The sequence below is a fragment of the Ictalurus furcatus genome, chromosome 16, assembly GCF_023375685.1.
Source record: "Ictalurus furcatus strain D&B chromosome 16, Billie_1.0, whole genome shotgun sequence".
Classification (NCBI taxonomy): domain Eukaryota; kingdom Metazoa; phylum Chordata; class Actinopteri; order Siluriformes; family Ictaluridae; genus Ictalurus; species Ictalurus furcatus.
Window position 1 is genome coordinate 7128099 of NC_071270.1, and position 72089 is coordinate 7200187.

At 40.0% G+C, this 72089-nt stretch overlaps 1 protein-coding gene across 1 annotated transcript; it reads right to left on the reverse strand.

The window, feature by feature from the left end:
- Positions 1-5232: 5232 nt before the first annotated feature.
- Positions 5233-42212, reverse strand: rasgrf2a (Ras protein-specific guanine nucleotide-releasing factor 2a). The gene is made up of 28 exons (XM_053645731.1): positions 41411-42212; positions 33615-33721; positions 32935-33082; positions 32630-32719; positions 30381-30634; positions 30147-30226; positions 29428-29621; positions 29186-29295; positions 28675-28793; positions 27953-28113; positions 27576-27642; positions 26472-26608; positions 25502-25584; positions 23584-23832; positions 22330-22422; positions 21560-21963; positions 20655-20792; positions 20367-20456; positions 19414-19520; positions 17405-17517; positions 13840-13900; positions 13396-13499; positions 10371-10455; positions 10056-10253; positions 9789-9868; positions 9580-9697; positions 5766-5834; positions 5233-5495 (listed from the first exon to the last, which is right to left on the reverse strand). The coding sequence occupies exons 1-28, from the start codon at positions 41684-41686 to the stop codon at positions 5397-5399; spliced, it is 3834 nt and encodes a 1277-aa protein (XP_053501706.1). The 5' UTR covers positions 41687-42212; the 3' UTR covers positions 5233-5396.
- Positions 42213-72089: the final 29877 nt, after the last annotated feature.

The window sequence follows — 72089 nt, forward strand, 5'->3', positions numbered from 1 at the left end:
GCATTGGCTCATTTAAGTATTTAAAACATAAAGAAATAGTAATGAGTTAATAATAATAATAATAATAATAATAATAATAATAATAATAATAATAAATGATTATAATATACTTATCTACCATTTTTTTAGGAACACACATACATTTGTTCATTCATGCAATTATCCAATCAGCCAATCATGTGGCAGCAGCACAATGCATGAAATCATGCAGATACAGGTCAAGTGCTTCAGTTAATGTTCACATCAAACATCAGAATGGGGAAAAAATGTGATCTCAGTGACTCTGACTGTGGCATAGTTCTTGGTGCCAGTGAGCTGATTTGAGTATATCAGAAACTGCTCATGTCCAGGGATTGTCTCACACAAAATCTATAGTCTTTACACAGAATGGTGCGAAAAACAAAAACTCCAGTGAGTGGCGGTTCTGTGGCAACCAGGGTGGATTTAGTGATTTGGGGGCCCTAGGCAAAATATAGGAATGGAGCTTGCATTTCAGTGTTTTAACATCAATATTAAAATTTTCAGCATACGTTATTTAGCATCAATAATTAAAAAAATTATATATGGCAACCCAATGTAGTTGCTTACCTGCTTAGTGCAAAGTCCACCCTTGCACAGACTCACAGAAACTGGACAGACAACGTTTTTCCAATCTTCAACTGTCCTGTTTCAGTGATTGTCCTGTGCCCACTATAGCCTCAGATTCCTGTTCCTGGCTGAAAGGAGTGGAACCTGATGTGGTCGTCTGCTGTTATAGCCCATCCACCTCAAGGTTCGATGTGTTGTGCATTCTGAGATGCTTTTCTGCTTACCACCATTAGTTATTTGAGTTACCAAAGACTGCATATCAGCTCTAAACAGTCTGCCCATTCTCCTCTGACCTCTAATCAAGGCTTTTCCACCCATAGAATTGTCACACACCGAATGTTTTTTGTTTTCTTCACCATCCTGTGCAAACTCTCCTGTCACATGATTGGCTGATTGAATAATACCAGGAATAAGCAGGGGTACAGGTGTTCCTAATAAAGTGGTCAATTAGAGTATACTTTATTCTACATACAATGCTTACTTTGTGAAGGGATACAAGTGTTTGTTCATGACTATTTGAAACTAGTGACACATAGACTAATATATAAAAGTAAAAAAATAAATAAATTACTCCATGTACTGGGTGCAGTAGGTCACACACAACTCTGTGCACTGTACAAAACAGAAACAATTACTTTGCACAGTAACATTAAAAAAAAAGCAAATGGCTTCGTTATTTCGAATGAATGTTACATTTTTAAATTATTTAAATTGATGAAAAATACAAAAATAAATGCTTCACAAATGAAAAAACTTACTTTGAAAGGATATTTTGGCATGCTAAAACATTATTAGTATTGCTTGAGAGGTTTCATCTCTCTTGTATTCACGTATTAAGATACTAAGAAATCCATTCAAATAGTTTCATTTTCTCATGGACAGCAAATGCTACAAATTTTTTAGCAATTAGGAAGCATACTAGACCTTACCTGTGGTAGTTTAGAATGTCTGAATAGCAGAGTAGAATGCATTTAAAACAAATACAACATTTGCACATATTTTGCAACATGTGCAAAACTAATAAATACTTCATTAAACATAAATCAGACATTTGTGTTATGGGAACATTCAGTCCGCTATCACAAAAAACAGTGATTTGTATTCAGTAAACTACCAATTGTGGAAATCCAGTAAATAAATTATTGCAATAAAGCACCATTCTTTTATTTTCTATTTATATCATCGCTAATATGAATTCAGAAAAAACTGAAGGTGCTTTGAAGGGTTGAACCCTGCGATTGCATGATGTTTCACTGTCCTCCAGTAGATGGCGCCATTGTTACTGTCATACACCACACTGAACACCTTCATAGGCATTTAAAAATAAAGAAACAAAAACAAATGTTGAAATGTGACCCTGTTTATAAAATTTAGGTCTGTCATACCATCAGTACCTTATCACACTAAGGCATTGTGTTTCAGCATCTCTTAATGATATTCAGTTTCAGTGCCAAGCATTTTAAAACGTAAGAAATTCCAAATCATTCAGACTTTGAGTATGAAATGGACCTTTTTGGAATTACACATATATTTTCTATTCTGAAAAAAGGCACAGTATGACCTGAGTAATCAAATGGAAAATATTCTATATCTAACATTTTTAACTTCAGATAAATATTACCTCATAAGACAGATGATAACAGGTATAATATTATGACATTGATGCATCTATGTACAGTTGAGGCCAAAAGGTTATATACACCTAGGATATAAACATTCAAACTCCATACATTTCTAGTATACATTTCCTGTGTTAAGGCGATTAGGGTATCTACTTTGACAGATTTGTTTCAGCTGTTACAGTGGGTCAAACGTTTATACACTTTGTTAGTATTTGTTGGCATTGCCTTTTAATTGCTTGAACTTGAAGCAAATGCTTGGAGTAGCCTTCCACAAGCTTCTCACAATACTTTGCTGGAATATTTGCCTATTCTTCCTGACTGAACTGGTGTAACTAAGTCGAGGATTGAGGGCCTCCTTGTTCAGACACGCTTTTTCAGTTAAAAACAAACAAACGAAAAAAAACCTAATTGTCCTCATTGTAGGATCATTGTCCTACTTTTTGGCTGATGTCTTGCTTCAGTATTTCTAGACAAGCCTCCTTTCTCATGATGCCATCTTTTTTTTGAAGGGCACCAGTCCCTTTTCCAGCAAATACCCCCCACAACATGATGCTGCCACCACCATAATTCACAATGGGGATGAAAAATTAAAAGCCTCACTTTGGATGAAAAGCCTCACTCTTTTTCCTCAATACCTAGTGCTGATCATTACGGCCAAACAGTTCAATTTTTGTTTCATTTGACCAGAGAACATTCCTCCAACAGACTGGTTGTCACCTGCAAACTTCAGTCTGGCTTTTTTTAATTTTATTTTTTATGCCAGTCTTGGAGTAGGGGCTTCTTCTTTGTGCAACAGCCTTTCAGGCCATGGTGATGTAGGACTCTCTTAATTGTGGATGTACTGTACATACTCTGGTACCCGACACCTCAAACTCCTTCACCAATTCTTTGTGGTTTAGTTGAACCTTTCAGACCAAAGTTTGTTCATCCCTGGGAGTTAATCTGTGCCTCCTTCCTGAACAATGCACCAATGCAGCGTGAGAAAGCCTGTTGCACAGTCAGAATTAAAGCATTGTTCAGTGGGGTTGAGGTCAGGGCTCTGTTCCCACCACCAAAGATCTTCCACAGCAACCTTGGCAAACCATGTCTTTATGGACCTCGCTTTGTGCATAGAAGCATTTTCATGCTGAAACAGATTTGGACTCCTTAGCTCCAATAAAGGGAAACCTTAATGCTACAGCATACAAAGACATTCTAGACAATTGTGTACTTCCAATTTTTTGGCTACAGTTTAGGGAAGACCAACATTTGGGTGTAATAGTCTTGTAATAAAGTTGCTTGGATTTTTCCATGGTATCAAGGGCAAATACAAACACACTGTCTTTAAAGGCAGGCCCTCAAACAGTCACAGGGCACTCTCCAGTTAACTCTTAATTATGACAACTGGCCAATCAGAAGCTTCTAAATGTCATAACATTAATTTCTGAAATCTAACAGGCTGTTTAAAGAGACACTCAACTCAGTGTATGTAAACTTTTGATCTACTGGAATTCTGACAGTGAATTAAAGCTGTAATCTGTCTCTAATCAGTTGTTTGAAAATGACCTCTGATGTGAACAAAGTAGATGCCATAATTGACTTGCCAAAAGAAATGTATGGTAACATGATATACAGTGCATCCGGAAAGTATTCACCTATTTTTGGGCAGTTTCTCCCATTCTTCTTTGCAGGACCACTCAAACTCCATCAGGTTGGATGGGGAGCATCGGTGCACAGCCATTTTCATATCTCTCCAGAGATGTTCAATCGGGTTCAAGTCTGGGCTCTGGCTGGGCCACTCAAGGACATTCACAGAGTTGTCCTGTAGCCACTCCTTTGTTATCTTGGCTGTGTGCTTAGTTGTCCTGTTGGAAGATAAACCTTCACCCCAGTCTGAGGTCCAGAGCGCTCTGGAGCAGGTTTTCATCAAGGATGTCTATGTACATTGGTGCATTCATCTTTCCCTCGATCCTGACTAGTCTCCCAGTTCCTGCTGCTGAAAAAGATCCCCACAGCATGATGCTGCCACCACCATGCTTCACTGTAGGGATGTATTGGCCAGCTGATGAGTGGTGCCTGGTTTCCTCCAGACATGTCGCTTGCCATTCAGGCCAAAGAGTTCAATCTTTGTCTTGGTCTGAGAGTCCTTCAGGTGCCTTTTGGCAAACTCCAGGCGGGCTGTAATGTTCCTTTTACTGAGGAGTGGCTTCCGTCTGGCCACTCTACCCTACAGGCCTGATTGGTGGAGTGCTGCAGAGATGGTTGTTCTTCTGGAAGGTTCTCCTCTCTCCATAGAGACATGCTGGAGCTCTGTCAGAGTGACCATCGGGTTTTTGGTCACCTCCCTGACCAAGGCCCTTCTCTCCCCATCGCTCAGTTTGGCTGGGCGGCCAGCTCTAGGAAGAGTCCTGGTGGTTCCAAACTTCTTCCATTTACGGATGATGGAGGCCACTGTGCTCATTGGGAACTTCAATGGTGCAGAAATGTTTTTGTACCCTTCCCCAGATCTGTGCCTCGATACAATCCTATCTCGGAGGTGTACAGACAATTCCTTGGAATTCATGGCTTGGTTTGTGCTCTGACATGCATTGTTAACTGTGGGACCTTATATAGACAGGTGTGTGCCTTTCCAAATCATGTCCAATCAACTGAATTTACCACAGGTGGACTCCAATCAAGTTGTAGGAACATCTCAAGGATGATGAGTGTACACAGGATGCACCTGAGCTCAATTTTGAGTGTCATGGCAAAGGCTGTGAATACTTGTGTACATGTGCTTTTTTGTTTTTTATTTTTAATAATTTGCAAAGATTTCAAACAAACTTCTTTCATGTTGTCATTATGGGGTATTGTTTGTAGAATTTTGAGGAAAATAATGCATTTAATCCATTTTGGAATAAGGCTGTAACATAACAAAATGTGGAAAAAGTGAAGCGGTGTGAATACTTTCCGGATGCACTATATATATATATATATATATATATATATATATATATATATATATAAAATATAGCCTAGGTGTACTTTTGGCCTGAACTGTATAAAAGTCATGTGCTGACTTCTTGAAAAGACTGGAGAGATAATCAGGATCTCTCATCATTTCCACATTCACGTAAGCATTCCCTGGCCAGCTGCCACAGTAAGAAGTATTTTTTTGTCCATATGCTATGTTCCAGCATGGCCTAGCAGAAGTGCTAAAACATGACTTTAGTTGGCAGGTGCGAGTCTTGGTTCAAGCCTTAGAGATAGTTCGTACAGAGTGTCATCATCCATAACGAGCGTTTTGTCAAGTAGGAACTGTGTCACCTGGTCAGAAAAGAGGAGGAGTGTAAATTTTAAAATGTTTGGCAGACTCTCTGCAAGCCAGAAATTCTACAAATCAAAGAGTGACATCTTTAATACAATTGTTCAAACAGTAATTGCTTAAAAAGCTTTTAAAAGCTGAAACTTTAAATAGCTAAATCAGATGTGTTATTGGACGGTTGGGATAAACTCACACAAACTGCCTTGTGATTAAGATCACAAAAACTCCTCTATCATATACTGCTCCAATGCTAACTACTGTAGTTAAAGTACCTTGGGTTGATGTTCTATCCTGTAGGGGGCCTGCTGAAACTGTCGTATCTCTCTTATGATGTGAGAAATCTGCAGATTACAAACAGGGATTTATACAAAATGTTAGGATAAGCTTTTTTTTTCATTGCTGCTCACACTCCCAACATACAGTATCTCACAAAAGTGAGTACACCCCTCACATTTTTGTAAATATTTGATTATATCTTTTAATGTGACAACACTGAAGAAATGACACTTTGCTACAATGTAAAGTAGTGAGTGTACAGCTTGTATAACAGTGTAAATTTGCTGTCCCCTCAAAATAACTCAACACACAGCCATTAATGTCTAAACCGCTGGCAACAAAAGTGAGTACACCCCTAAGTGAAAATGTCCAAAATGGGCCCAAAGTGTCAATATTTTGTGTGGCCACCATTATTTTCCAGCATTACCTTAACCCTCTTGGGCATGGAGTTCACCAGAGCTTCACAGGTTGCCACTGGAGTCCTCTTCCACTCCTCCATGACGACATCACGGAGCTGGTGGATGTTAGAGACCTTGTGCTCCTCCACCGTCTGTTTGAGAATGCCCCACAGATGCTCAATAGGGTTTAGGTCTGGAGACATGCTTGGCCAGTCCATCACCTTCACCTCCAGCTTCTTTAGCAATGCAGTGGTCGTCTTGGAGGTGTGTTTGGGGTCATTATCATGCTGGAATACTGCATACTGATCATGCTCTGCTTCAGTATGTCACAGTACATGTTGGCATTCATGGTTCCCTCAATGAACTGTAGCTCCCCAGTGCCGGCAGCACTCATGCAGCCCCAGACCATGACACTCCCACCACCATGCTTGACTGTAGGCAAGACACACTTGTCTTTGTACTCCTCACCTGGTTGCTGCCACACATGCTTGACACCATCTGAACCAAATAAGTTTATCTTGGTCTCATCAGACCACAGGACATGGTTCCAGTAATCCATGTCCTTAGTCTGCTTGTCTTCAGCAAACTGTTTGCGGGGTTTCTTGTGCATCATCCTTAGAAGAAGCTTCCTTCTGGGATGACAGCCATGCAGACCAATTTGATGCAGTGTGCGGCGTATAGTCTGAGCACTGACAGGCTGACCCCCCACCCCTTCATCCTCTGCAGCAATGCTGGCAGCACTCATATGTCTTCCCAAAGACAACCACTGAATATAACGTTGAGCATGTGCACTCAACTTCTTTGGTCGACCATGGCGAAGCCTGTTCTGAGTAGAACCTGTCCTGTTAAACCGCTGTATGGTCTTGGCCACTGCGCTGCAGCTCAGTGTCAGGGTCTTGGCAATCTTCTTATAGCCTAGGCCATCTTTATGTAGAGCAGCAATTCTTTTTTTCAGATCCTCAGAGAGTTCTTTGCCATCAGGTGCCATGTTGAACTTCCAGTGACCAGTATGAGGGAGTGTGAGAGCGATGACACCAAATTTAACACACCTGCTCCCCATTCACACCTGAGACCTTGTAACACTAACAAGTCACATGACACCAGGGAGGGAAAATGGCTAATTGGGCCCAATTTTCAACATTTTCACTTAGGGGTGTACTCACTCTTGTTACCAGTGATTTCGACATTAATGGCTGTGTGTTGAGTTATTTTGAGGGGACAGCAAATTTACACTGTTACATAAGCTGTACACTCACTACTTTACATTGTAGCAAAGTGTCATTTCTTCAGTGTTGTCACATGAAAAGATATAATCAAATATTTACAAAAATGTGAGGGGTGTACACACTTTTGTGAGATACTGTATAAAATGGCATATCTATCAGGGTGAGTCAGATGCAAACCTTAAAAGTTACAAAATGCATTAAAAAATATCTGGACACTCATTAAGCACTAGAACATGTGCATTGAATGAAATAGAGCTTATGTAGAAGAATATACACTTCTGTGACACCTATTCGCAATAAACAATGCAAAAGTAATGAATGAATGAATTAATTTGATATAAGGATTTCATTTGACTTGCCCTTGTATATCAGCCACAGAGAAATGATCTTTACCATTAATATCACTCCTGAGGTACAGATTAGGATTTTCTAAACACAGTAAATTTTCCAATGTTGAAATAAGATCTACTGTGTTTATTGACACTGGGTATTTTTCTCTGTATCACATTCATGCTGTATAAGGTGATGTTGTAGAATATGTATGAATGCAAAATATGATGACCAATTTTCTTTACAAACATTAATAACCACACCAATAGATACATACATAAAAACACACCCCCACTTTACCACATATAATATACCATTTGAAACACCCTATCTTATGTATCATATTAGCTACTAAGCCAGTAAAAAGCAACTGTAGATAAAGTGGTGCAAAAAAGGTCTTTGTTGATTAACAAAAAAAACCAAACATTCTGCATCACAACAGCCATTTGTCTGTGAGCGATAAGGCTAAAACTTGCTAGTGACTGTGGCTTCTGGTTTACATAGTATAGCAGCTATCCTTAATATTGTAGCTACCTTGCTAGCTAGCCTGAATGGCAAAGTCTTTATATTAAATTTTGTCTACTCAGCAGCCATCCCGGCAATGCTTCTGGGCAGTTATTTTCCATCATACATGGACAGGAGTCTCATTTATCAACCATGCTTGCATATATGGGGCACCAAAAGTGAAAAGGTGAATACTCTTTTCTTTCTGTACTTTTTCAAACAGTTGAGGCCATTCTGATACATTTAGATAGTGGCTCATGTCAAATAATAGTTTTAACTTTGACTTTGTATGGTAGCACTACTTGCATTGTTCTCTGCTTGATATATCACTTTGCTTGTATTTTCTCATATGTAAGTCGCTTTGGATAAAAGCGTCTGCTAAATGAATAAATGTAAATGTAACTATAAAACGCTGGTACGGTTGCCAATTTTACACCATTTTAGTCTGAAAAAAACAATTCATGGCTGCCAAGATCATGTTTTAAAGCAAGTAATCAGAATGAAATCAAACCAGTTTCTACCAATTTCAGTGTATGATTTCAATGAGTGATTATGGGACTGTGATGTCATCACAACAACTGCCAAACCCTGAAATTAGTCTCTGTTATGCAATTACAAATGACAAAAATACTGAAGGAGGTAAATGTAAAGGTAGGTAGTGCCTGTAGCACTAGCTATTCCAGTAACCAGCTTAGCTACTGCTAATTTATTCCAACGTGTGTATCTTCTTCTCTACTTCTGCATGTCTGTAATTTCATAGTGGAGGCTAGTTTCTGGAGTTACCAGTTGTAGTGATGGCATTTTTTATCCCAAACAAGCATCCTGCACCCAAACAAACAAACAATTGGTTATATTGGTCCAAAACGAGCACAGTATGGTGTAAAACTGTAATCCCTACCAGTGCCATGTTTTCCCAGTGAAGCACACTCTGAGAGAACAGGGGCAATTAGCATATGAACAAATAATTAAATTTCTACATTTAATTTTTATCTTTAACATTTACATCTAGATTTAATATTTATTTTTCACATTTCTATTTAACAGTAAGATTATATATGCCATTTCTATTTCAAATATATATTTACATTTCATATTTACATTTAGATTTAGATTTAAAATTTAATTAGCATAATGTTAGATAGTTCCTACCAAACATGGTTGCTGGTTTATGCAATACTGTATAATAGCTCAATGTTAGCTAGCTCGCTAACTCTTGGTTTTTTTTATATTACTAATATATAGTATATTACTACTATATATATTACTAATATAGTATGTAAACATTTTCTCAATAAAGATAAAACATGGAAACTGAAAGTAATGTTAGGAAAAAAAGCATGCTTTAGACTCACCATTCTCATTTTGGAGAAATTGACCAGCCCCTCTTCTGTGAAATTTGGTGTACCTTCCTCAATAAATGCCAAGTCTGTAAGATACATGCCCAAATACGGTACACATGGAGGATTGCAGCTGTGGGGAATGAACAAAAAAAATTATACACTATTCTAGAGACATCATAGCTTATAGAAAAAACCCAAATCAGTATAAATTACAAGCTTACTTTTTCAGGGTTTCCCTTAGGTTTTTAAATCTTCCTTCAGAAGACACTGTTTTCTGCAGCCTGTCCATTAGTGCTTTGGTCTAATGAAGGAAAAATGCAATTAACCAACCAACTTTGCATTTAAGTTATAATAGTCAAAACAGTTAAATTCTTTCAGAATGAGCTAAACATTTAATAACAAATATTTTCTATACCTATACCTTGGTTAGATTTTCAAATGTTGGAGTAGTTAAAATGAAGTTATTTAACTTTTGCATGCCAGTGTACCTGCTTGCAGACTTTAGCCCAGGTCTTTTTCAGCCTGTATATGGCACTGCGATTGAGAGCAGATGTGATCTCCAGCACTCCGTTGTAGTTGTTGAGGCATCGACAGATATCGGCCACTGCCAACCATTTCTCAATTGAGTTGGCCCTGGAGCTCACCTCAGTGTGGGACATAATCTCAGATGCCACCAGATTACTCATCTGAGATACACAGACAGACAGACAGACAGACAGAGAGAGAGAGAGAGAGAGAGAATATTAACTGAAAGAAGACAGTCAAAATTGCTTGAGTGTTTTGAAGTTTTCATGCTTGCTTACATCATTGAAGTGCTGACTAGTTTTCATGATGTACGGAGTTCTTTCATTTTTGTCCACTTTCATCCATCCTTGGCCAAGAAATTCCCTGATGGAAACAACAGCCATATTATAATATGCCATATTAGGTCACAGTACTGTAGCTCACAGGTTCCCAGCCCTGGTCCTGGAGTACCCCTGTGCTGCACATGTTAGTGTTTTCCCTACTCAAACACACCCACATCAGTTCAACTTCCTAAGTTGAAGTTGGGTGTGTTAGATCAGCAAAAACAGTCACATGTGCATAACATGTGGTATTCCAGGAGCAGGGCTGGGAACCTGTTTCTTTCTTGAATCCCCTTGAATTCTTGAACCCTTAAAGGTTCTATGAGAGCTAGGAATAGATAGCAATGCCACTATCCTTATCCATATCTGTATCCAGATTTAAACCCAGAGTGACCTAAACTGAAAGGCTCCCTCCCATCCTCCCTTCCTTCCTTCCTTACTGACTGACTGACTGACTGACTGACTGACTGACTGAGATAGAAACTCAGCCTCAGCTACATCACATTCATCACGCTTGTAATTGGTCTCAAATAGAAATGAGACATTTAAAAAAAATCCACTCGTTCAGTTATTATTTTTGTTTATTAACAATATTTTCTGATTAATTTAGTTGGATCTATTTCCTAAAATATTAACAAAACGCTTTTAAACCACAGTTACTAAGGATGAATGAATGAATGCTGTATATGCATTGTAAATGCACTCTTTGCCCTGCAAGCTTTATATCTGACCATTAAAAACCATCCTTGCCTATTACACACGTCTAGTCTCAACCAGAAGCCCTGTAAACCTTTCTGGCAAGGTTAAAACAAAAAACAAACAAAAAAACAAATTACCCAAATTACCCATAATTCTCAAAACCCATTATGATGATGATGATGATGATGATGATTATTGTATAATATATAAATTAGAACAAATAAATAAATAAATATCAATAAACCTACGTGTTCACAGGTTTTTCATTTTTTTAATACTGCAGAAAACACAACAAATAAATAAATAAATACTGATACTTGTTCACCCACTTATCACTCTCTCTCTCTCTCTCTCTCTCTCTCTCTCTCTCTCTCTCTAATAACTGCATATCAAAGGCTCAAGCCTCCTCAGGTGCACATTATTTTTCTAATAATTCAACGGCCCCTTGTCCATTATTCCTTACATATTTCTGTAAAATCATAGTTTTCTGTCGTTTTGTTTGTTGTTAGATCTGTGTACTGTGCTGGACAGCAGGCTAACTTTTCCGTTATTTCAGTTAATTTGGCGACGGGATATGGAACTGTAATGCGGTCTGACTTTACTAAAAAATAATTGCAAACCTCAGAACATCTGTCAGCCAATCAGAACTGAGAATTCAACAGTGCTGTGGTATAACTGTATATAATGAACCAATTATTATTACAAGTGAGCCATGCCATACTTAATTACCCATAGTAGTGACATATCTGACTACTAGTATCTGACAAAAAGGGCTTTTTTTCTAGCAGTTTTAAGAGGCTGACCCTGCGCTTGGACCCTAGCTTCCTGACAGGCTGAACAGGTTGAGAACAAAATTTCACTGTTCTCTACTGTATATGTGACCAATAAAGACTCATCATTAATTAATATCGTGTGAGGAAAAAAATCACTTTTTGTCAGATAGTCACTATTATAGTGAACAAATCAAACAAAAGCAATTGAAATAGTTCAACACAACAAATGCTTCAAGTGGTTTCCCCAAATTCAACTGAAAATGCAACTTATAATGACTTCTCCACTTTCAAAATTATTCAACCCCTTCATGGCAAGCATCTTTAGTACTTAGTAGAGCACCCTTTTTCTGTTATGACCTGCTGCAAATGAGATACATAAGATTCCTGAGGAATCTTAGCCCATTCCTCATGAGCAATGGCCTCCAGTTCAGTAATATTCTTAGGTTTGCGTGCTGTAACTGCCTTCTTCAAATCCGACCAGAGATCAGGTGACTGTGATGGCCCTGCAGAATCTTCCAGGACTTCTTCTGCATCCAAGCCTTGGTGGAATTTGAGGTATGCTTGGGATCATTGTCCTGTTGGAAGGTCCAATGACGCACAAACTTCAGCTTCCTCACAGATGGCATGAAGTTTTCTCCTAGGATTTCATGATACTTCAATGAATCCATCTTGTGTTCCATATGCTGCAGGTTTCCAGTGCCAGAGGATACAAAGCAGCCCCAGAGCATCACCGAGCCACCACCATGCTTGACTGTGGACAGTGTGATCTTTCTTCATTCTTCTTCCTCCAGACATACCGCTGATCCATCGTGACGAAAATTTGCAGGTTTTTTTCATCGATCCACAGAACAGAATCCCAAAACGTCTGTGGCTTATTTATATGATTTTGAGCGACTTTTCTTGTGCTTTTGGGTCAGTAGTGGTGTACGTCTTGGAGTTCTGACATGGAAACCGTCTGCATTTAGGACATGCCTTACTGTGCTCAATGAAACCTCAGTGCCTGTTGCCACCAAGTTTTGTTGCAGGTCTTTTGCAGTAACTCGAGGGGTTTTCACAACCTGCCTTCTCAGAAATCTGGTTGCAGCCATTGATAGCTTCCTGCCCTGTCCAGATATTTCATATGTTTTCTGTACTTGAGACAACACCGGTTTTGCATATTTGTGCTGTTGTGAGGGATTTGATTCAGGGGGTTGAATAATTTTGAAACTGGAGAAGTCATTATAAGCTGCATTTTCAGTTGAATTTGGGGAAATGACTTGAAGCATTCGTTGTGTTGAACTATTTCAATTGCTTTTGTTTCATTTATTCATTGCAAACAGCTGAAGGTCTGTAAATGTTGACAATAAACCTGATTTGCAATGGGGGTTGAATAATTTTGATTGCAACTGTATCTTCTGAGAGAAGTCTACAGGCCTACAGATGGAATATCTAGATTACAGAATAATTCAAATCTTATTCTTATGTACTTTGTATTTACTACTGTTTTGCAGGATCTACTGAAAGATACTCACTCATAGGGAATACTTCTGAAGACAATGTGGTCCAATAACGTGATTTGCTCAGCCAACTCCATGGCAGACAGAGAAACAAAACACTCAATTTTGGGGTATTCAGCCTTAGAACCACACACACACACACACACACACACACACGTATATATCAGTGTATGTAAAGTGTAGTTGTTGACTTACAGCAAACTATATATATACTAATTCAGCTATTCGGAAATACTAAGCTACAGCTATTATGCCTAGAAGAGCTTTTTAACAATTATATAATGATTTATCTGACTGAGCTAATGTAGCTACCTACAGAAGAGATAGCGAGGAGGATGTAACGTTGATTCTTTATTTGATTGTGGCTTGGCTGATGAGGACAAAAGATTTTTAGCGCAATATTTCACTATAAACAATCAATACACATAATTCAGAGTGAAGCGCATAGACTGTGCTCACCGTTTGGAGAATATCTCTGATTTTAAGCTGCGTGTCATCTTGTTCTTCTTGAGAAAGGGCACTGAAGTAGAAAAAAAAGCATGTTAGATGGACATTAATCTTAATTTTCTGTGAAGTGAATGCAGATTATTTATTTCCTTGGAACAAATTACTTTAATAGCATTGTAGATTTAGATATAGGAAATTTAGATGCCACTTTAGACTATGTTGCATACTGTTACTGAAAGCAAATAAAAAAACAACATACAATGCTTTAAAAAATCTTAATGACATAAAACATAGTAAAATGAGATTAAACATTGGTAGTATATCTTCAAAGCTGAAGAAATTTCTTATCAGCAAATGGGATGAAGTTGGATGTTAAATTTATAATGAATATTTTGTTGGAACGGTAGTTCAACATGAAGATTTTATATAGCCTGATTCTTTTTAATATGGATTATATATGGATTTATACATACAGTGCCCTCCACTAATATTGGCACCCTTGGTAAATTTGAGGAAAGAAAGCTATGAAAAACTTTATTGTTTAACCTTTTGATCTACATTTACATTTATTCAGTTAGCAGACGCTTTTATCCAAAGCGACTTACAACTGAGGAAATACAAGCAAAGCGATATATCAAGCGGAGAACAATACAAGTAGTGCTACCATACAAGATTTTTAAATTGAGTTCTAGAAAAGCAAATTGCACAGAGTAGAAGTGTAAGAGCCAGAGTTTTTGGGGTTTTTCTTAGGATAATGTGGGGTTGGCGTTTTAGGGGTCTTTAGGGATCTTTTGTTAAAAAAAATCACAAAAATATTCTGCTCTCATGGATATCAAACAATTGCAAACAAAATACAAGTTTATCCAAAGAAAAATATCTTTGTTAAATATAGGTGTGCAACAATTATCGGCACCCCTTTGAATTCATATGAGAAAAATATATTTGAAGTATATTCCCATTGATATTTCACATTTGTAGTACACCCGGGTGACTAGGAACAGGAAATTGCTCGACTATGACTTCCTGTTTCACAGGGTTATAAATATGAGGTAACACACAGGCCAAATTCCCTTAGTCATTCATAACAATGGATAAGACCAAGGAATATAGCTGTGATTTGCGGCAAAAGGTTGCTGAGCTTCACAAAATGGGAAGTGGCTATAAGAAAATAGCACAAGCATTGAAAATGCCTATTTCCACCATCAGGGCAATAATTAAGAAGTTCCAGTCAACTGGAAATGCTATGAATCAACCTGGAATTGGATGTGTGTCTATATTGTCTCAACGCACTGTGAAGAGGATGGTTTGAGTGGACAAAAAATCTCCAAGGATCACAGCTGGAGAATTGCAGAAGTTTGTTGTGTCTTGGGGTCAGAAAGTCTCCAAAACTACAATCTGAAGTCACCTACATCACCACAAGTTGTTTGGAAGGGTTTCAAGAAAAAATCCTCTACTTTCATCCAAAAACAAACTCGAGTGTCTTCAGTTTGCCAGACACTACTGGAACTTCAAATGGGTTTGGGTTTTATGGTCAGATGAAACCAAAATAGAGCTTTTTGGCAATAAACACAGAGGTGGTTTTGGCACACACAGAGAGGTAGTTATATGGAAAAGTACCTCATGCCCACGGTTAAATGTTTTGGGGCTGTTTTTCTGCCAGAGGACCTGGACATTTTGTTAGGATACTTGGCATCATGGACTCTATCAAATATCAACAGATATTAAATGAAAATCTGACTGCCTCTGCCAGAAAGCTTAAAATGGGCCATGGTTGGATCTTCCAGCAGGATAATGATCCAAAACATACATCAAAATCAACACAAAAATGGTTTACTGACCATATAACAAGGTCCTGCCATGACCATCCCAGTCCCCTGACTTGAAACCCACAGAAAACCTGTGTGGTGAACTGAAGAGGAGAGTCCACCAGCGTGGACCTCGAAATCTGAAGGATCTGGAGAGATTCTGTATCGAGGAATTGCCTCAGATCCCTTGCCATGTATTCTCTAACCTCATCAGGCATTATAGGAGAAGACTCAGAGCTGTTTTCTTGGCAAAGGGAGGTAGCACAAAGTATTGACTAAAAGGGTGCCAATAATTGTTGCACACCTATATTTAGCAAAGATATACTTTTTTTTATATATATATAAACCTGTGTTGTGTTTGCAATTGTTTGATATCCTTGAGGGCAGAATATTTTTGTGAATTTTTTAAACAAAAGATCAAAAGGTTAAACAATAAAGACAACTTTTCACAGCCTTCTTTGCTCATATTCACCAAGGGTGCCAATATTAGTGGACGGCATTGTATGTATGTATGTATGTATGTGTGTGTGTGTGTGTGTGTGTATATATACACACACACACAGTACTGTGTTTTAAGCATCCCTATTTTTTTAGTACAAACTTTGTCATAGATTTTTTTATTTTATGACTTCTACAGTATCGAGCCAATACAAAAACATTTTAGTTTTCCAGCACAAAATTGAATGTTACAGAAAAAATTTTGTATGTCAGTAAAGAAAGCAACACATTATGTAAGAGACACTTTTCAGACAAAAAACATAATGAAGGCTGCTGAGTTTTGATGCAAAAATAAGAAGCGAGTACAAAGTCTCCAGAAGAACCGTGACTGGATCTGCAAGATTCTCAATAAAACTTACAGCTCATTTCCTTATAAAACTGCACAAATTGTACCGGACACTACTATTTTTATAGATTTTTTTGTCACACCAAATATTGATTTGTTTCATTTACTACTCTTTGCTGATTTTTAAAGAAATGTAGAAACATTAAATTTCATTAATTTGAAGGAATCTTTGCTCTATAGCATTTCTTTGCACGTGCCTAAAACAGTACTGTATATATTATATATATATATATATATAAATATATATATATATATATATATATATATATATATATAATGATTTATTATTATTATAGCTTTAATAGGTGTTAGTAGATTTAAGAGTATCAACAGCAGTAAATTACTTGCTCAATTTACTCAATTAACCCATTTGTAAAAATCAGTTGAAGTGAGTTACATCCTATTTTATTAGGGTAGAGCTGCATATATTTTCTTGCATTGGCTTATGAGTGATTCTCGCCCCTGCTAATGTGGCAATGGTGATGACGTATGAAGACACGGAGCCGTGAATCCCTGAAACCCAGCAATACACAGGGCCCAAAGGAGTTAAAAAAAAGCACACAAGCTTCATTCTTAGACGTACTACAAAGCAATTGCAACCTTAGGAAAGCGGGCATTTCTGAGTGTTACATGTTTTGGAAGTTATGAAACTGTGATGATGGAGTGCAAAAATCTCATAATTTGCAAAGATTAATGGCCTCAGTGCCTCAAGATGATTCAATCTGTAAATACAGAATGTCTCATGAGGCTTTAAGGCTCCAAGGTCAAACCTAGTAACTGTAATAATCTAGATTTATTATTTGTTTTGAATTTTACAATCACATAACAGTACACATGAAATGTAGGTTACACAATCTATATATGCTGATATAGTCTATATAGAAGTAATGTGAGTGGTCAGAGTGATAAGAGTGATAAGTGCTAGAACCTTAGTATGTTGGTTGTGGCTTTTCTTTCCTGAGGTAGCAGATCAGGATCTCTCAGCACTTCCTCTAGCAGAGTGATCACTCCTGCCTTCAGTTCACTGTTCATATCAAAGTCCTGTCCAGCAGCAGCACACACACACGTGTGCGCGCACACACGCGCACACACACGCACACACAAATTACATTCATTCACTCATTCATCTTCAATAAGCTCTTTATTCTGTCCGGGGTTGTGGTGGAGCCTATCCTAGACACACTGGGCACAAGGGAAGAATATACCCTGGATGGGACGCCAGTCTATCACAGTGCCACACTACCTCATGGCCAAAAATTTTTTTGTCTAAAAGAAAAAAGCCTCATCCTTCATGGCAACACCAAGCCAGTTTTTTTTTTTTTTTTGATAAAAACAAGAAGTCTCATGTCCTTAATTGGCTCTGACACATATAGAGAGTGGAGGTAGCAGTGTAGAGCTGTAGGGGGCCTGTTGACATTTCACTGCAATCATTACCATGTGTAGAATAAAGGTGATGAGCAGAGCAACTCTGACAGAGGAATAAGACTCCATAATAAGGAAGAATCCAGGGAGTAACTGCACCATACACACACCATAAGTAACAATAGTAGATAAGTTTAGCACAGCATACAAAGTTGTCAGTGAAACAGACAGCTCAAATTGATTGAATGGATTTGCAGGAAACTTGAAAGGTATATTGCTCGAATTACAGATAAAAGTCTTTCACCTATTCAAACACATATATCTAAGATGCGCTCACACCCTTCAGGTATGCAATGGACTTCCCATTGACCCTCTTGGCTTTTCATTTCCTGCACACCTATTGCTCATTACCTGAGGTATACAGTATATGCCCATTGTTTTCAGCCACATTTTGGAAAAGCCTAGTCTGAGCAGTCTGAGCAGAGTTATTTAAAAAAAAAACAAAAAAAAAACACAAAGTGTCTTTATTGGCTTTTCAGAAATGCTAATATTTAAAAGCATGAATTTAAAGAGAGATGATCTATTAACAAAACAAAGACAAACATGAAGAACAATTCCCCATATCCATAAGGATTACAGGAGGAATCTTAAAAGAGAGAGGGAAGAATGAATGAAAGAAAATATAAAAAAGGATAAAGGTGTACATGATCTTCAATTACAATGCAGATGGCTCAAAACTTCAACATAAGGCAACACATGGGGCCACAGGAAAAAATGAAAAGAAAAGAAAAGAAAAAAAAAGAGGGTTGTGACCTTGCATTGACTACCATAATCTCAATAAACTGCTGCTGGCCATAACATCTATATTAGAGTTATGGTGTGCATAGAGGGGTTAAACACTCATTTCATATCCTAACTAATAATAGAAACCCCTTAGTATATCAGATTTGATCAGATCTATTAAACCTTTGCCAAGCTTCTAGGGCTGTTTTAAACTGTTCTTACTGCTTTACTGACGTAGAACTACAGTAGGATGTGAGATGGAAATACACCGTGGATGGGACACCAGTCCATTAGAGGGCACCATGTACATACACATTCACACCTAGGGGCAACCTACTGGCAGGTGAAACTGGAAATTGGAGTATGCGGCAGAAATGCATACAGACGCGGAAAACATGTGAAACTCCACACAGACAGTAACTCAAGCTCAGAATCAAACCCAGGATCCAAAACTATCTATTAGTCACTACCTGCCTCACATCAGATTACCCTGGGATTCACCTTTATTCTGTGACTCTGTCACTGAGTTGCTTTACCTGATCATTTGCCTGCTCAATATGTGCCCAAACAATATATGTTTATGAAAAAACTGCTCTTTATCATTGATTGTTGGTTCTTCAATTTAAAGGCTATGCTTTGAATTTAAATAAACAGAAAGATAAACATGCTATTCTCTTATTCTCTTTGTGTCATAGAAAATGAAGTATTTAGCTGTTTCATCATGTTGTATCTTTAAGCTTCTGTCTTTTTTCTGTAAAACATATAGGCGATAGATGTGAATATGGAGCTGACCTGCGAGTGCTTGGAAACCCAGTGCCGCAGGACGTTAAGCACCCTGTTTGTGGCAGCCCGGCGAATGAGAAACTCCTTGTCATATGACTTCTCTGGGCTGGTGAAACCTAATGAGAGTGAGGAGCCAATTTTGTTTGCAGTATTTGGCTATGACTGAACAGAATGACTGTTATAATTGTGAAGATACATTGTATGGCCAAAGGTTAGTGGACACCTGAGCATCACACCCACATCACACCCACTTTTTGAACATCCCATTACAGATTTAGTCCCCTTTTACTGTTATAATAACCTTCACTCTTCTGGAAAGGCTTTCCAATAGATTCTGGAGTGTTGCAGTTGGGATTTTTCCATTCAGGCACAAGAGTACTAGGGAGGGAGGGCCCTGGGGTGCAGATTTATTTAGACAGATTTATTCAGTGGGGTTGAGGTTAGGGCTCTGTGCAAGCCACTGAAGTTCTTTCACACTAACCTTGGCATACCATGTCTTCATGAAGCTTGCTTTGTGCACAAGTTTGGGCCCCTTAGTTCCAGAGAGGGAAAACTGTAATGCTACAGCATGTAACAGCATTGTATACAATTTAGTTCTTCCAACTTTGTGGCAACAGTTTGGGTTAAGAACCACATAGGGATGTGATGGTCAGGTGTCCACATACTTTTGGCCATATAGTGTATTGCTGGAGTAAACATTTTCAGAATTTTTAAGCATTTACTGACTACTATTAGACACTCAAAATGACCTAGAAAATGACCTTTTTAAAGATATCAGAATAGTTTCTTAGATAAAGATAAGGAATAGTATCTTTACCACTATACATAGTTTTTAATATACACTATACACTATACAAGGGTTTTAAACCAACGTCAGCTGCCCTTTGGGACCATGTCACGTTGGACATGATCCAGTGAGAGATTTATAATGGAGCTGTCACAGCTCATAAGTACTGTCCGACCTTGGTGGCCACTATGTCCAGCTGCTGCTGTGGCGATGGCAAAAGCAGAGGCAGGAGACACTGTACAGCGCAAATTCTCCATGGACTGACCTGTCAGATCCCAGCAGGGGATGGAGGTTGTCATTAAACAGCAAAAAACAAATATAATGGCACTGTGCATGGCTTGGTGCTGTTGTTGATTTTATCACTGGTGTCATACTAAAAGGTTGTATGTGTACATGCACTGAAAACTTCACTATTAGAGCATCGCAGATATAAAATATTATGGAGAAATGCTAAATCATTTACCTCCTGGTTGTCTGTAACGGGGGTGTCGTGGGGTAGAGGAAGGGGTAGAGGGCAAGCTGCACAGAGATAAGTCTCCTGACTCAACAGAGGTAGGTGTCTCTGGGATGAACTTGTCAAATGAAAAAGACTCTAAGAAATCTGTCAGGACACAAAATAACCTTTCTTATTCAAATGAATTTGGAGGCCATTGCTCATGAGGAATGGGCTAAGATTCCTCAGGAAGCATCTTGTATGTAGCAGGTCATAACAGCAAAAGAGTGCTCTACTAAGTACTAAAGATGCTTGCCATGAAGGGGTTGAATAATTTTGAAAGTGGAGAAGTCATTATAAGTTGCATTATCAGTTGAATTTGGGGAAACCACCTGAAGCATTCGTTGTGTTCAACTATTTCAATTGATTTTGTTTGATTTGTTCATTGCAAACAACTGAAAGTCTCTAAGTTTTGACAATAATCCTGATTTGCAATGGGGGTTGAATCATTTTGATTGTAACTGTATATAAGTATTTCAAGCACACATACGAGTTTTAAACAGAAGATTTCAGAAAATTCAGATTGTGTATTTTTATTTTATTATGTATTTTAATTTTAATTGGATTATTTGAAAATGCAGGTTATGGGGCTAATGAGGCGACCCAGACATTAATCTTTTCTAAGCCAGTACAGGCTGGGTAACCAAACAGCCAATCACATAAGAAGATAAGAACAAAGTTAATCCAGGTACTTCTTCTATGTTGGACTTAACAATAAACAGTGTGGTGATGCAGTCACTTTTACAATGACTATTCCCCTAAAACTAATAACCCTAAGGCCATTGTGTTCCATTTTGGGTCAGTTCTTGTTTTTGAACGGACAGTGGAAAAAGTACCCACTGATGAGTGTATATACAAATTTTCACATGACTTACTCCGCCTAACGCTCCGCCTCAGCTTGCCACAGAATGCATCAATACGTGGGAGTTCCCCACCTTCCTCTGGTGTTGTGGGTCCTAGCTCTGGTGAACTGGGGCCCTTGCTCAGGTCAAGCGGAGCCTTAGTAGAGTTAGGGGGTGGAGAAGAGACCATGGGGTTGTAGGTGGATGTGGGACTACTGACTGCCATGGACGAGGCCGAGAGATCCAAAGCGATGACTTTGTTGCCACTTACAGGTGAGCTGAGCGACAGTTTACGGCAATGCATGGGTGAAGATGTCCGGGAAGGGATTGAGAGAGGAGGAGGTGTAGAGAACTTGCGTGACAGTCGGGGGGACTTGTTGTTCATAAGCTCATTGCCCCACGGGCCCTGGTTAGTGGCAAAAAAGAGCTCTAGAGACCTGGGAGACCAGAAGAGGTGCAGAGGTGTAGAGAGAAAGAAAGGGAGGGAAAAAAACAGAGAGATGAATAAATACATAGCAACACTGTTTTCACTGAGGCAAGAAGCATGAGAGATTTATGCCAAAAAAAGCATTCAAAATTATTGTGGTGAGGCCAGGGAATCCCTAGAATCCTTAGGAGTTTAACACCGAACGTTATGATTGCTGTGATGATGTAAGACATATACAGCACCAAATTTAGCATATAATTAAGAGTCTGAGTTCATTATCTATATGGTACAAGAAGATACAGAAGTGTGAAATAAGAGGATGAGGATGGGATGAGAGACAGGAGGAGAGTGAAACAAAGAGGCATGATAGATTTACTTAGACTGGTCCAGGGCAAGCCTTGTGATCTTCAGGCTGTAGTCTGGACAGATGGAGGAGATGGACAAACGGTCAGATGAGTGGTACTGAATCCTGTAAATGGCAGTGATAGTGGAGCAGGGAGGAAGGGAGAGGGTTTTGGTTACAGCTCAATTTACTGTACACACTACCATTACACTTCAAACACAGATTTTTTGGGGGGTTACATAACTTTATGTGCAAGTACAGTGCATTGCATAAGTATTCACCCTACATGAATGTTTCACCATTTTGTAGTGTAACAACCTTTAAATAAAATGGATTTAATTGGCAATATATATCATAGAACTACACAAAATAGCCCATAATACTGAAGTGAGGGGTGTAATCAATATAATCTGCAAAAGCATGAAAACCAAGGAGCTATCTAGATAGGTCAGAGAAAAATTTCGTGAAAAGTATCAATCAGTCTGGTTATAAAAAATTCCAAAGACTGAACATCCTACAGGTTACTATTAATTCCTTATTAAAAAAATTGAAAGATTTTAGCACACCACTGACTCTGCCTAGAAAAGGCTGTCCACCAAAACTCACTGACTGGATGAGGGCATTATTCAGAGAAGCAAGCAAAAGAAGTCAAGGATAACAAGGGTTCCCTCCACCCTGTTTCACTGTAGGTATGATGTTCTTAGGGTGATAAGCACCGTTGGGTTTCTGCCAAAGGTAGCACTTGCGCCAAGGCCAAAAAAGTATCCACGAAACCTTTTGGCTCACCACACCTTCATAAAGATTAGCTTTGTGCAGTTTCCTGGTGATGGTTATCCTGTGAACAGCTTCTCTGAGCTGACATATGGATCTCCTCAGCTCCAGAATGACCCTTGGACTCTTGGTTGCTTCTCTGACTAATGCCCTCCTACCCATTCACTGACATTTGATGGACATCATCCTCTAGGCAGAGTCATGGTTGTGCCATATTCTTTTCATGTTTTAATAATGGATTTAATGTTGCTCTGCAGCATTTAGGATATTTTAGTAAACAAACCTCAATTAATACTTTCCCATAACTTCCTCCTGGACTTGTTCTGACAGCTCCTTGGTCTTCAGGGTGCTAGATACATTGGTGATACTTTTATTACACACAGGTGGACTCCATTCAACTAGTTATGTGATTTCTGATGGCAACAGGTTGCACAAGCACTAATTTAGAGGTTTCACAGCAATGGGGGTAAATATTTTTGCAATTAAAAAAACCCCTCACTATCTGTGAGGCCTGACCTGATGGGGATGGAGGTGAAAGGCCTCTTGTAGATGTCGTTCAACTTGTCCATGACCACAGCTGCAGTGGTAAAGATGCGGTATGTGTGCAGGAACGTGTTGAGGAAGTCAATGGAGAGGAAGCGCAAGTCAGTGAGCCGTTCCAGCAGACGGTCAACGCTGGCATAGCGGATCTGTGGCACTTTGCATGAGTTGAGCGTCTTGCTGAAGCAAATATCCACATCATCATTGTGTAACCGTGTGTCTGACCTGCAGGGGAATATTGACAAGTCGTGCAAAAATGTTAATGACAGAAAGCTGTACATGACTTAAAACCTATGTGCAGATTTTGACAGTAAAGAGCACAATATATATCTTGAACATATAGAAAATTCTCTTGTTTGGTCTATGTGGAACAGTGAGTTAAATCATATTCATGTAGAAGAATTAACCTTGGTGCCCATGTATCACAAGGCAGTAATATTGTTCATGGAGTTCCTCAGTGATTGATACTTAGACCCTTCCTTTATTAGTGGTACATGCTCCTATTAGATTAAATGATCATGCACTCAACTTCAATGAGATTGTACAGTATATGATGTACAATTAAAATATACTGTATATCACCAGGCTTTATCACAGATGTTCCATGACATTAAATATAAATATAAATGAGTAAAAAGCATGGTGTCATTCTTTAATTAATGTAATCGTTGACAAACTTCTGTGGTATAAGAGGAATAAAACAGAATGGAATGATATAGGAAAATACATAATTGTGTGATATGCAGTATTGGGTAAGTTACTTGAAAAAAGTAATCCACTACAGATTACTAATTACTACTTTAAAATTGTAATCTGATTGTATTAGTGATTACTGCATGTAAAAAGTAATCAGATTACTAATTAAGTTACTTTCAAACCCTATCAAACCTACAAAAATACACTACAAAGTGAAACTCATAGTTCTTTCAGTAATTTTAGCACGGGTCAATGTATGACATGATCAGAAAAAGTATTTATCATAAAAACTTGGACTCGGGTGTTGTCACTGTGTGTAGGACTACCAGACTGATAAAATATTAAACTTTTCTAACTAGGCTAGTTTGGTGTCGCTAGCCAAATGGAGGCACAGCTAGAACTCAGCCATTTACACTCCTTGTTTTCCTGCTCAGCATGAGAGGATGTTCCTGTTTCAGTTTCAACCCCTTTACTGGTTTTAAAAAAAAAATCGGCATATATACATTTTTCCTCACACTCACTGTGAGCTAGTGTTTGGCAGAACTGAGGGACTGTCAGCCAATAAGACACGAGTGTTTCCACGTATTTTCCTGTAAACCCTGTCTGATTGATCTCGCCTCCGTTCACTGAGGATATAAAATTGCATACAGGTGGTCTTCTTTTACTGACATTCAGTTACGCAGTGACAAACCGCTCCAACTCAAGAATTATTCAGGTCTAAAGAAAAAATCTTCTAGACTACAGCCCCGAATGCCCAGGCCAGGTCACCCCCGGCAGCTGCGCAAAACGTGATTTATTTTTACTTAATATTGTTTTCTTAACAATAAATTTGTAATGCAAGTAACATAATTTTATTGACATTAATAACTGTAAGCAAATTACATAAATTTAAAATATAATGCGTTATATTACTGCGTTATCGGAAAAAGTAATTAGAATATTAGAACAGTACAGTTATACCCAACTCTGGTGATATGACACAAAGTGCTGATTATTTTCTTATAACAGTATGCCCAGTATTGTTTTATTCCTTGCATGTCATGCAAACACATTATTACTAATAATTAATGAAAACTATCAGTTAACAATTATACAGCTTTGACTGATCCACTTCAGTTTTCATTCACTAGCCATGTTATCATTTGCTAAAAAGAATGGCATTGCATTTTAATGGATTGTTTTTATTTGTTATTCTTACTTGAGCATATGAGGAACAGTGACCTTGGAGTTCTCTTCAAAAACACTGGTCATAAGGCCATTGCAGCGAATATTATCGATGCACTGTGAGAACAACCCAAAAACAGGAAGAAAAACTATTTATATTTAACTTTTTACATTTTCATTTCCTACTTACCATATTATATTTCAAAAAAAGAAAAAGTCTTATTGAAAAAAAGGAAACAATGCCACAATACTGAAATATAAAACGTGTGAAAACAGAACACTGTAAAATTGTTCATTTTAATATGAAATTAGTAAGACAGAAAACAGGTGTCATGTGTAATAGAATTCAAACTTGCTGTCATTACACCAACCTTCTTTTGACTTCTTTTTCGATTGAAATTTATCAAGGTTTTACAGAGTAAAGTTGTTTTTAAAAAAACTACTAAAAACTATATTATACAACTACTAAAAATCTAACGGTAATTCCACAACGTATAGTGATTAGCAACACTAATCTATACATACTTTTCTTTTTGCTAGATTTGCTACATGCTATATGTGATATGGCATATTGGTATATGGTATATTACTATGGCTGAGGAGGCTGTAAAACCACAGTGTTGTGGGCGCAGCGGGAATACTGCAGCTGAAGGGAGGAGCTGGAAACACCCTCAAGCCCACAACAAAACAAGCAGCTTGGGCTCCCCAGAGCTTTAACCTTGCTTGCACCACAAAAACACAGCACTCAAGAGATTCGCCTGCTTATGACATTGGTGCTCAGTTTTGAGAAGCTTTTCATGAGCTTTTTTCTGTATTTGTGTACACACCACAGTCCAGCTGTCTCTCAAATCAAGAGAATTATTTTTTTTTAAAGAAAAGAAAAAAGTAAGACTGTAATTCATTCAAAGGTAAATTATGATTTTCTGTGGTTTAAGTTGAACATCAATTGCCTTGAGATGTGTTTTCACTCAAAGTTAATCAAAGCAGCACACACTGAGGCCTACCTGGCTGATGTCGCTGGTCCAGGCAGCTTTCTCCTGGCGAGACGGTGCCAGCAGAACTACTGAGAAGGACGGCCCATCAGCAGGCTCGACCAGCAGCTTAAACTCTAAATGACTAAAGCCCTGACCTGCAGCAGTATCTAAAAGGCAAAAAATCTTTAATTCAAGCATCTATTAATGGCTTTCTTTAGTAGTGTTATATTTAGTACTCCCCTAGAAGGCTTACTATGGAACACGAGTGCCAAACGGGAGTTACACAAAACAATACACTTTAGTTTTATGACACAAACATCATTTTGGAAGCTATTTTATATTAGTGATTATACCACAGCACTATTTAATTCTCAATCCTCACAGGTCAGACAGTGTTGATTGATTTTCTGTAACAGCTGCTCTGACACGGATTGCATGGTGGATGCTCCACATAAACAGATAAAAAACATTTGTTATTTAACAAAGAAAAAAGTCTAATCATTGATATGGTAAAGCTTTCGATAAGGAGGTGTTTACTTAGCATTTTTGGAAGGAGTCTCCAGTGTCAGCGGTAAAGCTTTAAGTGTTTGCCACAGGAAAGTGAAAGGGCAGAGGTCTGTGGGCTTTGCGTTTATTTATTTATTTATTTATTTGGTCAGTAGCATGACAACCTTAATTTTTGTTCTGTTTTATTAAGAGAAAGTGAGAGAACCACTGTTTATAGCTGCTAACAGGAACAAACTTGTTTTCAACATTAATTGTAACTATAAATGGTTGAAATGTATGATACATTAATAACTAAAAAAAAATCAGCACATTGCTGTGGTAAAGAAAGAATAAAAACACTTCAGGGTGTGCTGTAATAGCACGATCAAGAACAACTTCCACTGTATCAGGACGCATCACACTACCACATCATTGATTATCTTGTATTACAGCAAATATATTTTGTATACTTTATACCAGAATTGATTGTAATGAGAGAGGTGATGAACTAGGACTTCTATCAGTAATGCTAGAAATGGATTTTTATAACATTAACTGTAAATACATTTCACATTACAATCACAGCATAAGACATTGCAATCCTTAGCTTTATTTTTAAGTTTTACATCTTTATTGAAATCTACTTACAGTCTTCATCATTGACATCTAGCTCTTCAATGAGGGTGCACTCTATCAGAGACAGAGTGCCTCCTTGCTATAAATTGAGAAGAACAAAAGCAAGTGCTGTGTCATTATACTGCAAAGCACACCATGCTTTTAACCCCTAAAACTCCCAGGACAGACCCTTTGTAGTGTCCAGACTTACATTCCTCAGTATCGTAACTATATACAGTGTATATAAAAAGTCTACACACCCCTGTTATAATTGCAGGTTTGTCATATATTTTTGCACCTTTAATTTGATATAGCAACCAGCAATATTCAAGTGAAAACAAATGGAAATATTTTAGGGGGATAAAAATGGGGGGAAACGTCTAATACCCTGTTTGCAAAGTGTAACTCACTTTGAGTAGATGCAGCTTGCCACTGGAGGTGCGAGTGCAGATCAGGAGGTGTTTGGTGAAGAGGAAACACTGGCGCTCGCCCTCTTTGCGCAACGAAAGTGTGCCCAGGCGCACTTTGCTCAGTTTGCCTCTTTCCACTGAAGGCAGCTGGATCAGAGAGCCTGAAAAAGGAGGCCAGATTATTGAGGAGAAGGAGGAAAATGAATACAATCTAATTTAAATAAACAAGGGCAGCACGTTCCTGGGGAGGGAGACGCAAGAGACTCAATCCAATTAGTCGCATTAGAAGACACTGTGTGTCATGTATCAGGAAACTCTGGACTCCAGTTTCCATCAGCCACTGCACTGCACTACATGTCACATGACCACCTGCACCTGATTCACGTTTCCGTTAATGAGCACTCTTGTATATATAGCCATTGTCTGCACTGTTTCTCTGTCTTTCGTTGTCTTAGACTTTCGTGTTCCATGTTCCCGTGTTTTGTTTCATGCCACAGTATTTTGCCTAGTTGTCTTAGTGTCTTTGTTTTGTTCTTTGATTGTTTAGATAAATGTTATATACTGCGATTGCTTCCGAGCCCATCCTTGATTCGTGACACTGTGACATTGGCATCAGATAAAATAATAATAATGTGGCATATAATTCTGGAGTTAATAATGGCCCACTGACACGCAAAGGCAGTAGGACCTTTGGAAAAGACGTCATGATATGTGTGACTCACCTTGCCGTACAAAGGTCTGGCTGGTGTCCAAGAGGATGTCGCAGCCCTCCACAATCATGCGCTCAATGGCAAGATTCTTACGGATGTTCTCAGTGTCACTCACTTCATCATGCATCATTCTGAAAATGAAGCCCCCCCCAAAAATCACTTGCCCTTATATAACTGTACAATATAGTACACGTTAACTAGATACATCTTGAGGTTTAAAAAATAAAATATTTCTAATTGCCAGTATTAGCATTTAAAATTCTAGTTAATACTAAAGGGACATGTGACTGGTTAAAGGCCTAAGTGACATGCATAAACCATATCTTTTGCAGAACAATTCCTCAGAAAATGCACTTTGGCATATGGTACATGAGACTATATAATATGAGCATGAAGGGTTTCAACAAGGATTAATTTGATCTCAGCTTAGCATAATTGATAAATCTATAATTTTACATTATAAAACCACAATTACGTACTTATTAAGAGCCTAGCCATTGTACTGAAATAAAATTTAGCATACTTGGATAGCTCCTCCAGTTTTGACTTGGCAAAATCCAGACTCTTGCGTTCTACATGCTCATGGGGAGTATGGGCAAGCAGTTCATGCAGAGTGATGATATATCGAGGAATCTGGAACACAGTGAGATTTAATAGTTAATCATATTTTAAACATTGTTAAGTCTAAAAGGTAAAAAATAATCAAGCAAATGTTTCCTTTAACATGAATTGTCTCTTTCAAAGATACACTTCAAAGATGTACACCTGAAACATTGGGTAGGTCAGAAACGTCTCCAGCATTCGGCCCTCACAGGCAGCATTGGACTCGTACTGCTTCAGTAGCTTGTCAAAGTCCCGGTTCTGCTTGCAGTTAGCTAGAACCTGAAGACTGTACTGGTGGTTCCGTACATATTCTTGGTAGATGTTTAACATCGGCAGCAATATATCAAAGAGGTCAGCTAAAAAGTGACAAAGATTATGAATGGAGATATATTAACATCATTTTTTTGTGAATCTTAAATCACATTCCTTCATTAATGAATGTAATAACTGATAGAATTGCTATAGCAGATAAATTTGCCAACAACCAAAAAATGTTTAGTATCTAGTTTAAATAAAGTAGTTTGGCCAAAATATTCTAGTGTAGTGATCTGCTCTTACTTTTATTTATTTATACCAGGAAAGCCTCTGTTGAAAGTCTTTGTGATAACAGTCCTTTAACCATTTTTTCAATTATTCACAAACGTTTAATTTGACATTACTGAGCATCTGAATGTGAGAATATGGTATATATGTTAGTGCTGCAATAAACCCCTAAAATTTTAAACCTATTTGTACTATATTAACAAACATTACTGTTTTCTTTTAACACATCTAATTTCATAGTTACTTTTAATTTTAATTAAACATTCGATTCAAAAGTGAACATTCAATTTTATGTGCTTGGGCTGCAAAAAAATCAATAAATAGCAAAAGGCACTTACCTAAAACTAATCTTGGCCAATTGGCAAGTCTTGCTTTTAGGCCTTGGTGAAATATCTCATGAAGAAACATTATAGTTTCACTTGGGGAAAAAAGTTAGATAAGAATGTTTTAGAGTAACATCACTATCAACAGTGTCTTCTGATAAATGGAAAGACAATGTCAAACTTTATTGAGTATAATATGAGACCAGCATATTTTACCATGGCCGGGTTATGGAATATATATATATATACCTATTGAGGAAAATGCTGCTAACGTCATCATGGCCTATTGGAGGTTTTTTGGAACTGGCAGCCATCCTGAGCGGCCGCAGAAAGCAGTTCACCAGGATGGACAGCTGGAGCACATATTCAGTCTCAGCCTCCAACATGTTGAAGACAATCTGGTTCCGCTTCCTCATGCTTTCAGCATGGGGTGAGCAGATGTAGTCTTGAACAATGATCTTCCACTTTCTTCGGCAAAGCCAGCCACGCATGAAGCTTTGTATCTACAAGCACCATAAACTTAGCTGATCTCATAAGGTCATTATGAATTTTACAATTTTAAAATATATATTCTAATTATATATATATAATATATATATTCTAATTTTTACTATACTATACTATACTATACTTTATCAAAGTGAAACTCTTCACCAAAACTACCCACATACCTAACCTCTCTGATGTTATTCTGAGATAAATAACAATTATATCTGCTTTCAGTCAAAATAATTAAAATGATGACAGACATTATTTGGCATGTTCAAAGTGTAATAAACTGAGGAGGAGTTTAGTAGTGTGTTAAGCATCTAAATAAATCTTTATACTTTTGTACCTTGCAGCACTTTCTGCACCTTAAGACATTTGCACTAGCATATCATGGTCCTTTTGAATGTTTGTATTTGGGGTTTTTATCCATTATGTTTGCACGTTTTTCATGTACCTCTGTTTTTTTTTTTCTTTTCAATTGTCTCTTTACACTGATCAGCCATAACATTAAAATCACTGAGAGGTGAAGTGAATAACATTGATTATCTCTTTACAGTGGCACCTGTCAAGGGGTGCGATATATTAGGCAGCAAGTGAACAATCAGTTATCAAAGTTGATGTGTTGGAAGCAGGAAAAGCCGGGTGTGTGTGTCTTGCTCACCTAGGGAACAGTTGACACCAGGATGCACTATGGGAAGAAGGCAAACTGGCAGAGGCAGTATGATGCTCTGGGCAATGTTCTGCTGGGAAACCTTTGGTCCTGGAATTCATGTGGAAGTTACTTTGACACGTACTACCTACCTAAATATTGTTGCAGACCATGTACACCCCTTCATGCCAACAGTATTCCCTAATAGCAGTGGTCTCATTCATCAGGATAATGAGCCCTGCAACACTACAAAAATTGTTCAGGAATGGTCTGAGGAACATGACAGAGTTCAGGGTGTTGACTTGGCCTCCAAATTCCCCAGCTCTCAATCCGATATCTGGGAAGTGCTGGACAAACAAGTCCCCACCTCACAACTTAAAGAAGCTGCTGCTAACATCAGAAGAATTCATCCATTTCTATCCACACAGGCCTCTCAGGTGTTTGTTCAGTCCCTTGTCATTTTGAGACTGGGCTACTGTAACTCGCGCCTGGCAGGTCTGACCTCTGCAATTGATCCAGAATTGCTACACTCCCTCCACTGGCATCCTGTAGCTGCCTGCATCAGATTTAAAATGATGCTTGTCTACAAAGCCAAAAAATTACTAGCACTCACTTACCTCAAAGCACTTATCACACACCACACTGCACCACGCTCCCTCCAATCCTCTAGCACTGCTCGACTTGTCTCACCATCTTTCATGGTACAAGGAAGGCATGCATCAAGACTGTTCTCTGTTCTGGCACCTAGGTGCTGGGATTAACTTCTCCTACAGCTGGCAGTCACTGGTGGTCTTCAAATGACGTTTATAGACTTACCTTTTCCTGAAGTACTTATATTAGCACTTTTTTTTTTAAAATCGTGTTGTCTTTTCTTACTAAATTACTTCCCAACAGAGATTTTAGACTGATGGTATTCTTAGTCCGTGATCTAGTCAACCAGCATCAGGATGTATTTATTGATAGAGACTTCAAAGCACTTCACTCTGGATAAAGGTGTGTGCCAAGGCCATAAATGTAAATGTCTAATGTCTTGGTGCCAGATACTACAGCACACCTTCAGTTTTGTGAACTCCATGCCTCGATGGGTCAGAGCTGTTTTGGCGTCACAAGGGGGACCTGCACAATATTAGGCACATAGTTTTAATGTTGTGGCTGATCTGTGTATTTTTAAACACTGAAATGGCTCACTACCTCATTTTGTTGTGCGATCTGCAGAATGATAATAAAGTTGTCTTTGACTTTCATTTCAGTAGTGGTACCATTAATATAATGTTCACCAAATGAAAATTATGTATAGTAACTGATTATAGATGGACCTGTAGTGCAGTCATAAAATCTCCAGAGAATTCAAACTACTTACCTTCTTTATTTTCTTTATATCAGGGTCATCCTCTTCTTGATTGGAATGACAAGGTAACATTCTCTCCTTTGCTTTGTTCAGCGACACAACCTAATGTGAAACACAGTAAAAGCAACCTCATCAGACTAAAATAAGGGGCGAATATTTGATTTATCTAGAAGTACTATAAAAATGGATGGTGAATGTATAATCCCAATTAAGTCCACTTCAGTTCCAAGTGGTAACAGCACAAAATGTGGAAATGTTGGATGAGGGTGAATATTTATGCACTATACATGTATTAATTTAATGATGTTGAATTTGACCTCAGCCTTGAGCCTTTCGATCTCTGTGTCCTGGTCTTCAAGCTGTGTGCGGAGCTGATTGGCAGCCACCTTCTCCGTCTCCATGATCTGCACCAGGTGGATGTACTTTTGCATTAGCACCTCATGCGTGATGATGAGGTCAGAGTACCTGAAGAAGGGATGATGACAGAGAGATGAAGAAAAAGGGATGAACAGAGTGAAAGCAGTGATTCAAACTACAGAACAATTCTGCTATTTCTATGTGGTAAACATTTTGTTACAACTAAATATTATAAATTAATTATGCATTTATGCATATATAGAATATTAGTCAGTGATGTAAACTTTAAACATACGGGGTTGATGGGTGACCTGAGAGTGAACCTGCACTGTGCTAAAAATTAAAGATGGTGAATTTATGGGTAAAAAAACAAATAATAGGGATTTGTATGGATCAAAGAGCTTCTCTTGAGAAAAGCTTCTAATTCACTTTTTGTGCCTTGAAATTTTACAGCTTGAAATTTGTTCCATTTTTACATGTAGAAAAACTACAACCACAGAAATGACACATCAGAACATTCAGCTTTTCCTGATACAGCTGCAGTATTTCTGAAATACTATCGCGTTCAGCCACTGCAACTTACATAAGCTAAAGGTGTTTCTTTCTCAGCAAAATCAGTTAAATGCATTCGCTGCTGTACCTGGCTTGCTGAATGGCTTCCACCCACTCAGTACACTCTGTATCCTCTTCGGCCCGTAACTCCAGAGGTTTCTGCCCATCATGGCCGAAGATGACCAGGAAATAGTGCTTAATAAGGGATAGAAAATTAAGTCATCAGTAAACACAAGGCACATTGGTCATACAATGAGTATTGCGCAGGTGGTATTTACTATTATTGCAAAAAAAGGTCTGGAAAGGAGCAAGCTCTCACAGCAGTCACACTGTTGACATTTTCCCCCAAAGTAGAAGAGTTGTTTGAAGGAAGTGGTGCTAAAGTTGCAGCACAGGTAAGTAAAAACATTGAGAGGTTTTATTTAGAATTTTCTTTTCCATAAGAGGATTATACTGTAATTTGCAATTCAAAAGCCCAAAAGGGTGTTAACGCAATAGGTCGAGAGTGAATGTATGAGTGTGTGTACACATGTATGTTATAGGACTTAAGCTTAAGGGCTTTTTGTCTTCTCTCATCGCATAGCAGGTCATCTGGTGTGTGTGTGTGTGTGTGTGTGTGTGCGCGTGCGTGCATGTGTGCACATATCTGCACTTATGTAACAGCCTTTGCTTCTCATCTCTGCTTTTAATGCACTCTCCTCAGCCCCAGGCCTTGTTTAAGCTGGAAGATAACAATAGAATCACTGTTTCCTTACACACACTTCTCATTCTGCCTCACATCCACCGCTCCAACTCATCATCACAATCACACAGTCTCCTGATAGCACTTATTTGTGTGTTAAACTAACAAAATTATATCTACTTCATTATATTCACTACCACTGTATACTCACTGAAAGAGGGAACTCACATTTGTATTGCCTGTGTGTTTATAAATCTACACAATGCACAGTGACCTCTATACTTTCTTTTATTTTTATTCAAATGGCTATGTTACTACCAGGGAGGCTTCTATTATTTGTAAGGTAGTGGTGCATTGTGTAGCAAGGACACACTTGCATGTGCACTTGTCTCTTAAAGCTTAGCAGACTGTAACGTTGTGTGAAGGAGCCTTATTTTCAGAGGACTGTGTTCATAGAATCAACAAAATAATATAGAGTAATCTAATGCAAACTCTATGCAAAGAATGTAATTTATCATCTGAGGCCAGAGTTCACTAGTAGGATGGGGGGTGGGGGGGGGAGGGGGTAGGATATCTTGTGTAACGTTTTGTGGTGAGTGCTTCTGGAATAATAATACAGTACCACTTCAGCATAACACGAAACCCGATTTCCATGGTAACATGAGACATTTCACTTGTTTCCTGTTCTGTCAAGTATGTTTCATTTAAAATCTAAATCTTTAGCAGGTACAATCAAAGAGATGGATTGTCTTAATAACTAATAGCCACAGCTGTTTGGTAAAATGTAACCACAGTAAAAGCTTAACAGGAGTATTTTTGCCATCAAAAGCTGTAATCAGTTCAATGTGGTAATGAAAATGTGTCAGCTATGCTTCCAAAATACACTGATCTGATTTTTGTATTCCAGATGAATGATGGTGGCTTGATGGACTTCATAATGAATCTTATAATGACTCCACAAACAACTGTTCTATGAATATGCAGAGCAGTTTGCACATATCAAAGGCCTCCTCAGTCCAGCTGGCCAACAAAACAAATTACAATGAGCCATTTGCTTTTAGAATGTATTACTTTGAAGCTCTATTCTTTTGTAGTAGTTTGGAGCTTCATGGCAGACATGCTGTTGAGGAAAATTTTAATAGTATTGGTCCACTGAGAGACCTTTGTCAAATAGGGTTCAATGCAGTCTAATGGCATTCCTAATTTTCCATAAAGATGATGTGCCACATGTTTACTACTGTCATATCCCAGTTTATCTCTAGTCCTGGCTGAGGTTTCCAGTGGTCCAACTTATCAAATTACTAACCACCAGCCTAGCCAGTTAGCATCACCTGAGCATGTATCTGAATTCTGTTTGATCCTGTTTTTCTGAAGTCCTATTAATGTTCCATTGCACAATTCTGAACCTTATCTCATCTTACTTTCTATCACCAGCCTTTTGCCCATTTTCCTGTTTCTGCCTTTTGAATCCCTTTAATACTGATATTTACTGATATTTTAACATTTCACATGTTTTTGACAATGCATTTGAAATGTGGATTTGCATTTTGAAGTGTGAATGTGCATTTTTCATGTTTGGAACACAGGATTTTGACATTCAAATCAATAAAGCTAGCAATTCCAAAGGAACCATGAAATCAGTGCAAGTAACAGTATCAAGCCAGAATTGCATGGTTGGAGAAAGTCAACACAAACTTGCTCATGGAAGAGGCAGTTTGCTTTCCACAGCAATTCTTTTAATATGTACACGCCATGTTCACAGTGGCCTCCACCACTGTGAAGGTTTCTATTTAACCAGTATACCACACTAGCTTCCTCAAGCTTACCCTAATGTTATACCATTTAGATATACCTGATAATTATGATAGCCAAACAAGTGATGATTTTTCTCACACCTTGAGCACTGAGGTTTCCTACATCGGTCATCTTACTACTCACTGGAAGGGCATTAGAATTGACTACACTATCAAGAAACATCCATTTAGATCAGCGTTTGATCATCTTCCAGATAGCAAGGAAAGCGGTGAAAGGTTACTCTAGAATGAAGCTGCACCTTGCACCCTATATCAAAATTCTCCATGACTAGTACTAGCATGCAGAAATGAACACCTCACGCTAGATGAACTCATGAATATGCCAATAAATCTCAGCTTACTTCAGGAAAGAAAAAGGCCAGTAAATGACCTCCCGCCAATGCCTCTGCATTTACTAAAAGGTTAACAGTGAGGTCACCATGCGATTGAAATTTTTTTAGTTTTCATTATCCAACATTTGTTCCATTACAGAATCATCTTCTACATTTGCATCCAACATTTGTTCCATTACAGAATCATCTTCTACATTTGCTCTTTCAGCATTCTATGCCACAAAATATTTCAGATATCAGTAATAGTTCACTGTCATGGCCATTTCCTCTGTTAGTTAATCTGCATGAAATATTACTTGCCCTCCTGGCTGGCTCGCCAAATTTGTTGTGGGGATTTTTTTCCATCTCCCACGTGGGTTCAAGGATAAGCAAGGAAGCCAAACTTCTTAGAATCAGCAAGAACTTTATTACAAAGGTAAACCCAAGCAATAAAGGAGGTCGGTCTCGAGAGTGAATCTTGAAGAGTTGACCATAGTGCATGATATCCCCATGACACAACCCATCTCAAGACCAGCACACATTCCCTCAAATAACCAATTACTGTACATGCCTAGAAAGCAGACCAGTGTGAATGAGCCAATACATCTCACAGTTGGCTCCAGTTCACTATGATAATATTTAATTTCTGGTTATTAATTTTCCTACACATACAAGTATTTAAGAATTTAGACTGGGCCCGTAAAGAGGCCAAAAATGCCTTAAGATGTGCATTTAAGTATCTTGCACCTCAACATCAGTATATTACCCCTTAAGTATGAAACTATCATTCCTGCCTATGATGATGATCTTAGTGGGGTATTCAACAAGAAGAAAGCTATTTATATGTCCCCTCAATATCCAGCCGGTTGTGCCATTGCTTTTCTGGCTGGCATTACCCCTCTTTATAGTCATATCTATTCTATCATATTCTATTCTACCTCTTTATAGTCATATCTATTCTAACACTGTTTTACAGTTAAATCTTGCTAACCTCTCTGTCTAGTCCCTATAGCTGTAAAACATACAGAAACTTGATTGATTGAATACATCCAATCACCGGCCATTTTAATAAGAACACCTGTACCCCTGCTCATTATCCAATCAGCCTAGTGCAGTAGCACAATGCATAAACTCCTACAGATAAAGGTCAGACTGGTTTGAGTATTTCAGAAACTGCTGATCTCAGAATGCACAACACATCAAACCTTGACGTACATGGAAGACCAGACTAGATTCCAGTCAAGAACAGTCAGCTAAGAACAAGAATCTGAAGTTACAGTGGGCACAAGCTCCCTGAAACTGGATAGTTGATGATTGGAAAAACCTCACCTGGTCATTTTCCAATTTTCAACTGTCCAGTTTTGTGAGCCTGTTCCCATTGGTTATCTGACTTACCATAGCCTTTTTGTCAGCTTGAACCAGTCTGGCCATTCTTCTCTGACCTCATTCATCAACGGGGCATTTCTGCCTACAGAACTGCTGCTCACTGGTTGTTTTTTTATTATTGGCACCATTCTGGTAAACTCTAGAAACTGTCAGGCATGAAATCCCAGGAGATCAGCAATGAAATACTCACACAAGCCCATCTGGCACCAACAGCAACCGTGCCATGGTCACTCAGATCACATTTTGTCCCCATTCTGATGTTTGATGTGAATATTAACTGAAGCTCTTTACCTGTATCTGCATGATTATTAATTAATATATGATTTATGTTTGACTGATTCAATAATTACATAAACATCATGTACACAATTACAGGTGTACAGGTGCTCTTAATAAAGGGCTGGTGAGAGTATCTGTAGTATTTTTTATAATCTAAAAAAAATGGAAAACCACATTTAAAACCAGTTTGGCCAGTATGAATACTTAGTTAATACTTAGTGTCATGAAGCCTAGTAAATCTCCCAACAGTATTCAGTGCATTCATCAATAATTCATCAGGAAAACATAAAAAATGCTCCATGTGAACTGTGTGCTGTATGTGGACTTTCCAGAGCCTAAAATTATATATATTTCGACTGTTTTGCCAACTTAAATTTTTTGTTGTTGTAATTTTTCATCTGCTAACGTTTTCTGCATTTTCATCACACTAATTAAAAGAAGCACAGATATCCTGGCGTCAAGTTGCGTTATTGGAATTTATGACATTAAAAGAACATCTTTCATCACTTTGCTTTGGCACTCTGACCCAGGCCTTCAGAGATTTACTTTTGCAAATCTCAATGTCAGTGTAACCCTCTATACATTTACACTTGAGTGAACTTTCTTTGAAACTGTCACTAGCAGAAAGAACTGACAAGGTATTGGAGAACAGTCAAAGTAGCCTCAGAGTGGAAACTTTAGTTGAATTATCCTCAAGAACCAGTCTCAGGGAGTCTTAATGTCGTCTCAGGGAGTTTTTCCTTGCCACCATCCCCTCTGACTTACTCATTAGGCATAAGTTAATAAATTTTAAACTTATATCTGGAATTTATATATTTCTGTAAAGCTGCTTTGTGACAAGATCCATTGTTAAAAACACTATACAAATAAAACATTTTTGGAAATGAAGATGGCAGAGAGGTTCAATCTTAGCCATTTTTTACCCTCTGCAAAGTTCTTTTAAAAAGTTTCAACTTGGCAACTCTGTCACCTCACTAATAATTTACAGCTATCTCATTTACTCATTGGGCTCAATGTACAGTATATATACAGTATATCACTTTAAGACTTCTTGCCTTGTGAAGTCTTGCCAGTGTCCCATTGATGTACATTAGTTAGTTGTATCTTAGTTTGTACAATAGTTGGTTTGGCCATATTTTAAATACTGCCTGTTTGACTATGGCCTAAGCCTTATGTTTTGACTAGTGTTTGTATGACATTTCCCAAAAGTTTCCTGCCCAGCATGAAACACAAAAACTATAGAAAATGGCATCAATAAACAAATTTATGCAAAACTGAAAATGTTTTACCTCACAAACAATCACAAAACCGCAATTTGTTCTTCCTCAGACACGTGAGGAAACAGGGAAGAATATTACATAAATATTATGCACAACAAATGTCCCTTTGGTTTCACCAATGTTCTGTATGTCTCATTTACTGTAATTAAATTTGTGTTAAATCGGCCACATATTGGCCAAACGGCAACACAACGCTTTCTAGATATCAGCACTGGCATTGGCCATTAAAAATCCATATAAGTCGACCACTACTTGTGACTATAGTATTTGGTGGGCTCAGGTACTAGGTGGGGAAAACCCTGGACACCAACATGAGCTGGTGAGCTGACATGATTAAGAGCTAAAGTCATATTCATAAATATAACCTGCTAACACAAGTAGCTAGCATGAACTAGCCCGTCAGGATTTCTGAGGTAATTTTAAGTCATATTCATAAATGTACACAATTTACCCTGATAATGCTAGCTATTAGTAAACAAAACATTTTTTGGCTGTAATTCTGAGAAGATTTTTGAGCAATAGTTAGAAAATGTTCATAATCAGTCTATTATCTTGGTTATTAAAGACTAAATTAAACTGTCAGGTAGTTGTATCCAACACGGAGCCTGAAGCCTATCCGAGGGAGCTCGAGACATAGGGCGGGGGACACACCGGACAGGGTGCCAAACCATTACAGGGCACAATCACACACACATTCGCACACTACTGACAATTTGGAAATGTCAATCAGCCTACAGTGCATGTTTTTTATACTGGGGGAGGAAACTGGAGTACCCAGAGGAAACCTCAGAAGCATGGGGAGAAAATGCAGGCTCAGCGCATGCATAGCAGGGGCAGGATTTGAGCCCCCAACCCCTGGAGTTGTTTGTGGTATTTTAATAAAAAGTGTACTTGCTTTTCATAACAGTTCTGGATGTTCTTGTTAAATTTACAAAATTTCTTTTACACAAGTACTTTTTTTCTGGCAACCACAGCTGCCAGTTTTTACCTAAATTTTACGGGATTTTTTTTAACAGAATGTCATGCAAATGTGCTAACCACAAAACCGTCATGCCCCCCCTTAAAGAAATGAGTTTAAGTAAATGTCTATTTAACAATAAAGCAAACCTGGCCATCAGCACTTTTGCTATAGGGCCTTTTATTTTACTAGCTGTTTTACATAGTTAATATTTGCTGAGTGAATGTTTCAGCTAGTCACATGCATTCTTGAAGATCTGAATTTGAATGCATCATTGTCAACATGCCACTGGACTGGACAAATGAAATGACACTGTGCCAAGTCAAACCACAATTGTGAAATGTTACTGTTATATGGTTTTACTAAACATAATCCTCTGTTATTTGGAAAAGAATAAGTGTCCAGTAACTGCTCGAAGTATGTGACCAGTGCAAACATAATAGACAATACAGTCTGCAGTGGACAATCTCAGAGATGGGTTAGAGTGTGAGAGATGGCAGGGCAGTGCAGGGACATTTGCTCTAATATAGTACAGTATGCATGTGTGCAGCGAAGCTGATACAGCAGCTCCTTCTCAGAAATAGTTTTGCGTAGTCATGCTGCGAGTCTTTACCTACACTTAGTATTGATATCTACTGAGTTGCACGTTGCAGGTCGGAGTTCCACATGTTAAACCCCACTGCTCTAGGCAGACGAGGACTTTCAGTCAGACAGGTCTGTAGTGAAATTCTAAACAACTGCCAATCAATACTATAGGCTACTCAGTGCCAGAGTCACCTTTTTTTTTTCCAGAGTCACCATAATGATTAATGCTGTGCTTCACCTAAACCTAACCTTCAACTCAGCAACCCAAAGTAATCATTATGGCTTTTAGTATTTTATTTTCTTTCTTTATGGGTTTATTTTTAAATTAAAGAAATTCTACCAACCAAATGTCCCCACAAGGTCAAAACGGTCACATCCTACCCTTGTGGATACATTTGGTCCCCACTAAGGAATAAAAACATGCTCACACACACACACACACACACACACACACACACACACACACACAATAATAATAATAATAATAGGATAATAATAATAATAATAATAAAATAATAATAATAATAATAGGATACTACTACTACTACTACTACTACTAATAATAATAATAATAATAATGGAGGTATACCTGCTTATCTGAATTGTCTCGGCTGATTGTGGATACTTTGGGCGCTGAGACGCGCTCGCAGGTGCATCCTTCCAATAAGTAAATCCCCGTCGGCCTGGTGCTCTGCTCATTCTCAAAGTAAAACAAGATGTTTTGATACAGAGCAAAGTATTTCTCGTTCCAGCGACTGTTCTCGGTCGCTTTCTTGCTCAGGTAGCCCCGCTTCGTTCCCTCTTTACGCGCGATCACAGAGAGATAAAGTGCGTGCCCCTCATTATAGCGCACACTTTTCTGCATTTTCCACCCAAACGTCTCACGCCGTTTTGCTTGAGACCATGATCATCGGAGACGGACCTAAATTTTTTTTTAAATATAAAAAAAACTTACTTACTTTTTTTTAAGTAAGAAAAGTGGAAATGATTTAAAGAAAGATCATCCAGAAATATCCGAACCGTGCAGCAAAATCTCCTGCGACAAAAGAGCGCGCTTAAGTCCACAAAGATCTCGTTAAACGCTTGGTCGATTACTATTCGTGTCTAGTGTACACAATAACATAAAGAAAAAAAAAAGATTGAGTGAACAGACGCTAAAAGCAGAATCGACCCTAATCGGCTTTAGTCGCAACTTAAAGAGACACTGTTTCCTCAGCGGTGTGCTGAAGATGCGCTACTGGTTCCCCAGAGACACTGTAAGGTGCTTTACTGTGGAACGCCAACGGATTAGAAACTCACTTAGTATCTGTAAACACCGCTAAAACAATAAACCCGTTCCTGAAATGCTTCTATAAGACAGGTTCTGAATTAACTGACACAACATTCTGTGTTATTAATGATGTGAAGCAGCACCACGGGACACTATTCTCTATTTCTGCTGTTTTTCTTTCTTGCTGTAGATTTTAATTTTAGCCTACTTGCCTAATAGCCTTTGTAGGCTATTTATGCATAGTTTATTAGGCCTACAGCAGAAAACGGACTAATAGTAATTAAAATATTTCACATTTTGCCCTTTCAGTAGTTTAAGATGTGGTAGAGTTTACACCCTCTAGTGGCCATTTAAAAAAAAAATCCGCTCAGATTAAAGTCAGACTACTACAACCAGTTTAGTAATTAAAAAAAGGGTTGTTTAATTAATATATATATATATATATATATATATATATATATATATATATATATATATATATATATATATAAATCGGTGTCTAAGATGAAGAAAATAACTGAAATTTCAGGACAGTTTAACACCTTATTCATTCATCTTCAGTAATCAGTTTATCCTGGTCAGGGTCACATCTGGGAAAACTGGCAGCAAGGCAGGAGAATCCACCGGATGCGACACCAGTCATTCACTTTACACCACACACACATTCACACTCTCATTCACACCTGCTGGTTTTTGGACAGTGGAAGGAAACTGGAAAACCCAGAGAAAACCCTCAAACCCTCTCAAACATGGGGAGAGTCTGTGAAACTCTACACAGACAGTAACCCGAGTCCAGGATCTGAACATCTTATACAGGTTGAATTAACCACCAAATAAGATAAAATAATGCAGCTGTGGTTTACAGAACAGATATAATCATATTTTAGATTTGGAACAGCATTCCTTCTTAATGATCTCTCAAACGAAATGAGGGCATGTAAAACTAATAGTCTTATTTAAAACTCACATCTCTCAAGCCTCTTGTAATAAATGAAACATTAAATATTTTTTAATGGCATTTAAAAATATTTTTTAAATAGGCATTTAAGGATAAGAGTTGGTGATATATCACCGCTCAGCAGAAATTTTGGTACAAAATGAATTATTCCAAAGACATGACATGGCTACTTGTATTGATGTAACACAAAAACAGGAAACAATGATAAACAAGAAATATATAATAGAAAAACGTTTGTTTTATCAACTTGTCACTATGTAATGAACTCTTCACACATGGAAATAATTAGTACAAGTAGGTTCAGAATGTAAAAATTAAATGAATGAATATACTTTTGTGAGATGAATATATAGCAATGGGTCGCAATGGCATTAATATGAATTTCAGCAATAATTAAAAAAAATATATACATTAAAAATAAAAATAAAAACTGTAAAACTCTTCAATGCTTTTTCAGAAAGTGTTTGTGCTGAAAGCAATGGCAATTCCAGGGGGATTATAGTGGATTACTGCTATGTCTGCCAACCCCCAAAATAGCTACACTGTTAACCCTTGCTGTATTTTATATTGTACACTTGCAGGTGTAATTACTACTACAATTCCACAACAGCATAATAATGTGTTGTGCATTGTGCGAAATATGTGTTGTCACTCTGAATTTATATTATATTATATTTTATTTAAAATATAATATAATTGCAGTATGATTTTTTAAGAGTTAAAAATAAGCATGAAGAACTGCATGCACATGCACACACAGACACACATACACACACACACACACACACACACACACACACTCAGAGTCTGTCTGTCTGTCTCACTCTCTCTCTCTCTCGCACTACAACATTCTATACTGCTCAGACTCTGGCTACATAATCTATACTGCTGACTCTGGCTATAACAGTCTATACTGCTCGGACTCTGGCTACAACAGTCTATTCTGCTCAGACTCTGGATAAAACAGTCCATACTGCTCAGACTCTGGATACAACAGTCTATACTGCTCAGACTCTGGCTACATAGTCTATGCTGCTCAGACTCTGGCTACAACAGTCTATACTGCTCAGACTCTAGCAACAACAGTCTATACTGCTCAGACTCTGGCTACAACAATCTATGCTGCTCATACTCTTGATAAAACAGTCTATACTGCTCAGACTCTGGATACGACAGTCTATACTGCTCAGACTCTGGCTACAACAATCTATGCTGCTCAGACTCTGGCAACAACAGTCTAGACTGTTCAGACTCTAGCTACATAGTCTATGCTGCTCAGACTCTGGCTACAGCAGTCTATACTGCTCAGACTCTAGCAACAACAGTCTATACTGCTCAGACGCTGGCTACAACAGTCTATACTGCTCAGACTCTGGCTACAACAATCTATGCTGCTCAAACTCTTGATAAAACAGTCTATACTGCTCAGACTCTGGATACAACAGTCTATACTGCTCAGACTCTGGCTACAACACTCTATGCTGCTCAGACTCTGGCTACAACAGTCTATGCTGCTCAGACTCTGGCTACAACAGTATATACTGCTCAGACTCTGGCTACATAGTCTATACTGCTCAGTCTCTGGATACAACAGTCTATACTGCTCAGACTCTGGCTACAACAGTCTATACTGCTCAGACTCTGGATACAACAGTCTATACTGCTCAGACTCTGGCAACATAGTCTATACTGCTCAGACTCTGGATACAACAATCTATACTGCTCAGACTCTGGATACAACAATCTATACTGCTCAGACTCTGGGTACAACAGTCTATACTGCTCAGACCCTGGCTACAACAGTCTATACTGCTCAGACTCTGGATACATACTCTATGCTGCTCAGACTCTGGCTACAACAGTCTATACTTCTCAGACTCTGGCTACAACAGTCTATACTGCTCAGACTCTGGATAAAACAGTCTATACTGATCAGACTCTGGATACATAGTTTATACTGCTCAGACTCTGGATACAACAATCTATAATGCTCAGACTCTGGCTACAACAGTCTATACTTCTCAGACTCTGGATACATAGTCTATACTGCTCAGACTCTGGCTACAACAGTCTATACTGCTCAGACTCTGGATAAAACAGTCTATACTGCTCAGACTCTGGCTACAACAGTCTATGCTGTTCAGACTCTGGTTACAACAATCTATACTGAGCAGACTCTGGATACATAGTCTATACTGCTCAGACTCTGGATACAACAGCCTATACTGCTCAAACTCTGGATACAACAGTCTATACTGCTCAGACGCTGGCTACATGGTCCATACTGCTCAGACTCTGGCAACAACAGTCTATACTACTCAGACTCTGGATACAACAGTCTATACTGCTCAGACTCTAGCAACAACAATCTATACTGTTCAGACTCTGGCAACAACAGTCTATACTGCTCAGACTCGGGCTACATAGTCTATACTGCTCAGACTTGGGCTACAACAGTCTAAACTGCTAAGACTCTGGCTACATAGTCTATACTGCTCAGACTTGGGCTACAACAGTCTAAACTGCTAAGACTCTGGCTACATAGTCTATACTGCTCAGACTCTGGATACAACAGTCTATACTGCTCAGACTCTAGCAACAACAATCTATACTGCTCAGACTCTGGAAACAACAGTCTATGCTGCTCAGACTCTGGCTACCACAGTCTATACTGCTCAGACTCTAGCAACAACAATCTATACTGTTCAGACTCTGGCTACAACAGTCTATACTGCACAGACTCTTGATAAAACAGTCTATACTGCTCAGACTCTGGCTACAACAGTCTATACTGCTCAGACTCTGGCTACAACACTCTATGCTGCTCAGACTCTGGCTACAACAGTCTATACTGCTCAGACTCTGGATACATACTCTCTGCTGCTCAGACTCTGGCTACAACAGTCTATACTTCTCAGACTCTGGATACATAGTCTATACTGCTCAGACTCTGGATACAACAGTCTATACTGCTCAGACTCTGGCTACATAGTCTATACTGCTCAGACTCTGGATACAACAGTCTATACTGTGCAGACTCTGGCTACATAGTCTATACTGTGCAGACTCTGGATACAACAGCCTATACTGCTCAGACTCTGGATGCAACAGTCTATACTGCTCAGACTCTGGCTACAACAGTCTATACTGCTCAGACTCTGGCTACAACAATCTATGCTGCTCAAACTCTTGATAAAACAGTCTATACTGCTCAGACTCTGGATACAACAGTCTATACTGCTCAGACTCTGGCTACAACACTCTATGCTGCTCAGACTCTGGCTACAACAGTCTATGCTGCTCAGACTCTGGCTACAACAGTATATACTGCTCAGACTCTGGCTACATAGTCTATACTGCTCAGTCTCTGGATACAACAGTCTATACTGCTCAGACTCTGGCTACAACAGTCTATACTGCTCAGACTCTGGATACAACAGTCTATACTGCTCAGACTCTGGCTACATAGTCTATACTGCTCAGACTCTGGATACAACAATCTATACTGCTCAGACTCTGGATACAACAATCTATACTGCTCAGACTCTGGGTACAACAGTCTATACTGCTCAGACTCTGGCTACAACAGTCTATACTGCTCAGACTCTGGATACATACTCTATGCTGCTCAGACTCTGGCTACAACAGTCTATACTTCTCAGACTCTGGCTACAACAGTCTATACTGCTCAGACTCTGGATAAAACAGTCTATACTGATCAGACTCTGGATACAACAGTCTATACTGTGCAGACTCTGGCTACATAGTTTATACTGCTCAGACTCTGGATACAACAATCTATACTGCTCAGACTCTGGGTACAACAGTCTATACTGCTCAGACTCTGGCTACAACAGTCTATACTTCTCAGACTCTGGATACATAGTCTATACTGCTCAGACTCTGGCTACAACAGTCTATACTGCTCAGACTCTGGATAAAACAGTCTATACTGCTCAGACTCTGGCTACAACAGTCTATACTGTTCACACTCTGGTTACAACAATCTATACTGTGCAGACTCTGGATACATAGTCTATACTGCTCAGACTCTGGATACAACAGCCTATACTGCTCAAACTCTGGATACAACAGTCTATACTGCTCAGACGCTGGCTACATGGTCCATACTGCTCAGACTCTGGCTACAACAGTCTATACTACTCAGACTCTGGATACAACAGTCTATACTGCTCAGACTCTAGCAACAACAATCTATACTGTTCAGACTCTGGCAACAACAGTCTATACTGCTCAGACTCGGGCTACATAGTGTATACTGCTCAGACTTGGGCTACAACAGTCTAAACTGCTAAGACTCTGGCTACATAGTCTATACTGCTCAGACTTGGGCTACAACAGTCTAAACAGCTAAGACTCTGGCTACATAGTCTATACTGCTCACACTCTGGCTACAACAGTCTATACTGCTCAGACTCTGGATACAACAGTCTATACTGCTCAGACTCTGGCTACCACAGTCTATACTGCTCAGACTCTGGAAACAACAGTCTATGCTGCTCAGACTCTGGCTACCACAGTCTATACTGCTCAGACTCTAGCAACAACAATCTATACTGTTCAGACTCTGGCAACAACAGTCTATACTGCACGGACTCTTGATAAAACAGTCTATACTGCTCAGACTCTGGCTACAACAGTCTATACTGCTCAGACTCTGGCTACAACACTCTATGCTGCTCAGACTCTGGCTACAACAGTCTATACTTCTCAGACTCTGGATACATAGTCTATACTGCTCAGACTCTGGATACAACAGTCTATACTGCTCAGACTCTGGCTACATAGTCTATACTGCTCAGACTCTGGATACAACAGTCTATACTGTGCAGACTCTGGCTCCATAGTCTATACTGTGCAGACTCTGGATACAACAGCCTATACTGCTCAGACTCTGGATGCAACAGTCTATACTGCTCAGACTCTGGCTACATAGTCTATACTGCTCAGACTCTGGATACAGCAATCTATACTGCTCAGACTCTGGATACAACAATCTATACTGCTCAGACTCTGGGTACAACAGTCTATACTGCTCAGACTCTGGCTACAACAGTCTATACTGCTCAGACTCTGGATACATACTCTATGCTGCTCAGACTCTGGCTACAACAGTCTATACTTCTCAGACTCTGGCTACAACAGTCTATACTGCTCAGACTCTGGATAAAACAGTCTATACTGATCAGACTCTGGATACAACAGTCTATACTGTGCAGACTCTGGCTACATAGTTTATACTGCTCAGACTCTGGATACAACAATCTATACTGCTCAGACTCTGGGTACAACAGTCTATACTGCTCAGACTCTGGCTACAACAGTCTATACTTCTCAGACTCTGGATACATAGTCTATACTGCTCAGACTCTGGCTACAACAGTCTATACTGCTCAGACTCTGGATAAAACAGTCTATACTGCTCAGACTCTGGCTACAACAGTCTATACTGTTCACACTCTGGTTACAACAATCTATACTGTGCAGACTCTGGATACATAGTCTATACTGCTCAGACTCTGGATACAACAGCCTATACTGCTCAAACTCTGGATACAACAGTCTATACTGCTCAGACGCTGGCTACATGGTCCATACTGCTCAGACTCTGGCTACAACAGTCTATACTACTCAGACTCTGGATACAACAGTCTATACTGCTCAGACTCTAGCAACAACAATCTATACTGTTCAGACTCTGGCAACAACAGTCTATACTGCTCAGACTCGGGCTACATAGTGTATACTGCTCAGACTTGGGCTACAACAGTCTAAACTGCTAAGACTCTGGCTACATAGTCTATACTGCTCAGACTTGGGCTACAACAGTCTAAACAGCTAAGACTCTGGCTACATAGTCTATACTGCTCACACTCTGGCTACAACAGTCTATACTGCTCAGACTCTGGATACAACAGTCTATACTGCTCAGACTCTGGCTACCACAGTCTATACTGCTCAGACTCTGGAAACAACAGTCTATGCTGCTCAGACTCTGGCTACCACAGTCTATACTGCTCAGACTCTAGCAACAACAATCTATACTGTTCAGACTCTGGCAACAACAGTCTATACTGCACGGACTCTTGATAAAACAGTCTATACTGCTCAGACTCTGGCTACAACAGTCTATACTGCTCAGACTCTGGCTACAACACTCTATGCTGCTCAGACTCTGGCTACAACAGTCTATACTTCTCAGACTCTGGATACATAGTCTATACTGCTCAGACTCTGGATACAACAGTCTATACTGCTCAGACTCTGGCTACATAGTCTATACTGCTCAGACTCTGGATACAACAGTCTATACTGTGCAGACTCTGGCTCCATAGTCTATACTGTGCAGACTCTGGATACAACAGCCTATACTGCTCAGACTCTGGATGCAACAGTCTATACTGCTCAGACTCTGGCTACATAGTCTATACTGCTCAGACTCTGGATACAGCAATCTATACTGCTCAGACTCTGGATACAACAATCTATACTGCTCAGACTCTGGGTACAACAGTCTATACTGCTCAGACTCTGGCTACAACAGTCTATACTGCTCAGACTCTGGATACATACTCTATGCTGCTCAGACTCTGGCTACAACAGTCTATACTTCTCAGACTCTGGCTACAACAGTCTATACTGCTCAGACTCTGGATAAAACAGTCTATACTGATCAGACTCTGGATACAACAGTCTATACTGTGCAGACTCTGGCTACATAGTTTATACTGCTCAGACTCTGGATACAACAATCTATACTGCTCAGACTCTGGGTACAACAGTCTATACTGCTCAGACTCTGGCTACAACAGTCTATACTTCTCAGACTCTGGATACATAGTCTATACTGCTCAGACTCTGGCTACAACAGTCTATACTGCTCAGACTCTGGATAAAACAGTCTATACTGCTCAGACTCTGGCTACAACAGTCTATACTGTTCACACTCTGGTTACAACAATCTATACTGTGCAGACTCTGGATACATAGTCTATACTGCTCAGACTCTGGATACAACAGCCTATACTGCTCAAACTCTGGATACAACAGTCTATACTGCTCAGACGCTGGCTACATGGTCCATACTGCTCAGACTCTGGCTACAACAGTCTATACTACTCAGACTCTGGATACAACAGTCTATACTGCTCAGACTCTAGCAACAACAATCTATACTGTTCAGACTCTGGCAACAACAGTCTATACTGCTCAGACTCGGGCTACATAGTCTATACTGCTCAGACTTGGGCTACAACAGTCTAAACTGCTAAGACTCTGGCTACATAGTCTATACTGCTCAGACTTGGGCTACAACAGTCTAAACTGCTAAGACTCTGGCTACATAGTCTATACTGCTCACACTCTGGCTACAACAGTCTATACTGCTCAGACTCTGGATACAACAGTCTATACTGCTCAGACTCTAGCAACAACAATCTATACTGCTCAGACTCTGGAAACAACAGTCTATGCTGCTCAGACTCTGGCTACCACAGTCTATACTGCTCAGACTCTAGCAACAACAATCTATACTGTTCAGACTCTGGCAACAACAGTCTATACTGCACGGACTCTTGATAAAACAGTCTATACTGCTCAGACTCTGGCTACAACAGTCTATACTGCTCAGACTCTGGCTACAACACTCTATGCTGCTCAGACTCTGGCTACAACAGTCTATACTTCTCAGACTCTGGATACATAGTCTATACTGCTCAGACTCTGGATACAACAGTCTATACTGCTCAGACTCTGGCTACATAGTCTATACTGCTCAGACTCTGGATACAACAGTCTATACTGTGCAGACTCTGGCTCCATAGTCTATACTGTGCAGACTCTGGATACAACAGCCTATACTGCTCAGACTCTGGATGCAACAGTCTATACTGCTCAGACTCTGGCTACAACAGTCTATACTGTTCAGACTCTGGCTACAACAGTCTATACTGCTTAGACTCTAGCAACAACAATCTATACTGTTCAGACTCTGGCTACAACAGTCTATACTGCTCAGACTCGGGCTACATAGTCTATACTGCTCAGACTTGGGCTACAACAGTCTAAACTGCTAAGACTCTGGCTACATAGTCTATACTGCTCACACTGTGGCTACAACAGTCTATACTGCTCAGACTCTGGATACAACAGTATATACTGCTCAGACTCTAGCAACAACAATCTATACTGCTCAGACTCTGGATACAACAGTCTATACTGCTCAGACTCTGGATAAAACAGTCTATAGTGCTCAGACTCTAGCAACAACAATCTATACTGCTCAGACTCTGGATACAACAGTCTATACTGCTCAGACTCTAGCAACAACAATCTATACTGTTCAGACTCTGGCAACAACAGTCTATACTGCTCAGACTCTGGCTACAACAGTCTATGCTGCTCAGACTCTGGCTACCACAGTCTATATTGCTCAGACTCTAGCAACAACAATCTATACTGCTCAGACTCTGGCAACAACAGTCTATACTGCTCAGACTCTGGCTACAACAGTCTATGCTGCTCAGACTCTGGCTACCACAGTCTATACTGCTCAGACTCTGGCTACAACAGTCTATACTGCTCAGACTCTGGATAAAACAGTCTATACTGCTCAGACTCTGGCTACAACAGTCTATACTTCTCAGACTCTGGATACATAGTCTATACTGCTCAGACTCTGGCTACAACAGTCTATACTGCTCAGACTCTGGATAAAACAGTCTATACTGCTCAGACTCTGGCTACAACAGTCTATGCTGTTCAGACTCTGGTTACAACAATCTATACTGTGCAGACTCTGGATACATAGTCTATACTGCTCAGACTCTGGATACAACAGCCTATACTGCTCAAACTCTGGATACAACAGTCTATACTGCTCAGACGCTGGCTACATGGTCTATACTGCTCAGACTCTGGCTACAACAGTCTATACTACTCAGACTCTGGATACAACAGTCTATACTGCTCAGACTCTAGCAACAACAATCTATACTGTTCAGACTCTGGCAACAACAGTCTATACTGCTCAGACTCGGGCTACATAGCCTATACTGCTCAGACTTGGGCTACAACAGTCTAAACTGCTAAGGCTCTGGCTACATAGTCTATACTGCTCAGACTTGGGCTACAACAGTCTAAACTGCTCAGACTCTGGATACAACAGTCTATACTGCTCAGACTCTAGCAACAACAATCTATACTGCTCAGACTCTGGAAACAACAGTCTATGCTGCTCAGACTCTGGCTACCACAGTCTATACTGCTCAGACTCTAGCAACAACAATCTATACTGTTCAGACTCTGGCAACAACAGTCTATACTGCACAGACTCTTGATAAAACAGTCTATACTGCTCAGACTCTGGCTACAACAGTCTATACTGCTCAGACTCTGGCTACAACACTCTATGCTGCTCAGACTCTGGCTACAACAGTCTATACTGCTCAGACTCTGGATACATACTCTCTGCTGCTCAGACTCTGGCTACAACAGTCTATACTTCTCAGACTCTGGATACATAGTCTATACTGCTCAGACTCTGGATACAACAGTCTATACTGCTCAGACTCTGGCTACATAGTCTATACTGCTCAGACTCTGGATACAACAGTCTATGCTGCTCAGACTCTGGCTACCACAGTCTATACTGCTCAGACTCTGGCTACAACAGTCTATACTGCTCAGACTCTGGATAAAACAGTCTATACTGCTCAGACTCTGGCTACAACAGTCTATACTTCTCAGACTCTGGATACATAGTCTATACTGCTCAGACTCTGGCTACAACAGTCTATACTGCTCAGACTCTGGATAAAACAGTCTATACTGCTCAGACTCTGGCTACAACAGTCTATGCTGTTCAGACTCTGGTTACAACAATCTATACTGTGCAGACTCTGGATACATAGTCTATACTGCTCAGACTCTGGATACAACAGCCTATACTGCTCAAACTCTGGATACAACAGTCTATACTGCTCAGACGCTGGCTACATGGTCTATACTGCTCAGACTCTGGCTACAACAGTCTATACTACTCAGACTCTGGATACAACAGTCTATACTGCTCAGACTCTAGCAACAACAATCTATACTGTTCAGACTCTGGCAACAACAGTCTATACTGCTCAGACTCGGGCTACATAGCCTATACTGCTCAGACTTGGGCTACAACAGTCTAAACTGCTAAGGCTCTGGCTACATAGTCTATACTGCTCAGACTTGGGCTACAACAGTCTAAACTGCTCAGACTCTGGATACAACAGTCTATACTGCTCAGACTCTAGCAACAACAATCTATACTGCTCAGACTCTGGAAACAACAGTCTATGCTGCTCAGACTCTGGCTACCACAGTCTATACTGCTCAGACTCTAGCAACAACAATCTATACGGTTCAGACTCTGGCAACAACAGTCTATACTGCACAGACTCTTGATAAAACAGTCTATACTGCTCAGACTCTGGCTACAACAGTCTATACTGCTCAGACTCTGGCTACAACACTCTATGCTGCTCAGACTCTGGCTACAACAGTCTATACTGCTCAGACTCTGGATACATACTCTCTGCTGCTCAGACTCTGGCTACAACAGTCTATACTTCTCAGACTCTGGATACATAGTCTATACTGCTCAGACTCTGGATACAACAGTCTATACTGCTCAGACTCTGGCTACATAGTCTATACTGCTCAGACTCTGGATACAACAGTCTATACTGTGCAGACTCTGGCTACATAGTCTATACTGTGCAGACTCTGGATACAACAGCCTATACTGCTCAGACTCTGGATGCAACAGTCTATACTGCTCAGACTCTGGCTACAACAGTCTATACTGCTCAGACTCTGGCTACAACAATCTATGCTGCTCAAACTCTTGATAAAACAGTCTATACTGCTCAGACTCTGGATACAACAGTCTATACTGCTCAGACTCTGGCTACAACACTCTATGCTGCTCAGACTCTGGCTACAACAGTCTATGCTGCTCAGACTCTGGCTACAACAGTATATACTGCTCAGACTCTGGCTACATAGTCTATACTGCTCAGTCTCTGGATACAACAGTCTATACTGCTCAGACTCTGGCTACAACAGTCTATACTGCTCAGACTCTGGATACAACAGTCTATACTGCTCAGACTCTGGCTACATAGTCTATACTACTCAGACTCTGGATACAACAATCTATACTGCTCAGACTCTGGATACAACAATCTATACTGCTCAGACTCTGGGTACAACAGTCTATACTGCTCAGACTCTGGCTACAACAGTCTATACTGCTCAGACTCTGGATACATAGTCTATGCTGCTCAGACTCTGGCTACAACAGTCTATACTTCTCAGACTCTGGCTACAACAGTCTATACTGCTCAGACTCTGGATAAAACAGTCTATACTGATCAGACTCTGGATACAACAGTCTATACTGTGCAGACTCTGGATACATAGTATATACTGCTCAGACTCTGGATACAACAGCCTATACTGCTCAAACTCTGGATACAACAGTCTATACTGCTCAGACGCTGGCTACATGGTCCATACTGCTCAGACTCTGGCTACAACAGTCTATACTACTCAGACTCTGGATACAACAGTCTATACTGCTCAGACTCTAGCAACAACAATCTATACTGTTCAGACTCTGGCAACAACAGTCTATACTGCTCAGACTCGGGCTACATAGTCTATACTGCTCAGACTTGGGCTACAACAGTCTAAACTGCTAAGACTCTGGCTACATAGTCTATACTGCTCAGACTTGGGCTACAACAGTCTAAACTGCTAAGACTCTGGCTACATAGTCTATACTGCTCACACTCTGGCTACAACAGTCTATACTGCTCAGACTCTGGATACAACAGTCTATACTGCTCAGACTCTAGCAACAACAATCTATACTGCTCAGACTCTGGAAACAACAGTCTATGCTGCTCAGACTCTGGCTACCACAGTCTATACTGCTCAGACTCTAGCAACAACAATCTATACTGTTCAGACTCTGGCAACAACAGTCTATACTGCACGGACTCTTGATAAAACAGTCTATACTGCTCAGACTCTGGCTACAACAGTCTATACTGCTCAGACTCTGGCTACAACACTCTATGCTGCTCAGACTCTGGATACAACAGTCTATACTGCTCAGACTCTGGATACAACAGTCTATACTGTGCAGACTCTGGCTCCATAGTCTATACTGTGCAGACTCTGGATACAACAGCCTATACTGCTCAGACTCTGGATGCAACAGTCTATACTGCTCAGACTCTGGCTACAACAGTCTATACTGTTCAGACTCTGGCTACAACAGTCTATACTGCTTAGACTCTAGCAACAACAATCTATACTGTTCAGACTCTGGCTACAACAGTCTATACTGCTCAGACTCGGGCTACATAGTCTATACTGCTCAGACTTGGGCTACAACAGTCTAAACTGCTAAGACTCTGGCTACATAGTCTATACTGCTCACACTGTGGCTACAACAGTCTATACTGCTCAGACTCTGGATACAACAGTATATACTGCTCAGACTCTAGCAACAACAATCTATACTGCTCAGACTCTGGATACAACAGTCTATACTGCTCAGACTCTGGATAAAACAGTCTATAGTGCTCAGACTCTAGCAACAACAATCTATACTGCTCAGACTCTGGATACAACAGTCTATACTGCTCAGACTCTAGCAACAACAATCTATACTGTTCAGACTCTGGCAACAACAGTCTATACTGCTCAGACTCTGGCTACAACAGTCTATGCTGCTCAGACTCTGGCTACCACAGTCTATATTGCTCAGACTCTAGCAACAACAATCTATACTGCTCAGACTCTGGCAACAACAGTCTATACTGCTCAGACTCTGGCTACAACAGTCTATGCTGCTCAGACTCTGGCTACCACAGTCTATACTTCTCAGACTCTGGCTACAACAGTCTATACTGCTCAGACTCTGGATAAAACAGTCTATACTGATCAGACTCTGGATACATAGTTTATACTGCTCAGACTCTGGATACAACAATCTATACTGCTCAGACTCTGGGTACAACAGTCTATACTGCTCAGACTCTGGCTACAACAGTCTATACTTCTCAGACTCTGGATACATAGTCTATACTGCTCAGACTCTGGCTACAACAGTCTATACTGCTCAGACTCTGGATAAAACAGTCTATACTGCTCAGACTCTGGCTAGAACAGTCTATGCTGTTCAGACTCTGGTTACAACAATCTATACTGTGCAGACTCTGGATACATAGTCTATACTGCTCAGACTCTGGATACAACAGCCTATACTGCTCAAACTCTGGATACAACAGTCTATACTGCTCAGACGCTGGCTACATGGTCTATACTGCTCAGACTCTGGCTACAACAGTCTATACTACTCAGACTCTGGATACAACAGTCTATACTGCTCAGACTCTAGCAACAACAATCTATACTGTTCAGACTCTGGCAACAACAGTCTATACTGCTCAGACTCGGGCTACATAGTCTATACTGCTCAGACTTGGGCTACAACAGTCTAAACTGCTAAGACTCTGGCTACATAGTCTATACTGCTCAGACTTGGGCTACAACAGTCTAAACTGCTCAGACTCTGGATACAACAGTCTATACTGCTCAGACTCTAGCAACAACAATCTATACTGCTCAGACTCTGGAAACAACAGTCTATGCTGCTCAGACTCTGGCTACCACAGTCTATACTGCTCAGACTCTAGCAACAACAATCTATACTGTTCAGACTCTGGCAACAACAGTCTATACTGCACAGACTCTTGATAAAACAGTCTATACTGCTCAGACTCTGGCTACAACAGTCTATACTGCTCAGACTCTGGCTACAACACTCTATGCTGCTCAGACTCTGGCTACAACAGTCTATACTGCTCAGACTCTGGATACATACTCTCTGCTGCTCAGACTCTGGCTACAACAGTCTATACTTCTCAGACTCTGGATACATAGTCTATACTGCTCAGACTCTGGATACAACAGTCTATACTGCTCAGACTCTGGCTACATAGTCTATACTGCTCAGACTCTGGATACAACAGTCTATACTGTGCAGACTCTGGCTACATAGTCTATACTGTGCAGACTCTGGATACAACAGCCTATACTGCTCAGACTCTGGATGCAACAGTCTATACTGCTCAGACTCTGGCTACAACAATCTATGCTGCTCAAACTCTTGATAAAACAGTCTATACTGCTCAGACTCTGGATACAACAGTCTATACTGCTCAGACTCTGGCTACAACACTCTATGCTGCTCAGACTCTGGCTACAACAGTCTATGCTGCTCAGACTCTGGCTACAACAGTATATACTGCTCAGACTCTGGCTACATAGTCTATACTGCTCAGTCTCTGGATACAACAGTCTATACTGCTCAGACTCTGGCTACAACAGTCTAAACTGCTAAGACTCTGGCTACATAGTCTATACTGCTCACACTCTGGCTACAACAGTCTATACTGCTCAGACTCTGGATACAACAATCTATACTGCTCAGACTCTAGCAACAACAATCTATACTGCTCAGACTCTGGAAACAACAGTCTATGCTGCTCAGACTCTGGCTACCACAGTCTATACTGCTCAGACTCTAGCAACAACAATCTATACTGTTCAGACTCTGGCAACAACAGTCTATACTGCACGGACTCTTGATAAAACAGTCTATACTGCTCAGACTCTGGCTACAACAGTCTATACTGCTCAGACTCTGGCTACAACACTCTATGCTGCTCAGACTCTGGCTACAACAGTCTATACTTCTCAGACTCTGGATACATAGTCTATACTGCTCAGACTCTGGATACAACAGTCTATACTGCTCAGACTCTGGCTACATAGTCTATACTGCTCAGACTCTGGATACAACAGTCTATACTGTGCAGACTCTGGCTCCATAGTCTATACTGTGCAGACTCTGGATACAACAGCCTATACTGCTCAGACTCTGGATGCAACAGTCTATACTGCTCAGACTCTGGCTACAACAGTCTATACTGTTCAGACTCTGGCTACAACAGTCTATACTGCTTAGACTCTAGCAACAACAATCTATACTGTTCAGACTCTGGCTACAACAGTCTATACTGCTCAGACTCGGGCTACATAGTCTATACTGCTCAGACTTGGGCTACAACAGTCTATACTGCTCAGACTCTGGATACAACAGTATATACTGCTCAGACTCTAGCAACAACAATCTATACTGCTCAGACTCTGGATACAACAGTCTATACTGCTCAGACTCTAGCAACAACAATGTATACTGTTCAGACTCTGGCAACAACAGTCTATACTGCTCAGACTCTGGCTACAACAGTCTATGCTGCTCAGACTCTGGCTACCACAGTCTATATTGCTCAGACTCTAGCAACAACAATCTATACTGCTCAGACTCTGGCAACAACAGTCTATACTGCTCAGACTCTGGCTACAACAGTCTATGCTGCTCAGACTCTGGCTACCACAGTCTATACTTCTCAGACTCTGGCTACAACAGTCTATACTGCTCAGACTCTGGATAAAACAGTCTATACTGATCAGACTCTGGATACATAGTTTATACTGCTCAGACTCTGGATACAACAATCTATACTGCTCAGACTCTGGGTACAACAGTCTATACTGCTCAGACTCTGGCTACAACAGTCTATACTTCTCAGACTCTGGATACATAGTCTATACTGCTCAGACTCTGGCTACAACAGTCTATACTGCTCAGACTCTGGATAAAACAGTCTATACTGCTCAGACTCTGGCTACAACAGTCTATGCTGTTCAGACTCTGGTTACAACAATCTATACTGTGCAGACTCTGGATACATAGTCTATACTGCTCAGACTCTGGATACAACAGTCTATACTTCTCAGACTCTGGATACATAGTCTATACTGCTCAGACTCTGGATACAACAGTCTATACTGCTCAGACTCTGGCTACATAGTCTATACTGCTCAGACTCTGGATACAACAGTCTATACTGTGCAGACTCTGGCTACATAGTCTATACTGTGCAGACTCTGGATACAACAGCCTATACTGCTCAGACTCTGGATGCAACAGTCTATACTGCTCAGACTCTGGCTACAACAGTCTATACTGCTCAGACTCTGGCTACAACAATCTATGCTGCTCAAACTCTTGATAAAACAGTCTATACTGCTCAGACTCTGGATACAACAGTCTATACTGCTCAGACTCTGGCTACAACACTCTATGCTGCTCAGACTCTGGCTACAACAGTCTATGCTGCTCAGACTCTGGCTACAACAGTATATACTGCTCAGACTCTGGCTACATAGTCTATACTGCTCAGTCTCTGGATACAACAGTCTATACTGCTCAGACTCTGGCTACAACAGTCTATACTGCTCAGACTCTGGATACAACAGTCTATACTGCTCAGACTCTGGATACAACAATCTATACTGCTCAGACTCTGGCAACAACAGTCTATACTGCTCAGACTCTGGATACAACAGTATATACTGCTCAGACTCTAGCAACAACAATCTATACTGCTCAGACTCTGGATACAACAGTCTATACTGCTCAGACTCTGGATAAAACAGTCTATAGTGCTCAGACTCTGGCTACATAGTCTATACTGCTCACACTCTGGCTACAACAGTCTATACTGCTCAGACTCTGGATACAACAGTCTATACTGCTCAGACTCTAGCAACAACAATCTATACTGCTCAGACTCTGGAAACAACAGTCTATGCTGCTCAGACTCTGGCTACCACAGTCTATACTGCTCAGACTCTAGCAACAACAATCTATACTGTTCAGACTCTGGCAGCAACAGTCTATACTGCACGGACTCTTGATAAAACAGTCTATACTGCTCAGACTCTGGCTACAACAGTCTATACTGCTCAGACTCTGGCTACAACACTCTATGCTGCTCAGACTCTGGCTACAACAGTCTATACTGCTCAGACTCTGGATACATACTCTCTGCTGCTCAGACTCTGGCTACAACAGTCTATACTTCTCAGACTCTGGATACATAGTCTATACTGCTCAGACTCTGGATACAACAGTCTATACTGCTCAGACTCTGGCTACATAGTCTATACTGCTCAGACTCTGGATACAACAGTCTATACTGTGCAGACTCTGGCTACATAGTCTATACTGTGCAGACTCTGGATACAACAGCCTATACTGCTCAGACTCTGGATGCAACAGTCTATACTGCTCAGACTCTGGCTACAACAGTCTATACTGTTCAGACTCTGGCTACAACAGTCTATACTGCTTAGACTCTAGCAACCACAATCTATACTGTTCAGACTCTGGCTACAACAGTCTATACTGCTCAGACTCGGGCTACATAGTCTATACTGCTCAGACTTGGGCTACAACAGTCTAAACTGCTAAGACTCTGGCTACATAGTCTATACTGCTCACACTGTGGCTACAACAGTCTATACTGCTCAGACTCTGGATACAACAGTATATACTGCTCAGACTCTAGCAACAACAATCTATACTGCTCAGACTCTGGATACAACAGTCTATACTGCTCAGACTCTGGATAAAACAGTCTATAGTGCTCAGACTCTGGCTACCACAGTCTATATTGCTCAGACTCTAGCAACAACAATCTATACTGTTCAGACTCTGGCAACAACAGTCTATACTGCTCAGACTCTGGCTACAACAGTCTATGCTGCTCAGACTCTGGCTACCACAGTCTATACTGCTCAGACTCTAGCAACAACAATCTATACTGTTCAGACTCTGGCAACAACAGTCTATACTGCTCAGACTCTGGATACAACAGTCTATGCTGCTCAGACTCTGGCTACCACAGTCTATACTGCTCAGACTCTAGCAACAACAATCTATACTGTTCAGACTCTGGCAACAACAGTCTATACTGCTCAGACTCTGGCTACAACAGTCTATTCTGCTCAGACTCTTGATAAAACAGTCTATACTGCTCAGACTCTGGATACAACAGTCTATACTGCTCAGACTCTGGCTACATACTCTATGCTGCTCAGACTCTGGCTACAACAGTCTATACTTCTCAGACTCTGTATACATAGTCTATACTGCTCAGACTCTGGATACAACAGTCTATACTGCTCAGACTCTGGATACAACAGTCTATGCTGAACAGACTCTGGCTACAACAGTCCATACTTCTCAGACTCTGGATACATACTCTATGCTGCTCAGACTCTGGCTACAACAGTCTATACTTCTCAGACTCTAGATACAACAGTCTATGCTGCTCAGACTCTGGATAAAACAGTCTATACTGCTCAGACTCTGGATACAACAATCTATACTGTGCAGACTCTGGATACATAGTCTATATTGTGCAGACTCTGGCTACAACAGTCTATATTGCTCAGACTCTTGATAAAACAGTCTATACTGTTCAGACTCTGGCTACAACAGTCTATACTGCTCAGACTCTTGATAAAACAGTCTATACTGCTCAGACTCTGGATACAACAGTCTGTACTGGTCAGACTCTTGATAAAACAGTCTGTACTGCTCAGACTCTGGATACAACAGTCTATACTGCTCAGACTCTGACTACAACAGTCTATACTGCTCAGACTCTGGCTACATACTCTATGCTGCTCAGACTCTGGCTACAACAGTCTATATTTCTGAGACTCTGGATACATAGTCTATACTGCTCAGACTCTGGCTACAACAGTCTATACTGCTCAGACTCTAGCAACAACAATCTATACTGCTCAGACTCTGGATACAACAGTCTATGCTGAACAGACTCTGGCTACAACAGTCCATACTTCTCAGACTCTGGATACATACTCTATGCTGCTCAGACTCTGGCTACAACAGTCTATACTTCTCAGACTCTGGCTACAACAGTCTATACTGCTCAGACTCTTGATAAAACAGTCTATACTGCTCAGACTCTGGATACAACAGTCTATACTGCTCAGACTCTGGATACAACAGTCTATGCTGAACAGACTCTGGCTACAACAGTCCATACTTCTCAGACTCTGGATACATACTCTATGCTGCTCAGACTCTGGCTACAACAGTCTATACTTCTCAGACTCTAGATACAACAGTCTATACTGCTCAGACTTTGGATAAAACAGTCTATACTGCTCAGACTCTGGATACAACAATCTATACTGTGCAGACTCTGGATACATAGTCTATATTGTGCAGACTCTGGCTACAACAGTCTATACTGCTCAGACTCTTGATAAAACAGTCTATACTGCTCAGACTCTGGATACAACAGTCTATACTGCTCAGACTCTGGATACAACAGTCTATAGTGCTCAGACTCTAGCAGCAACAATCTATACTGCTCAGACTCTGGATACAACAGTCTATGCTGCTCAGACTCTGGCTACAACAGTTTATACTGCTCAGACTCCCGATACAATGGACTATACTGTGCAGAGACTGGCTACATTGATTTAAATGTTGCTGGCTGGATTTTAGATTTTTTAACAGGAAGATCACAGTGTGTTAAAATTAATGCCGTATATTCCAACAGTTATTTTGTTCTACTGGGTCTCCTCAAGGATGTTGTTTGTCACCCTTGTTATGTAGTATGTACACAAATTATTGTGGTTTTTTTTTTGTTTCAGTGGCTGTTGGTTTAATGAACTCTTCATAGGTAGATTTCTGATATGAACTATGATTTGTGCGGTGCATATTATATATTGTTTGTGTATTATGTTAGGTCTGTATGTCTGTTACCTTTTGTTGCAAAACTAGTTTCCCCTAAGGGGGATAATAAAAAGTAAACAACAATAACAACAATGGTCTATACTGTGCAGACTCTGGCTACAACAGTCTATACCACATAGACTCTGGCTACAATGGTTTAGAGTGCGTAGACTCTGGCTACAACGGTTTAGAGGGCGTAGACTCTGGCTACAATGGTTTAGAGTGCGTAGACTCTGGCTACAATGGTTTAGAGTGCTTAGACTCTGGCTACAATGGTTTGTAGTGCGTAGATTCTGGCTTCTCTAAAATTCACCTACCAGCAAACTCAAATAAGATAGTAACTTTCAATTTGACAAAATTTAGGCTTCAAATTTAGGCATCCATTAATATATGTCATTAGTACACCTGGTATCATTGTTATCTTCTCTTGTCTTATTTAAACCTTTCTCATATCTAGTGTCTGGTGCTCCCTTTGTTACTGAGGTGTTTGGTGTCATCATGGCAAGATTTAAAGAGTTCTATAAGGGCTTCAGAAAAAAGGTTGTGAATGCCTATGAGTCTGGCAAGGGATTTAAAAATAAATTATTTTAAATACATCATTCCACCGTAAGGAAAATAATCTACAAATGGCACAGATTTCAAATGACTGCCAATTTGTCCAGAACTGGCTGCCCAAACAAATTCAGCCCATTGAGCAGACCATCTGATGCAAAAAGAGGTCCAAAATTTCATCACAGGTAAGTTAGCTAGTAAGTTGCTAGTAAGTCTTGCAACAGTTGGTGTCAAAGTACATGCTTTTACAATTAGAAAAAGATTGCACAACTTTGACCTGCAAATTTGGGAGGCGTGCCAGGAAAAAGCCTTTGTAAGACTACAGTTTGAAAATGAGCATATAGGCAAAGACCAAGCCTTTTGGAACAATGTGCTCTAGACAGATGAATCAAAGAGTTGTTTGGCCACAGTAACAGCACACACATTTGGCGCGGACCAAAGACAGTTTTTCAGGAGAAGCACCTCAGACCAACTGTGATGGTGGTGGTGGAAATGTTATGGGGTTATGGGATTGCTTCGCTGCCTCCAAGACTGGATAGATTGCATTCATTGATTCAACTATGAATTCCGTATCATATCAAAGAGTGGTTGAAGATAATGTGAGGACATCTGTCTGAAAGGTGAAGTTGAACCAAAAGTGGACCTTTCAGCAGGATAGTTATACTAAGCACACTAGCAAATCCACCAAGGAATGGCTCAAAAAGAAGAAATGGAGGGTTATGAAATGGACTAGTCATTGAAATGTTGTGGGGGGATTTGAAATGGGCAGTAAACCCTCAAAGATCTTGCGACTGTAAGAATATTGTAAGAAGGGTCAAAAATTCCAGCAAGTCTGCTGGACAATTATACAAAACGCCTACAAGAAGCTATTTCTGCTAAAGGGGGCAATATTAGTGTCATGTATCAGGAAACTCTGGACTCCAGTTCCCATCAGCCACTGCACTGCACTACATGTCACATGACCACCTGCACCTGATTCACATTCTGTGAATGAGCACTCTTGTGTGTATATAGTCATTGTCTGCACTGTTTCTCTGTCTTTTGTTGTCTTAGACTTCTGTCTTCTATGTCACAGTGTTTTGTTTCATGCCACGGTGTTATGCCAAGTTGTCTTCGTGTCTTTGTTTTGTTGTTTAATTGTATAATAAATGTTAATATATCTGCGATTGCTTCTGCCTCAACCTCGGTTCGTGACAATTAGCTTCTGAGGCCAATGGTGTACTTAAGTTTTCCAAAGAAGAATATCACATCTATTGTTATTTCTGTTGAATAAATGATTGCAAAAGCTAATTTTCCTTGTGGGTTTGTTCAAGTATATCAACTTTATTAATAGGCACTGTTTCAAAGATGATCAAATGTTTGCTTGCCCAAATCTGTCAAAAAAGCTAGCAATTTCCTTGGGGTGTACTTATTTTTTCACATGACACACACACACACATACATATTCCCATATATAATGTGATATTAAAATATGTATTTATTATGTTATAGCAAATTATAGTATCCAACTAATTTAGTCATTTTTAAAAAAAATTCTATTAGAACTTTAAGCAAGTCTACAGAGATTTTCGCCTCATCACATAGGACATCAATTGAGTAGCTCCCTAGCAGCTAGCTTAAATAACGTTAGCTATGCTAATGAATGATTGACAACTGTTGACCTCACCTCAACATGGCTTTTACAAACATTTAGGCCACCATGGGCAATTGTGGACCTCAATGGACAGCAAAACTGTTGTTATTTGACCCCTATTAAGCAGAGGTAACTTGAGTGTAGTCGAACTACAGTGGTACACTGAACTGATGGATGAATAGAAGAGAGAGAGAGAGGTGGACTGTAAAGCCCACCCATAGAGAAAACTGATAGTCTGTTTATCAAAAAGAGAGAGCAATCAGGATATGCTCTCAGTCACTCTCTTTCTATGTCTTGTCACTCACTCTCTGCTCCTGCTATTAGAAATTCTCTAGTCTCTCCCTCACTCTCAAAAAAATCGATTTCCAGGATATTGTATATAATTTGCAGCCATCAGAGAGCCGCTATCAATTTTTACAGGAGACTCCTGGAACTTCTGGGAGAGATGGGATATATGACAGTTATTATTTGTTTGCATTGCCTTTTAATTGCTTAAGTTGAGTCAAATACTTGATGTATCCATCCACAAGTTTCTCACAATACTTGGCTGGAATTTTTGTCCATTCTTTTGTGTAACTCTGTAAGGTTTGTGGGCCTACTTACTCAGACACACTTTTTCAGTTCAGTCCAAAGATTTTCTATGGGGTTTAGGTCAGAGCTTTTTGATGGCAACTCCAATATGCTTTTAAAAGATGCATTTTATTGTCTTTAAACCTTTTTGTTACAACTTTGCAGGTATGATTATTGGATTATTGTCCTGCCAGAAGACCCAGTTGCAACAAATTTTAACATTCTGGCTTGTGTCTTGAGGTGCTTTAGTGTTTCTAGATAGTCCTTCTTCCTCAAAATACAATCTATTTTCTGAAGTTCCACATCACTTAGGCATGCTCTCTGTTCTCTCTCTCTCTCTCTCTCTCTCTCTATTTCTGATAGGCAGGTATCAGCAAAATCTTAACTGTCATGTAATCAAAGAAGGAACTCTGTGATGCAGTAGTTGCTGGGAACTGTAGTTCAGTCACTTGACCACCTGCACCTGAATCACGTTCCTGTTAACGAGCACTCAAGTATATAGCCACAGTTTGTACTGCATTCTTTGTCTTACATTTGTCTTTCTTTGCCATTGTCCCTGCTGCTGTGTTTATCATCTTTGGTTTATGGTTATTCTTAGCCTTATTGTTTTGCTGCTGATTCACAGTTCTTGTTTTGTGTTTGGTTGTGCTATTAATTAAAGAATTCTGGACTTGCATCTGTCTGCAGCTTGGAATCGTGACATTAACAGTTTCCTGGTGTTAGGAAGTGGGACATCTGGACAGAGTTAAGTGATCTTTTATTTTCTGCCTCCATGTAGATGTCCATGTATTCTTGAAGTGTGGGTTGAAAATATCACATTGTTTTAGTCTGCCAACACAGGCATCATAGAGACTCTGTTACCACGTTATTCAACATAGACAGGACACTTCAAAAGAAACTAAATTTGGTTGAAAATATCACAATGTTTTAGTCCGCTGTGTTTTCAGCAAACACATGTGTCGTAGAGACTCTGTTACTACGTGATTCATCATAGTGTAATATCACAGCAAACCAGTGACTACATTTCCCATTCCCATCCTGAACTGTGGCCTACAAACATGGCCGCCATGGACTGCAATTCCCAGAACACTCACATTCATTCTAATCATGCACACCTGCATCAAATTCACAGCACTCACAACCAGAGTATAGAGAGTGTTTGAACACAATGACTCTGCGAAGTATTGAGCGTTATCACCATAACAAACATTTGTACTCTGTTCCTCGTTTTGTTTCATATTCGTTGATCTTGCTTCTTATTTCTCCTTCTCAATTCTTACCAAGTTTATGACCTCGCTATTGTGTCATGTTTTGGAGTTGTCTGCCTGTCTCTCTCTAAATAAACTCTTATTTGCATCCATCCTAACCTCCATTACGTGGATCTTGTGACCCATCGTAAAACCTGATACCTTTTTATTAATCTAACAATAGGACCTAACACTGTCTTATACCATCTCAGATTAACATAACTGTGAAATAAACCATGGGTGGAAGTGATCAGTCCAAAATTACACCAAATCAATGGATGTATGCTCATGGGAAAGGTTTATTTGTGCAACCTTTTGTAGATAATCTGACAGGGTGGACAGAGGGTCAATCAAAGTTCTGCGATTATCCCCGAGACAGTACTTTCGATGAGGCTCATTTATTAACTGTGGCATTATGCATTCAAGACAAGCTCTAGCATTAACTATGTGGGAATAGATGCGTTCCTGTCACCTGTCCAATAACACACTCCCTACATGTTACTTGCCCTGACGACCCTAATATTTCATTTTTTCACAGATTTGTTGTCATCCCTTCATCTCCTTTCAATTTACTAGGTTGAAAATTTAATGTTTAAACTGAAGTGTTCACTCACAAAACATAATGGACAGTTTACACTACTCACTCTAGAAACTCTGTTTCTTTTCTGTTTGTCATGTTGCTGACGACAAGCACAAGCCTGATTGTGCCGAGCGTCTTCTGCCTGATGCACTTGCGTTGGTCCTTAAAACATTGTGGGCTCAGCATTCTAACAAAGTGGGTCATATCCAGGTACCCCATACACTGTGAATCTGAAGACTACTTGGTCTGTTTATTGTAAGCAATATCTGCTGTCAGCAAAAAAGGAACTACGCATACACCCAGTGATTGACTCATTACTTGCACAAGGTGTTGTCGTTCCCACTGTATCTATTATATACGGTATAATATGAACACCATATCATATTAGCTCTTTACTGCCTGATGTTGCATCTATTTTGACTGCAATTCCACATTCACATGCACAATTCACTGTCGTAGACTTGTGTAATGCATTTTTCAGCGTCCCTGTGTTTGAGCAGACACAGCCAATTTTTCATTTACCTTTAAAAATCAGCAGTACAATTGGACCCATCTTCATCAGGATTTCGTTGACTCTCCCGCTGTGTTCTTGTCCTTTGTGCATCAAGCCTTCTCATCACTTGTTCTGCCAGAAGGCTGCTGCTTGGTACAATAAATGCACGACATTTTACTGTCAGCAGACAGACAATAACTTTGCAAAGAAGGCCCTCTCAAACTCCTGACAGACCTAGCTCAAAGTCGGTTCAAGGCTTCTCTCACAAAGCTTCAGCTCTGACAAACACTTGTCCAATATTTGGGTTTCTGCATTTCCCAGGGACAATGGTGACTCACCTCTGATTGTGTGTGTGCCATAGTGGACCTCACACCACCTGTCATGCAACATAGTATGCTGAGCTTCTTGGGACTCATAAACTATTGTCATCAATTTATCCCCGACTGCTCACACCATCACAAGGTCCTCAGATAATGCAGTCATAAAGACTCTCCTCAAAATATTGAGTGGACCAAAAAATTATGCATTCCTTTTGCTTCCTGAAACAGTCACTAAGCTCAGCCCCAGCACTGGGACTTCTGGACTATTCGTCCTCTTTTCGCCTCTATGTATCTGAGGATGGGAGTACTGCAGAGGGGTTCTTGGCCCAGGAACATGGTGGTAGCTATCATCCTGTAGCACATCTCTCAAAAACTTCAGAACCTGTAGTTCAAGGTATGCCTGCCTGTTTGCAGTCCATTCACACTTAGGGTTACTGATGCTGAAAAGGTAGTGCTATCCCACCCACTGACATTGCATGCAGATCATCAGGTCTTATCTATCCTGAATAACAATCAGGCTCACTCAGTCTCCTTTCATTCTGTTCAGGATGTGGACCTCGTTGCTCTCACTCGTGCTTGTCATCTTTTACAGGGGAAGACTGTTACTATTTCACTGACTTGCGTTATGCCTTTGGCGTTGCACATGATTTTGGAAATATGTCCTGCTCATGCTTTTCGTGCCACTGATGGCACACCTACGTTGCATGCCACACTCGTTTCAAATCTTTTAGAAGCCTCACTCTTACCTGACAGACTTGCTATCGTTAAGGTTAAAGGTCATGAATCTAACACAGATAATCCTCATGGTAATTCACTCGCTGATGACGTGGCAAAGTGGGCTGCCAAAGAGGGCTCGCCCCAGCCCCTTTGTCCAGCATAATGTCTCTATTTTTCAAATCTTTTCATTCTCTAACTCCTTGTGACATTGATGTTGCAGGCCTCTTCAGACGACCTCATGTTTTGATCCTCGGAAGGTCGTTCCCCATCACCCACCAATGGGTTAGTACGCTGCCCTGCTGGCCACCTCACTCTTCCATCATCTGTCCTTTCGTTTCTTGTGCGTCATTTTCACTCTTTCTCAAGCCGCACGAAGAGGGGTGATCTCAGCTATAACATCAAGGTTTTGTATTCGAGACACTCACAAAGCTGTTAAATTACTTCTTGATGCATGTCTGACCTGTGCCAGAGTAAATGTACAAGGAAAAATCGCCAAACACTACCACCACCTAGTGGCTCCTTTAAGGCATTGCAAATTGACTTCACACACATGTAATCTATGAAAGGTCTCAAGTACTTTTCAGTTAACATGGACAAATTCCTCCAGATGGGTAGAAGCTTTCCCATGCTCAAAAGAAAGTGCCAACACACATTGTTAAAATTTTAGCCAAATAAATAATCCTGCACTATGGTATCCCTCAGGTTATTGATGGCGATAATGGAACACCCTTTGTTTCTAAGGTAACACAAACTTTGCCAATATCTGAATATTGATTGGCACTTCCCCATCCCAGATCATCCCCAAAGTTCAGGGATCATGAAAAGAAAGAATCGTACCATCAAGAACCACCTCACTAAGGCACTACTAGAGAATCCCTCCAGAAACTGGGTGGACCTTTTGCCCGCTGTCCTATGTGAAATTCGTATGACGTGTAATCAGAAAACGAAATTGTCTCCTTTTGAGATCATTATGAGCAGACCACTTTTCTCTCCATGGACAAAGGGTAACTCAGCTGTTTGTTTTACAGGAGATCTGGATGTGATTGTCAGCGACTATACTCAGGTTCTCATTGAAAAATTAACTAGCATGCATGGTGATGTTTCTGCTTCTCTCCCTTTACCCACAGAACAGCTTACTCACCCTTTCCTTCCAGGTGATGCAATTCTCGTCAAAAGTCTGAATCCATGAAAGGTTGGGGAAGCCGCCTTTGGCCCTCCTGCACGTGTGTTGGCCATTACCTGTACTGCTGTCCTGACAGATTCACAAGCCCAGTGGATTCACGCCAGCTGTATCAAGCGCTGCCTGTCCGTGACAAGAGACAATACTACTATCAAGTAGCTCTTCTCATCTCACCTTAACACATACACATATAGCATTATCTTGTATTAGAGATACTCACATGAACTCTATCTTCTACTCTGCCAAAGCTTTACTCCTTTGCTACAATTGTTTAGCATCCACACTTGTCATCAACTGACCGTTGCACCTGAAAACACATCAGAACACAACCTACTGTTAACAAATACAAGTGCGATATTAACTGCAACATTGCTTGCCTACTGGGAACAAGGCTTTGATTACATATACATTCCGTAACTTGTTGAATTAGCATCCTTATGCCCAAAACGCAGAATCTCCCTAGACACTACTTCTATCAACTGTTCGGGCACAGTCCTAATTGTAACCGTTGTGACCCTATCGAGAGACAAAGAAGTTGACCTCTAGCAATGGCCATCTAGAAGGGATTTTTAGAGATGAGACTTCTAGAGAAGTCTAGGTAATTAGTGCAGTCACGGTCGGTGGCAGCACATTTACCCCAATACAGCAGTGTAATGGTAATTTGGCATGTTTCTTCTCTTTAGAAATTGCTCAAAATGTCTCCTGTTGGGTTTATCATCACCTTGGCACACACCATTGGTCCTCTTTTCCCTTAGACAATGATACTGCTGCTGAAGGCAACAAAAGCCCCTCATCTTGCATGATTCCCATAGATATTGTCTGGCTCTTGCAAATGTCAGCATATTGTCGCAATAACCTAAAAGACTACAATGACACCATGCGCTCTGGCACTGTGGAAATCCTGAATGCAGTGTGTGGATGTGGTAGTGACAGCTCAACTGAGCATAATGGCTACAATGAATGAGTGGTTTGCCTGAAAATGTTCACCTAACCATAATGTCATTCTGAATATCACCCAGGTTTTTAATGTCCCAGAGGAGGTTAGAGACACGTGTTTGTGCACATAGTAAGGAGTCAAATCTGATGTTGGGCCATTCTTTGTGTAAAGTCTATCAATGTGAAATGTTTGCAGACTCTAATGCTGCCGTATGTAGCATAAAAGGCAAGTTTTTCCCTAGTGATATGTATGGCTCTACCACAGCCAAAGGAAGATGTCCCTTTAACTCTCTAGCTTCCACCAACACCGTTATTTGGGTCTGAGGTAAACGCGTTTACATCATGATAACTGGACTTTGGAATTGGACAGGATGTTGCTATCCTGCGTTTGTGGTGCCCTCTGATTCAGTTCATGTTTCCTCCCCATGGTAACAATCTGATCCTTCCATCCTAGGGCCAGTTTATCACTGATTAGTCTTAGTTGAAACAAACCTCAGAATTTCCAGGGATACCCCTTCACTGACCCATGAACAACACCTGGTGCCACTGTAGGATGGTCTGTTTTTGGGAGGAGGTACCACTGCAGCTTTGAATAAAATTAATGGGCTTACTTACATGTTGCTCTCCTTGGCCAATGACACAGAGGAAGCACTCACACTAATTAATGATGAACTAAAAGCCCTTCTGATGTTGTTGCTCAGAATTGACTTGTGCTCAACACCTTGTGCCGTTTCTATATCCCTAACAACTCATGAAACTTTACTGATATTATTAAACACATGAGGAAAGCCATAATGGCGCCACCGCCTGCTGATGACCCATGGTTTTCATGGTTCTCGTCGTGGTCGGGGCTATTGGCTCCTACTTTCTGTCCTGCCTGTTTGTTTGAGCATACTACTCATTCTAATGTTTCGGCCTTGTTTTATACAGTTCTGTATGTCCCTTGTCCGATGCATTGTCCATTCCTCAACACAACATTGTCTTGGTAGCCGAACAGGACACGCCTGCCTAACACTCTGCTATGCCTTTATGTTATCCCATCCCTTTGTA

Coding starts and splice junctions, on each gene's coding strand:
- rasgrf2a (XM_053645731.1), bottom strand. CDS start 41,686: ATGCAGAAAAGTGTGCGCTATAATGAGGGGCACGCACTTTATCTCTCT. Junction 30,227..30,380: donor AGCAGCATTTTCCTCAATAG/GTATATATATAT, acceptor TTTTTCCCCAAG/TGAAACTATAATGTTTCTTC. Junction 5,496..5,765: donor GGATAGAACATCAACCCAAG/GTACTTTAACTA, acceptor TTTTCTGACCAG/GTGACACAGTTCCTACTTGA.